The sequence below is a fragment of the Molothrus ater genome, chromosome 21 (genome assembly GCF_012460135.2).
Source record: "Molothrus ater isolate BHLD 08-10-18 breed brown headed cowbird chromosome 21, BPBGC_Mater_1.1, whole genome shotgun sequence".
NCBI classification, from domain to species: domain Eukaryota; kingdom Metazoa; phylum Chordata; class Aves; order Passeriformes; family Icteridae; genus Molothrus; species Molothrus ater.
Genome location: NC_050498.2, coordinates 6,664,633 through 6,717,103, shown reverse-complemented (window position 1 = coordinate 6,717,103; position 52,471 = coordinate 6,664,633). Strand labels below are relative to the sequence as shown.

Here is a 52,471-nt window from a genome sequence, read left to right as displayed (position 1 = left end):
CAGGCCCAGACCAGCTGGAAGCTTGGCTTAACAGATATTAAAAACCACGAGGTTTTGGGGTGTAAAACTGCAAGAGCTCTGTGCTCTGCAGACATTTCCTGTGGCTGAGCTGAGGAACTCTCCTTTTGAGCAGGTGTTGGAGTATCTGAAAGCACCTTGCCCACAGAGCAGTGTCACCCTCCTGCCTTCAATCCCCCCACTGTCACACCCCACACTCATGTGTTAAATGTCATACATGTTATATATGTTATATATAACTTTATATGCATATATATATATACACACACACATATATATATACATATATATTTTATACTGATGTATCCAACAAAGCTGGAAAAAAGGGAGATAAAGAACCATTTAGCCTGGCCTGGGTGAACACTGAAGAGCAGAATGTGCAGTGAGCTGATCTCTGGTCCCTCTGGAGGCATGGAAACAGTGATGTTTCACAGGACGGGGGGCTGCACACGGCTCACCAGAGCCCTTCTTTATTACAGAGCCCGTTCTCGAGCTTCCCCAGCCTCTGGGCGCTCGGCTTGGCCCTGCCCGGGGCAGAAGCGTTCCAAGAATTCCAGGTAGGCTTTCTTCTGCGCCGCAGCCGCGGGGATGAAGTGCCCGCCGGGGTGCGAGAGCACGACGGGCTCCACGAAGCACTGGGCCAGCTCCCTGCTCAGGGCCGCTGCGATCACGGCGTCCGTGTCGCCCACGACGTGCAGCGAGGGCAGGGCGATGGGCTCCCGGTAGAAGTGTCCGTGTGCCGGGGCGCGGCTGGCGAACGCGGCCACCAGCACGGCGAAGGCCACCGGGAAGCGCGGGTCGCCGCGGGCCCGCAGTGCGCACACCATGGCGGCCAGCGCCGCGCCCTGGCTGAAGCCCAGCAGCCCGTCGAAGGGCCCGTGCTCCGCCACCGCCGCCGCCACGGCCGACAGAGATTCTCCAGCCCCGCCGGAGCCGCGGCCGCTTCGCCCGCCTCGAACGTGCCGGGCCCGGAGAACCACCAGCCGCGGGGGGGGTCATCCCCGTCGGGGTCGTCCTCAGCGCTGCTGGGCAGGCAGTGCGGCGCGTCGATGGCCACCAGCTCGGCGCGGCCGCGCAGGGCCTTGCGGAGCGCGCCGGTGCGCTGGCGGAGGCGGCGGGCGCTCTGCCGGTACCCGTGCAGCGCCAGCAGCCGCAGCGGCCGCGTCTCCGCCATGGCCGCGCCCCGGCACCGCCACTTCCGCCTTCCCGCCGAAACACCGCGCGCTGATTGGCCGGGCAGACGAGAGCGAGCGGAGCGGCCTCCGCGGAGGTGACGGCGCCCCCTGGCGGCGGGAGGTCGCCGGTGGGGGGGGTGAGGACGGGGCAGTCCCGGCGGGGCGGGCGGGACGCGACCCTCGGTGCGACCCGGGCAGGGCGGCAGCACGGCCCGGTCCTGCAAGGGGCAACTCCCCGCCGACAGCCGGAGTCGGTCCTTGCGGGCAGTGGTGTTGTCGAGTTACGGGGTGCGACCCCATCCGTTGCGGCAGAGGGGGTCCCGGTGGTGCTCACATCAGCGGTGCCCCCGCCGATGCTCACGCCAGGTCCCGGAGCGCGGCAGCTGCGGGTGACACTCACGGGGCTGCGAGGTCCCCGGTGCTTGGCTGCTCCCCACCCTCGGGAGGGGCAGGGGGCGCGGGTGGCTTCCCCTGCAGGGAGAGGGAGGTCAGGGATGTCCCAGCCCCAGCCGGAGCAGCGATGAGCCGGTCCGTGCCCAGCCCGCAGCACCCCCGGGGGAAACCCCCCCATTCTTGGGGATCCGCAGGGCTCGGCAGGCGCTCACCCCGACACGGCTGGGGGGAGCCGCGTGTCCCTCCCCCGGCCGGGCTGGCACTGTCCCCGTTACTGCTCGGTGGCAACGACACCACGGGGTGGCGCTTTCGGTACACGGCACCGGGCACCGAGCGGCACCGGGCGCTCAGCCCGTCCCGGTGCTCTCACCAGCCCGAGGGACCGAGCGGGGAGCCGGTGTCCCCCCCGCTGCCCACCTGTGCCGGCCGGCCGCGGCGCGGGGGCTGGGTGCCACCGTGGTTCACCGTCCACGGCCCCAGGGACTGGCTGGCATAGAAGTCCATGGGATAAGGCTGCTGCCACTCGATGTCCTGGAGAGCCACCGCAGCCTGCAGAGAGGACCGGGAATGAGTCCCTGAGCGGTGCCCGCACAGGGGGAGCTGGTGGTGCTGGGAGAGGTCCCAGCATCCAGCCTGGTGTGCTGAGGAGGGCACTGCTGGGGCAAAGCTGGAAGCACTAGGAATCCCACTGGTTTCACAAAAGATTGGATATCCCAGCAGCGTGCCTGGACTCTGCACAGAGCACAGATGCAGAGAGGAGGGGACATTATCTGGGTGCAGGGACATCCCCACGCCTGCTCTGGTGCATCGCCCCAAGCCAGAACCGTCCCCCGAAAAAAGAGAGTGGTGCTCACCTCATAGGGTGTCAGCAGTGGCTTGCTGAAGGCTTCTCCCCAGTCGATGGAGAGTCGGGGACAGGCTACCTGCACCCACCTGGAAGGGAAATGTCACAGTGGGGATGAGCGTTTTGGGAAGAACAAGGCACAGTGAAGGCCCTCAGCAGAACCTCAGAAGGTCCTTACTGTGCCAGCACCACCCTGGTAAGGACAGCCCTGCCCCTTCCCTGCACGGTGACAGCAGGACAGAAGTGTCAGGGACAGCTTCAAGTGGGAATTGCACAGGGATGGGGCACCCTGGGGCTGGAGGAGGTCAGCAGCACTCACACATCCACCTCTGGGAAGAGCTTTAACTTGCTGGGGAAGATCTCAGACAGCAGCACCCTCACGTAGGGCCGGCCCAAAGCACGGAGACGTGACTCCAGGTGCTGCAGGGGAAAGAGGCACCTGGCAGGGTTAGGGTCCCCCAGCAAGCCCCCCCAAGCCCTGCTCACAGCCCTTTCCTGGCCATCAGACCCTCTGTGGGTCCCAGCTCTGCCCCACGTGTCCCCTTGGCAGTCATAGGCCAGACTGTGGCCATGGCTCCAGCTTGCGCCCAGCTCTCCCCAGCACCTCAGCCTAATGAAGTAATTACTGCTCAATGACAACAATCTGTTCTCGTTAGCGGCTGCCTGCCCTGGGACACCCGCCTGTCACTGGCTGGCTGCAGCCAGGGCTTGCAGGAGGAGGAGAGGGGCCAGAAATGTCCTTGTCCTCCAGGGCCAGCACTAATCACTCCCTGCCCAGCCAGCCCTGACCATGCCTGTGCCCTGGCCGCTGTGGAAGAGCAGCTGCTGGGACCTTGCTGCCCTGCCTCAAATCTCACCTGTGGCTACCCCAGCACTTCTGGGTGTGAGCAGGCCCACCATGCTCAGAGGGCAGAACTCTGCTGTCCTGCTCCCCTCTCCCAGCCGAGGTGCAGAAAGCACCAGCACGGCAGCTGAGCAGGGAGGCTGAACCTGATCGGAAGTTCATCCAATTAAAACAAACCCAGCCAGTTAATTGCCAAGCTGTCTGGGCGAGGGGGGTTCTCCAAGACTGGCCAGCTCTCCCCAGGAACGGGTTTAATGAGCCCTTGTCCAGCCTCCCTCATCTGCTGCTAATTGCCCACGAAGGCCGGGGCCAGTGGCCACTGATGGGTTGCCAGCGGTGCCACATCCACCCTGGCAGCGATGGTCCAGCCTTCCCCACGCCCAGCAGCAGCTCCTGGTGCTCAGTGGGGACATTGGGGAGTGGGCTGGTACCTGCAGGATGCTGGGGGAGCCCTGACGTCCCAGCGTGCCCAGGATGAGGCCCCAGCAGCGGGCAGTGCTGGCAGTGAGGATGGCGTCCTGCCGGGCGCGGTGCATGCGCTCGTGGCTGTAGTGCTCCTGCGAGAACACTTTGCTGTAGGGATCATACCTGCAAAGCACAGCCAGGCTCACACGGGCTCCATCACCTGCCTTCCTCCCAGTGATGCCTGTCCCTCATTAGCACTAATTGCTTGCCACAGCATCTGTCCTCCTGGCTGATGTAGGACCCAGCCGGCTCGTTAGGGGACAAGGACAGGGATAGGGACAAGTGTCCCACCACAGCACCCCAACGCCCAGCAGAGCCTCAGCTCCGTGCTCGGCTTCACACTCAGCTCCCCCCCCCCCATCCTGGCTCATCAATTATGAAGAATTCTTTGATTTGTTGCTTTGTTTGACGAGGAGAATTTTAATCAAATCCCACTCGGGTTTCGGCAGCTTCACCAGCGCCATAAACCTGACGTGCGCCTCCCGTTTGTAACAAACGACCTACTAGGAAATTCAGATTCCTCCAAATGGGCCCAGCCTTTCACTCCTGATATTTCATCTGCTTTCAGCGGCCTCATCATCTCGCTTTATAGCCTCTGCCTGCAGCAGCCGGGCTTTAATGGCTGCACCTCCACAAGCTTTCACAGGTACTTGTCAAAATGTTTATATTCAGCCGGAGTAAATGGCTGGTGTTCATCTCCCCCAAGCACCTCCTCACCCACCCCGCGGCCTCTCACCTGCCCATGCCTGCTGCTGGGGGGCACATGGAGACAGATGGGGTGGTCCCCACCATGGGATTGGAGTGGGTGCCTGTACCTGTATGCAGGTATCCCTGGGTTGGCAATCATGATGGACTCCAGGTGGAAGCGCCCGTCGCCCAAATACCTGCCAAGAGGGGAGGGAGAGTTGTGGCACTGGGAAACAGCAGCACCCCGTCCACGTGTCCACTGGTTTCCCAAACTGCAGCACAGTGGAGATGCCAGGAATTCAAGCTCCCGTGGTGGGACCCAGGGGCAGCAGGCACAGCCAGGGCTCCCTGGCATGGCAGGGTTGGAGAGGCAGCTGTGCTTGGAGCAAGGAGGGGTGCTCACACCAGCACGGGGTGGCTGGGAGCTGCTCCATCTCAATGGCTGGTTCTAGACGTTGCTGCTTCCATTTCTAATCGGATTTCCAGTCAGCAATTACATTTCAAAGCCTTTCATTCAGCTGCCCTAATGGAGTGAGGGCCTGGAAAATGAATTCAGACGTAAAACTTGACTAGATTTTGCCCTTAATTGGAGAATGACATTTTGGGAGATCAAAGCTAATTTGTCTGCAAAAGTTAGCCCTAGAGACGGTGGAAAGAAGAAACTAATAATGCAGGGAGGACGCAGGTAGGGCCAAGTGCACCTGCGTGGGCTGGTACCGCACTGCTGCTCCTGTGCCAGCTGCAAGGACCCACTCTCACCAATGCAGTGCCAGTCTGGCTGCCCCTGCCCTGCTCCTGATGTCCTTGGAGAGACAGAGAGTGGCTCAGGATGAATCCACAGCTCTCACTGTCCCCGTGTCCAGCAATGTGGAGCCCAGCTCCCTGCATGGAGATGCTTGGAAAGGCACTGGTGCTGTTGGCTCCCAGCAGCATGGGCAAGAAGCATCTTAGCAGGGCCCAAACCCACACCTGGGCTCCCCGGCTCCCCCCAAGGGTGGGGTCCTTGTATTTATTTATTCTGCAGCACACTGTATTCACAGTACATTAAGCATTTCCATTACCTAAAATAATTAGGTGATAGGAAGCGAAGTGCTCCCTCTAATTTGCTGTCCTTAAATAAAATTAATGTTGCTGTGATGTTGGGCCCCGGCCATTTGTCTTTTCCAATTATCCACCCGCCCTTCCATCTATTATCTATTCTGATATACGACTCAATTATTTCCTCAGTGCTACAAGCACACGCCACTTAAAGCAGCGTGAGGAGCTGAAGGGGGCCCAATCCCAGCCTGTGGATAGCCCTAAAACTGCACAAAACCAGGCAAGGGGTGCAGGAAGGATGGCAAGTCAGGGCCAGGCAGGAGGGTGCTGAAGGACCCCGGGTACTCACACAATGGCATCCGTGTCCTGAGCGAGCCGGGGTGACGTACAGCCCAGGATCTCTCCCGGGGACAGTGGCTTACACTGGGGCACACACACCTTGTACTGGGAACGGAGCTCCTGTGACGCTGCCTGTGGGAGGTGTGGGGTCAGCAGGGACAGGCATGGCACAAAAGGTGGCTGAGGACCTTTGGGGACACCCCAACCCTGGCAGTCCCAGCTGTCGTGACCTGGTGGAGGGGAACCAGCCTGCTTGGGGTGGCACCAGGAACGGCCCCGCGCAGCCGGGGATGCTCAGCGAGGCTCGACCAAAGTATCAATTAAAAGACAAGGGAAAAGGCTTAACGCTTGGATAGCCCCGTGTTTTGATAGACACGGCTCAAGAGGCTCATTCATCTCCTCCCCTCCTGCCCAGTCGGCCGTTCAGGGGCAGACAGACAGAGCCGCCGGAGCTCCCCCGGCCGCTGCCGGCACTGCATCAAAATGCCAAGTGCTCCACCGCCTGCCCTGACATTTCCAGAGCAGCTCCCGGGGGAGCAGGGGAGGGGTGCCGCCATGAAACATTGATCAGAGTTATTATAAAGTACTTGATCAACGTTATGGCAGCACCACATTATTGCAGCCACTCGTCAGAGGGGAACCAGCTCCGCCAGCACCCCGGGGCAGCCGCTCCCGCCGTGGGGCTGGGACAGGGAAGGGCTGAGCCACAGGAAAACTCAGAGGAAGACAAAAGCCAGGGATTTCCATCTCACCTGCACCGTGGAGACAAACTGGATGGTGCTGACCAGGGCCAGAGAGGTGCCTGCTGCAAAGTTGAAGCGAATGGTCTCAAGGAAATGGGATGCATCGATCTTTATGTCCACAAACACATAGAGCATCTTCAGCCCCTGGGTGGAGTCGATGGGAACTGGTGACAGGAGGAGACAGAGTCTGAGTGTGGGGTACACCCAGGGCTCCAGCAAGCCCCTGGCTGTTGCTGCCTGTTGGTGAGGCTCCCTGTGCCCCAAACTGCCCTGGCACAGGCAGGCTGGGCTGTGCCACCCCTCTGCCTGTGCTGGCACCCAGGGCAGGGGGTGCAGATGGGAGCCACAGAGAGCACCTGCTCGTTTCTCTCCAGATAATGGCAGCCTGGGGAATCAATGAACACAAATCTAATTACCCCTGGTGCTAAGAAGCCTTTGTCACCACGATTAAGTGAATAATTAAAGTACACAGAGTCCACATCGATCCACAGCTCCATGTTCACTTCCCATTTTGGTGCTCTTTGCCTGATCACAATTAAGTGCAAATTACTCCCTCCTGCGGGGCACGTGGGGCTGGGAGGGAGCAGGAAGCATCGTGGGCCTCACCATTGGCCACCCTAGTGACAGAACCACCCTGGCCAGCTCAAAATGAGCCCAGCATCCTCACATCAGCCCGTGGGTAACCCAGAGTGCCCCGTGACCCACCCAACTCTGCCCTGTGACCCACCCAACCCAGAGCAGGCAAGGGCAATGAGGCCACAGGCAGCAGATGGCAGCTGGTCTGGTGACAGTCAGCCTGGCAGTGCCTGCCTGTCCCTGCAGGGAGCAGCTCCAGCTGATGAGACTCCCATTCCCTGGAGCAGCCTGATGGATACAGCCCCTTCCTCCCCTTCCTGCTGTTCATTCATGGGCAGCAGGCTACAAACCAGGAGTTTTATACTCCCTGTTCCAGTGGTGCCCATAACCCTCCTCCTGTAACAAAGCACCTAGCACACATATTTATCACCAGGAACGCTCACACCGACGTGGCTTTCAGAACAGAGTTCTCAACTGGGGAGTCAGTGTTTCACACAGAGCCTGATGCAATTCTTCAAACCCATTTATAGGGCCCCATAAATGTCCAGGAGGGCTGCCAGGTGCTGGGAGCGTGGCAGCAGCAGAGATGCACACACCTCCTACTCATAATGGCAATTCTGCAGATCCACCTTAAAACCCAGAGCGTCTTATTGTTATTTTTGGGCTGATTCCATCCTGGGTGGACTTCAAAGTTAGCAGCATCTGGGACAGCAGCGCAGTTTCCATGGCAACTGGATCCAGAGTACTGTCCGCCTGGGGAGCACACAGCCTCCTCCTCCTCCTCCCTTCCCCGCCCAGCCTGCACTGTACCCTCAAAGCTGCTTTTCCTGGCCCTGGGGCAAGCGGGACCCCCAGGCCCTTGCTCTCCCCTGCCATCATTGCCTTTGTCATCACTCCTCAGAGGCCAGGTGGGGAGCAGGAGCAGCCTCATCCCCTGGGCCAGGGGGTCCTGCCAAGCCATGGCCTTGCAGCTCTGCTCTTGGGGACACGGCTGGATCTGTGTGCTGCTGCAGCAGCCAAGCAGGATGAGCACGCCCTGCTGCACCCCAAATCCTGCCTGTGAGCAGCCACCCAGCCAGCCTGGCCCCATCCAAAGCCAGCAGCTGAAGCTGGAGAATAGAAAGCCCCCTGGGAAGGGATTAGCCTTTGGCACTGTCTCTGAGCTGGTATCCAGAGGGGTGTGGAGTTGCTCGGCGTGGCACGGTGGCAGCAGCACAGCCTCCACAGTGCCACACACGGCCACCCCAGCAGAACCCTGGGACCTGGTGTCACCTACTTAGGCAACTGTGTCCATAGTGCACCAGGAAGTCAGCGCCCAGGGCCCGGGCCGTGTAGTCATCCACGCAGCAGGCGCCGTAGGTCACGTCACCCATCACCACTGCCTCTGCATCCGTGAACCTGTGGGAAGGCACAGCACCGAGGGTCACAGCTGTGTCACCACAGCCCGGGTCCTGCCCCCCAGCCCCCTGGCATGTCACCATGGGGGGACCCCGTGCTGCCACCGAGCCATGCGCTGGAGAGGACAAGCACTGGCTACTCTCCGAGATGTCAACATGATTAAGCTGGAGAGCGGTAATCCGCCTCTTCAATTGGGTAAAGCTGTTTGCAATTCAGCGGATTATCCACTCATCAAACAATACGCTGCCAGATTCCTAATGCTCCAGCGGGGAGAGCAGCAGAGGGAGACCCGGCACAGCGTGGTGCCACCGCTTCCACCAGCCAGCTCTAGGGACTGGAGCCACCAGGAGGGGCAGAACAGCTGTCCTGGCATCCCCTGTGCTGCCAGCCAAGCCACCATCACCTCATGGCTGTGGGCACTGTGTGATTTGGTGAAGCCAATCTGCACCAGGCTGTGTCAGCCCTGGATGCCAGTTTGGCCAAGCTGTGTGACCTCCAGAAGAGCTGGTGCTTAAGTGGCACTTGGTGAGGGAAAGCACCAAATCACCACTGGCGCTATCCCCTACCCCCAGTGCTCCAGTCCAAACCCACCTGGCACCTGCCAGCCTGTGGGTGAAGGGGCACACACCAGCACTGAGCAGCAAAGCCAGGGCTCTGGCATCATTCAGAAGCAGCACCTTTGTGGGTATTTATTGCACCATTTTGGGGGATTATTAGCTTGGCTACCTTCCCGGGGAGCTGCCGCAGCAGCATGAGAGCAGGTATCGCGATGACAAAGCCCCGTGCCTGGAGGGGCTGCTTAAACCAGATGCTAATTCCTTATTTAATTGAGGCCTGCTGTAGCTCCGTGCCAGCGGGGTCCCCCCTGCTGCTGGCACCGGGGACCAGGGGAGGAGGGGGCCCTGGCACAGCGTCACCCCCTGCAGCACCCATGCCTGGCTGGGGGCCAGGGTCCCGCGCTCCCCCCGAGCGCCAGGCAGGGAGCGTTACGTCGGCGGCAAGAATAGAAATGGTGGGCAGAGCTGGGCAGATGGCAGAAGGTGGAGAAATGGCGGAGCGTGCTGAATATTAACAGCTCCGGCCCATCCGTCAGCGCCCGGGGAGGGGCACAGGGGAGCAGCAATGCTGGAGCATCCCTGAGGAGGGGACACAGCCATCCTCACCTCAGTCTGGCCTGGGCAGCTCCCACTCCACAAGGGTTGGGGAACGTCAGAAGATGGGCAGGATCCTGCCAGTGCCCAAATCCCGCGATTCCTCAGGGCCAGCGTGGCCTGGATGGGAGGATGGCTCCTCCACTGCCCACGTGGTCACACCGTGGGGCTGAGGGATGCCAGTGAAGGTTCGAGAAGGCTCTTCCCACCCTTCTGAGCCCCCAGCCCCCTCCTCTAATGAGAGGTGATGAGATGAACATGAATCAGACTCCACACATCTCAGCAAAAGTGGAAAATTATTCAGCTCCTTAAGATTCAGGATGGGGAGGTCTGACTCAGAGCGGCAGCCAGCGCCGCTTAATTTTTTATAGATTAAAATGTATGCAAATTGGCCCAAACCCCAGAGAAAGTCCCTGGGGGTGAAGAGCAAGAAAGTGAAATAGCAACAGTGGAAGGAGGAGGGCAGAGGTGCCCATGGCCCTGCCTGATGTGTGGGGCTGCAGCTGGGCAGGGAGAGATGAGGCTGAGCGCTGTGCTGGCCATGGGCAAGATTCCTCCTCTGGCTGCAGGGAGTGGAGTCACAGGTGAGCAAAGAGGCCACAGGATGGTGCCTGGTGAGGACGGAACCCTGGCAAGGCCAGGAGCCTGGTGGTGCTGCAGGAGGGGCTCCAGGATGGCACACACCGGGATCACCCGCTCCGGCTGGGCTGGACAATCGAGCGGAGCCGTATTCATCTCCAGAGACAAATCAAAGGCAGGCACCAGGGCCTCCCCTTGATGTTTTAATCAGTTCAGTGTCGCCAGAGTCTTTCATCAAACTACAGAGGAAGGAAATGTCAATTAGCAGCCACCTGCCTCCAAGGCGGGCTGGGGAGCTGCTTCCCAACCAGCCCGGACCAGGCCGTGGGCAAGGGGCAGCCAAGGCAGCATCTTTGTCAGTGTTTTGTGTCCCTGGAAGTTGTCACAGCCACGGATGGGTCCCAGCAGCGTGCTGGCAGTGGTGACAGGGATGTCCCCACCCAGTGCTAAGATGCTCATTACAGCTGGGAGCTCATGAATATTGAACACGTGGGGAGGTTATTCATCTTTTACGTCCCGCAAACCCCGGCTCATTCTGAAAAACCGCCTGGCCTTAGCATTTTTCTCATCTCCCCCTAATTCATTATCTGCTCCTTTAAACAGATGGCTCCCAAAATCCCATTTATAAAGAACCATGCTCAGCACTGGCAGGATGTGCCCCAGGGCAGGCCAGGTCCCGGCCTGATCCCAGCTGGGACCCCCAGACCCTCCCAGCCCTGCTCCCCAGCGCAGGATGGAGGCAGCAGCAATCCAGGGACAAATTTTTGGGCTGAAAACGCTGGGTCAGAGACTTGCACACATGGGGCCTGCATGTCTCCAAGCATGGGGTAGCCAGCCCCTGTCACCTGAGCACAGGCACTTGGCTGGAGCAGCCCTGATTTATCCCAGCCCCTCGAAAAATGAATGAGAGCATTTGCTGCTGGCAGGAGCGCGAGGTCCCTTGGCAGCTTGTGAATGATACAGTGCTGGTCCTCAAGCCATGAGGCAGAGCTGCTCTCCCCAGCAGGGACGAGTCCTCAGCCGCTGTGTGTCCACCAGCCCTTGGTGGGGAGAGGATTGAGGGGACTGGGCTGAGAGCAGCCAGTCCTGGCTCCCTTGTGCTGTGGGAGGATGGAGGCAGCACTGGGATGCCAGGGTGCCTGCATGATGTGCTGGGAACAGGGACGTGGTGCCCCTTGCCTCACCTGCATGTGGCCCTTCAAATACCCCACAACCACCCCATAATCACCCCACAACTGCCTGCCCTGTGCCCACACCCAGCATGTCCCAGGACACCCGTGGGTGCTGCTGTCCTGGGCTGTGGGGGCTGAGCTCAGCCCTGGCTGAGAACAGTGCACTTAATTAGCAGAGAAGCCCATCACCAAGCCCCATTACCAGACTCCAAACTTCATTAGCACAGGAAGGCTGCACATAATTAAAATAACGAGTTTGAGGTTTTATTGCAATTGGTGCTGGAAGAGCCCGGCTGCAGCTGGGCAATGATGGAGCCCCACAGAGCTTCTGCAAGTGGGGCATGATGGGGAGAGGTGGGTGTCCCCACAGCCCCCCAGGAGGAACCATCTCCAGCTGGGTCTCCTCCCCTGAGGGGCCTTCCCACTCTGTCCCCACTATAGGTGGCAGGACAAACATCACCTCTCAAGGGGCAAGTCCCAGGGCACCCCAGCTTTGCTGGTCGTGTAGCAACAAAAAAAAAACCCAAAATAAGGCAAATCAAGGGTCAGCACACATTGGTTGTAAAGGCACCATGACCATTCTGTGTCTGAATTATGCCTGTCCCCTTCACAACACAGAGCTCTGTGGGATACCAGCGCATGGGGCACTGGTGGTGGACACCACAGCAGTGCTGGCACATCCCAGCCCTGGGAGGTGCCAGCCCTATAGACCCCACACATTCCCCCCAGCCCAATTCCCCTGGCGCAGCCACCACCCGGGCAGAAGGTTTTGAACATCTCCAATGAAGTGAGAACTTCATTCCTCCTAATGATGCTGTTGTGTGGTTAATGACAGTGATTAAATTCCCCTGCACAGTGTGCACCCGCCATCAGAGCCTCCAGGTTGTGCTGAAAAGGACGAGGGGAGAGGGGAAGGCAGTGCTGGCCAGCAGAGCCACAGCACTGTGCAGCTGAGGCCAGATCCTGATCTCTGTTAGCATCCCAGGGTGGCCTTTTGGGACCTCCTGGTGATGCTGCCAGCTTCATCACAGCATTCAGTCCCACACTGCTCAGTGCCACATGGCAGACCTGCCTGGCCAAGGGACCTGGCACCTGCTGGCACTGGCAACAGGCTGGGCACACCATCCATGGCACTGGGTACTGAGGGGCACACCATCCATCAGGGCCTCTTTTGTCCTGGCCATAGTGGGGCATTTCAAGCTCTGCCACAGCTGTAGGGCTGTGCATCCAGATGTTTAACTCTTTTATTGCTCAACCAGGAGGGGAGCACTGTCTGAACCTGCTGTCACTCCAAAAAGTCCCTGTCTGCTCCTGAGTCACCAGGATGAGATTAGGATGGTCTGTGCACCTCCAGCATCGCCTTGCATGGACCTTCAAAAGCCACTGGGAGTTGGGAGGTGTTTAAAAAGGTTTTTAAAGCCACTGGGAGTTGGGGGCTTGTGGCAGGACAGCCTCTGCAGGCATCAGGACACCCCTGGACCCCCTGCTATTGCCCACCCCCACCACCAAGCCTCGGCTGATTAGCAGGAGCCTCTCACCCCGGCGTGGCACAGGAAGACAGAGGGATTAGCAGCTGCGAAACCTGACAGCCGACTTTATTAACACGGAATCAAAAGCCCAGCTGAGAGCCCAGCTGATCCGTCTGCTCCAGCCCTGGCAGGGAGGGGAGCAGGGGCCCCGCTCCTGGCCGCACAGCCCCCAGCTGCAAGCTGGTGGCACAGGGGGGGACACGGCTGCCACCTCCCCGGTATGACAGCGGGTGGGCTTGGGGGGGGCTGCCCCTCCCCGAGCTGTGGTCCGAGCTCCCCCCACGCTGCCGCCCCCCAGCACGAGTTCCTCCCTGCCGAATTGCATCAGCCGTGACAAATGGAGCCAATTTGGAAGGTGCCGCGCCAGTGTCGTGATGTGGCGCCGGCAGCGCGCAGACCCCGGCCCTGATGCCCACCGCCCCCCCGGCAGCCCGGCCCGCCCCGGCACGGCTTTGACAATGACAAACCTATTAAGGGTAATTAACTGGCCTCACACCGGTCAATGCTCCGAGTGTGCTCTCGATTTCAAAGGCTCCAGGCTGAGAACCCCACCGGCCTTTCCGGCTGCGCTGCTTCGGCTACATCTCCATCCCCGCAGCCCCTCGGGGCTCGGCCAGCGCCAGTGCAATGCTGGGAAGCTCAGACCTGGCCGCCCCCCTCCCCTCCTCGCTCCACGGAGCTCCCCGGGGGCCCGCTCACTCCCACACGGCGCTGAGGGACGTGGTGACACTGCCATCCCACCGCACGGGGACAGACAGACGCACAGCGAGCAGCGTGTCCCCCTCCTGCGGTGCGGGGGAGTGAGCCACATCCCCACTCTCAGCTCTCCCAGCACCACCAGGCCACGGCACAAATATTCTATTAGAAGGCAGCTCCAGCAGAAGGGATAAATATTCCGTCTGAGTGGCAGCTGACACGGCTCCAGTTCAACCCAAACACACAGGGGCGGGCACTGTCACCCCAGGGGCACCAGCCCCGGGCATGGCTCTGCAGCCAGCAGCAGAGAATGCAGGACAGGGGGAACTCACTCCCTGAACTCCCACCAGCAAGGACAGGGCAGGAGGCTCTGGGGATGGGCTGGGGAAAGGGGCTGCTGGCTGAGCAATGCCCCCAGTGGGCACACAGGTATTCCTGTCACATCCTCTGTCAGCAGGAGGAAGGGGACACCAGCCCAGGGCTGATGGTACCCCTAGCCCCTGTCCCCAGCCTGGTGACAGCAGCCAGAGCACACACAGCTGCAGCGATTCCTGTCACGTTGGAGGCTCATCCGGCCCCAGCACTGGGTGAGGAGGGCCAGCAGGAGCGGGTGGCCGAGCTTCCATTTCACGTTAATGCTGGCCATGAATATTAATAGCAGGAAGAGGCAGGAACTAACGAGGCCACTTGCCGATTCACACCTCACCTCCAGCAGTGTGGCTGGGTCCCCAGTGTGTCCCCAAGAGTGTGGACATCGGGCTGGGCTCACTCCTGCCCACAGCCACTATCCTCTGGCTGGCAGTCCACATCCCCAGCCAGGGTCATGGATGGCACCCAGTGCTCCCAGTAAGGGAGTGGCAGTGGAGTGTCCCTGCGTGCTGCATGACGGCAGTGAGGGAAGGATACAGGCCTCCTGCTCAGCCTTGAAGCCATCCCACATCCAAACACCATCCCATCGGTGCCCCCACATCTCCTCCCTTGGCTGGGCACCTCCACCCACGCAGCACCCCCTCACCAGCCCAGCAAGGATGCCAGCACCCCAGAATCCAGCGGCACCCTGGCATTCAGCACCCTGGAATCCACCATCCACCGGGAAGTGAGGCTTAAGGTTTCATTCAGATAAAAGAGCCCCTTAATCCGCTGCCTTTGAAGTCGGAGACATGAAAGCGGCTGGGTGCCAAAGCCGGAGAGGAGGCAGCTCCACTTAAAGGGACAAACCCACGCCGAGCTGCCCACACTCGCACCCATCCCCTGCCCCCCCCACCCGTCCCCTGCCCGCGCCCACCTTCCCAGCGAGTGTGGGGAGGCGATGGCAGAGGGGGACAAAGCCCGCGGGCACGGCTGCCTTCCCACCCAGCACGGCAGCCTCGGCAAGGCAGCTGCTAATGAGTGCCACGACCCCGATGGCAGACGAGGCACGAAGTGCTATTAGCACTAATTCATTGTGCTAAAACAGAGAGGGGCTGTGCTGGGTGTGGAGGAAGGCAGCCGCGCTCAGCAGGAAAGAGATCACGGCCAATTTCTGCAAGGTGCCTGCATCCACTGTCACTGCACAGCCCAGCTCCTCTTCAGGGCCTCAGCCTCGTCTCTCAAGCGGCTCGGAAAAATCAAGAGAGGAGCCGTGGCGAAGGGGTCACCCAGCAGGAGCGACCCTCTCCGTGCCACCACCGTGGCCTCAAGCCGCCCCAGCCGCAGCAGGGCTGCCCCTGCACATCTCCGTGGCTGCAGAGGCAGGACGAGGCCGGGGGGAGGAGGCTCGGTCCCTGCCGCAGCGGTGGCCCCGCGGCCGGCCCTCCCCGGCGGCGCTGCCGTGGCACCGGGCTGGCGTCAGCCGGTTGTTAACACGGCTGCTCCCGGCTCCAGCACCCCTGCGGGGCCCGGCATGCTGAGCCTGTCAGCAGCTCCCGGCACAGTGGAGAGGGGAGGAGAAGCTGAGCAGAGAGGGCTGGGCTGGCACCGAGCCGGTCCCTGTCCCCAGGGATGGCAGCAGGTCCTTGTCACCCGCCGCAGGGCTGCCCAGCTGTGCCCAGCCAGGTTGTGGCTCCAGCCACAGCACCTCCTCATCCACAGCCCTGGGCCTCTTCCTGCCCAGTGGCCAACCCATCCCCAGCAGCAGCCCCCATCCCCTGGCCAGCCCCAGAGCCCTGCAGGGAAGCAGGGAAAAGCTGTGCTCTTACCGCTCAATGATGTCAGCGATGGTGCAGGCGAACATGAGGAGCCCTTCCGGCATCTGCAGGGCCACTGGGAAGAGAAACAGCCACGGGGTTAGGAGACCTCCTAAAGTGGGGACCAGCTCAAGGTGCAGCCACAAACCACCCTCCCCAAAGCAGCCGGGTGTTGGCCAAAAATCCGTGTGGCTCTGGCAGCTGGGGTGCAGCCTGCCCTGCCTTGGGCTGCATCCACACCTCATCCCTCTCTGAACCCGCTGACACTGCTGCTCTCTCCCACTTCCCACTGTAATGACTTCCAGATTTTAATTATGTGCTGCACAGCAAAAGGTACTTTCTTCTGTTTATTTTAAACCTGCTCCTAATAATGTAAACGTGTGCCCCTGGTTCTCCTGGTACAAGAAAGAGTGAATAATCATCCCCTGTTCAGCCTCTCCACATCATTCACAATTCTACATCCCTATCATATCCCCTTTCGTTCACCTCTTTTCCAGTTAAAGGATCTAAACCTATTTAATCTCTCCTCATACAGAAGCTGCTCCAAACCTTTGATCATCCTCACTGCCCTTCTCCACACCTCCCTCGCAGCTTCTCTCTCCATTTCAGGAGGGTGGCCAGCAACAGCCGCAGCATTGTGCCTTGCAGGAATTTATTCAACAACAAATTTATGTTCCCTCATTTGCTCCCTCCTCACAGAACAATCAGAACAATCCCTCTTCCTCCAAAGGCCAGCAAGCTGCCCAGTGCCTGGGGTCCAGCCAGGAGGCCCCAACGGGGAGGTAGGGAGGAGCAGGGACCATGATGGAGGAGGTAAATGGAGGAGGCCCCATTAATCCTGTTGTTCTTTCACCTCCCAATCCCACTAAGATATCCCAGCTTCCATGCTATCTATCCAAACACTCTTTCCAACAAAATCCCCGTGCTTCCAGGCCCAACCCGCTGGCCAGCGTGGAGCTGTGTAAAGGCCTGGCAAAGCTGCACATGCTCTGCCAGCCCCTGCCTGACATGACAGGGATGAGGTTCCACATCCCAGCATCCCCCATTGAGCCCATTTGAGCCCATTTTGGCCCATTTGGGGCTGCCCTCCACCCCAGATCTGCAAAGAGCAGCTTGGCAGGAGGTCGCTCTCCACTGCCACAGCACAATGGGCAAAGGGGGTGCTCCCCAGCCCCCCCAAACCCCGCAGCAGGCAGGGCACAGGCAGGGCCGGCTGCAGCCCTGTGGGAGGCTGCGTTCCCCCAGCAACGAGCCCCTGGCTGCTCTCTGCACACGCGGATTTTTAAATCCCAGCACGGCTGGCTGGCTGATGGGCTCGGCTCCCAGCTCGGAAGCCTAAATCCCAGCCGCATATTTACATTTAATTAGGAGGTGCCAAGCAGCAAAACACAGCGAGGAAAACCAGAGCCAGCACGGCTGGGCGGCCCCGCCGTGTCCTGCTGGGACACGCCCAGCCCTGACTCCCACCCCAGAGCCGGCATGGGCAGGGGCAGCCCCACACCCTCCGGCCTTTCGGCATGGCAGCCGCGAGCAGCTCAGCCTCCAGAACATCCCCGAGACGCCTGCCAGCCCTGGCAGCTCGGTGGCAGCAGGCAGAGCCATTCCCAGGTGGATACAAAGCATTGCAAATCCGGCTCTGCCACACGAGCAGCCCCTGTCTGCAGGTGAAGGCAGGGTGGGGACGCTGGTGACACCCGGGGACGGAGGGGGAGGCTCTGAGCCCTGCTCCCCCTAGCTGAGCACACAGTGGGATGCACGGGAAAGCCCTGGCACCACTCCTGAAGCCTCCACAATCATTCCCTGCTCCTCTGAGGAAGGTTCAGACCAGGGAGCAGCACGGCCCAGCTCCCTGCCAGCCCCACCCGGTGGCCGGTGTTGTGGGGCTCCCCCTTGCCAGCCCCAGCAGCGTGTCAGGAAAGTGCAGGGAGAGAGGAGAGAGGCAAGAGGAGCACAGCAGGGACCTGGCCAGCATCCCAGACACATCTCCAGGCTGACAGGTCCACGCAGCTCAACCTGTCCTGTCCAATGTGATTATAATCCAGAGATACAGATCTATTAACCCCCCTCGAGAGGAGCAGAGCTCGCCAACACAGAGCCTAAACATGCCGAGGGCACAGCAGCAGCAGCTCAGGACCAGCCTCACCTGCCCCACAGTGGGAGCTCAGCAGCACAAACCAGCCCCAAACCCGCTCATCCCCCGGGGCAGCGCTCACCCTTCCTGGCCCGAGCCTGCCGGATGCGCCAGATGGTCTTGGGGATCTCGAAGTTGTAGTTGGGGGGCAGGGCCAGAGCCGCCTCCCGCAGCTCCGCGTTGCCCAGGATCTCCTCGGGGATCTGCTGGGCCACCCGCCGGGCTTGGGCTGCGGGACAAACGGGGAGGGGACGAAAGGAGCGGTCAGAGGGCAGCGCAGCCCGCACGCCACGGGCCACAGCAGCCGTGCTGTCCTTGGGTCACTGTGCTCACACCCCGAAGGACAGGCGGGGAAAAGGGCTGCGGTCCTGCCCTGCACGCTGCGGGCAGATTGCTCTCGCTTTTTGGGCAACAAGGCGGCTTCTTTAGCCCAGAAAGCACCGCAGTAACGATGTGAAACCCTATGAGTGCAGCCGGCTGTCCCCACAGCGAGGGGACAGCACGCACAGCCCCTCAGGGCCAGCACTCCGGTGACACCATAATGCACCCCCGTTTCCCCAGCAAGGGGATCCCGTTATCCCACCGGGAAGGAGCCGCCCAGCGCCGGGTGAGCCATCCCCGGGAGCCTCATCCTGAAGCCGCCCCCCGACAGCAGCAGCCGCCCCCCTACATCTCGGCGATGCCAGAGTGCAGCGGGGGAGTGACAGCAGGGGGATTATTCACTATTTCCAGCCCAACACCAGCGCTCACGAGCCACCAAACCCTCCTCGCACGGCCCACGGCACAACCGACAAAGGGCCAGCTGGGCCGGGCCGGCGGCGGGGGTGGCCGGGACGGTGGAGGAGCCACCTCCCGCCACCGGCCGGGCATCCCCCGTCGAGGCAAGCAAAACAGCGGCCGGTAGCGACACCAGGACCCGGCGCTGAGGCGGTCTCAGCGCACCTTTAGCGGGCACCGGGGCCGCGCTCCCGGCCCGCACGGGGGCCGCCATGGCTGTGCGCACGTGGGGGCGGAAGGCAGCACTAAGCGATCCCCGCGCAAGGCCGGAGCAGTCGCCGGCCGAGAGATCGAGCTCAGGAGCGCACCGGGCGGGCCCCGACGGGACGGGCGGTGCGGACAGGAGGGGACCGAGCGCTCTCGCCACGGTCGCGGCGGGACGCTGGGAGTGCAGTGGGATGTGACAAGCGCTGCGATGGCGGGGCTGTCCGCCCTTCACGTCGGGGACGTGGTGCCGCCGCATCCCTCGCGGTGCTGAGAGTTTCAGGGTTAACTGTCCTAACGTTAACACGGGGACGGGGCGCGGGCGCCGGGGGCGTTGTGTCACGGTGACGGGTCCGTGTGTGTCCCCCCCCCCACACCCCTGCGAAGCACTGGGGCAAGAGGGACCCGAGGGTAATGGGGACACCCTGGAGATAACGGGGATCCCGACGGTGCAGTGAGGACAGCGGTGCTCCCGGTGGAATAACGGGACCCTCTTGGGGCAATGGGGATAACGGGAGCCGCGGTGGGACAGAGGGAAAGAGGCAAGAGGGACCCTCGAGAGGCAGCGGGGACAGTCCGGGGTCAGCGGGGACCTCCAGGGACGACAGAAGACCGAGGAGGCAGCGGGGACCCCCCCGAGGAAAGCGGCGATCCCGGCGGGGCGGTGGGGACAGCTGCGCTCCCGGGGCGATAACGGGGGAGGAGGCGGGAGGGACTGTCCGGGGACAGCGGGGACAGCTCGGGGGCACCGCGGTGTCGGGACCGCGGCGGAGAGTGCGGGGACAGCAGGAATCGGGACACAAAGGGGACAGCGGCGACCGGGAGGCAGAGGGGACAGCAGAGCCCTCGGTGACCCCGGTGGGACGGCGGGGAGGGGACGAGAAGGGGCGGAGGGCGCGGTGGGGAGCGGCTGGGACCGTGCCGGGGCGGCGGGGACAGCGCGGACAGCGGAGACCCGGACCGGACGGGGACATCTCGGCAGGACACGGCGACACGGAGGGCAGAGGGGACGATACGGGGCCGAGGGGACGGACAGTCCCCGGGGAGCGGCAGGGACGGTGCTGGGCAGGCGGGACAGCGGGGACAGCCGTGATCACGGCAGGCGCGGGGCGGCGCGGCGGAGCCTCGGTGCGATAACGGGGCACCGTGCGGACGGCGACGGCAGAGGGGACAACAATGTGCCGGGGGTGACAGTCGGTCCCGGGGGCACCGCAGAGCTTCGTGGGGGGCGGCGCTGGGCCGTACCCCCCGGCGGGGCGGAGGGAGGGCGGCGGCGCGGGGAACGGGAGCAGCGGCACTTTCACGAACTGTCCACGGGAGGCGGGAGAGGCGGCGGCGGCGGCGGCGGAAGGGGGGGCCCGGGGGGGGCTCGCCCAGCCCAGCCCAGCCCGGCCCAGCCCTGCCCGCCCCGTCGCTGCCCCGCCCCGCCCTGCCCAGCCCTGCCCGCCGCTGCAGGCAGCGCGGCACCGGCACCGGGCACCCCTTTATAGGCTTTGCCCGAGGGGGTGGGGGGCGGCGGCGGCCCCAGCCCCGAGGGGGCGGCTCCCCCCTAAAAGCCGGCGGCGGGACGCGCGGCGGGCAGAGGCGCGGCCGGCGCTCCCCGGTGCTCCGGGGCCGGCGCTCCCCGGTGCCGCTGCGGCTCGGCCCGCCATGCCCCCGCGGGGGCCGCTCGCCCGGGCTCCGGCTCCTCGTTCCCGGTACAACAGCAGCAGCAGCCGCCGCCGCCGCTACCGCTCGCCGCCGCCGCGCCCGAGGCTCTGAGCGCCGCCGCCGCCGCCGCCGCCGCCGGGAGACCGCGCCCGCCCCGGCTCCAAGATGCTCCGCCAAGGTGAGCAGCGCACCGGGAGGGCACCGGGTGCCGCGGGCACCGGGGGCAGCGGGGCCGGCCCCGAAGTTTGTCTCCCCGCCGAAGTTGGGGCCGCGCCGCCGGGCGCCCCCCGCCGCCACCGCGTTACCGGCGCCGCCACCGAGGCTCGGGCACCCCCCGGGGAGCGGCACCGGCGGGAGCGCAGCGCGGCGGGGAGGCCGGGAGACCGGGAGGAGCGAAGGGAGGCAGGGCAGGCGGCGGGTCCCGCAGGACCGGGGACGCGGCGGGTCCCGCGGGCACCGGGCTACGGCGGGTCCCGGAGGCAGCGGGCATGCGGCGGGCGCGGGGGGGGGGGGGGGGGGGGTCGGTGCTCGTTCCTCAGGGCGAGGGAACGGCAAACGGGGCTCACCGGGGAGCGCGGGGGCTTCGGCAGGGAAGTTGGGGCGAGCCGTCCCGTTCGGCCCCCCCCGAGGAGAATCGCTCCGCTGTGACATCACGCGATTTCCATGGCAACCGCCTGGGACATCATCGGGGAGCTTTGTGACATCACGGCCAGGGGAGCTGCCGGCCCTCCCGGGGGGTCCGGGACGGTGGGGCGGGGGGGGCAGGAGCCCCGGGCCCGCTGCACCGGGGCCAGTCCCGGGAGATGCTGGGGACAGCGGTGCCGTGCGGGGGGACCCCGGCTAGAGCCCCGGTGCTGTCCCATGCCCCGGGGAGGGGGCGGCCGCACAGCCCCAGGCCCAGCCCTCGCCACCGGCAGCACATGCCCCTCTCTCCGACGAGGCTCGGGCAGAGGAGAAGGTGCCGAGGCTGTGCCTGCAGCCCCTGGCATTGGGGTGCAGACCCCCGGGCAGGGCAGAGCCCCCGCTGCCACCCCAGAGAGGCTTTTTCCCACTGGGGGAAATGTCACCTTGCGGCTGTGTGGCCTCGCACTCGGATGCTCCTTTTCTCTGGCTCCCGCCTCAGCTTTGTTTGGTGTATTAACCCAGCCCGGCTGATGACTTGAGAACAAACCCCAAGCCTTTGGAGCTGTCCTGCTTTCCAGCCTCGATTCCCAGCCCTGGTGCAGGGAAAGCACCATCCAGGCTGGGAAACGGGGAGCCTGAGGTGGAGGCAGGCGGCGAGGCTGCCGACACGGCCGGATCCCACCAGGGGTAGCCTGTTAAGGTCAAGATCTACAGCTTTCATTTGTGGAGCTAGAAAAACAAAATGCAAATTGAAGAGCCTGTGGGCTAAAGCAAAACCTATTCTTAAAGTTTTTGTCTTGTTAAGCAAGGAAATAGAGTGCCAAATAGGCTTTGTTAAGTGGCAGTCTAATTAATAATTTAAAATCTTGTAGCTGTCTTTCATTAGAATTTATCTGTACATCAACCACAAAATCAGTCAAACACACTCATTTATAAGTTAATACCGTTCCTGAATAATTCAACAGGCAGTTAGAGGAGGCCTCCATCCTGCCACAGGTTCTCCCCTCCCTGCCTCACCGTGGCCAGGTGTCCCTGGGCAGGGCATCCCCGTCCCCAGCATTTGCCCCAAGCAGGGTGTGGAGGGGACATCCAACATGTGAAGCAAGGGGACAAGGGGACAGCTGCTGCTGGGGCACTGGGCTGGGGCCAAACCCCCCTGTGGGGCTCTGAGGTGGCTGATTTTGTCAAGGATGGTGGCAAGGTGGGTGGCAGCGCGGGCTGATGGTGGCACTGCCACCGCCTTCCACGTCCCACTGCCAGGGACCAGGCTTGAGGCTGGGGCCATGGCAGGGCTTGAGGCAGCAGGAGCTGTGCTGTGGTTGACACCTCCAAGGGAGGCAGCTCTGAGGGGACAGCTTCACACCCGGTGCCACACGGTGTGCAGCAGGATGGTGGCAGCATGGCCGGGCGAGTGCTGCTATTGCTGAGGGCATTTTGGGCCTCTTGCACCCGTGAGCTTCATCTGTGGAGTCACTGGTGGGATTCAGGGTGGGTTCTGTGCGGTGGGATGTCACTGGTGCTGTGACAGTGGGTGACAGCGTGGGGTGCAGCTCCATCCCGGGTGAGGGTGTCACAGCCCTGGCCGCAGGCAGCCGCAGGCAGGAGTGCAACACTGGCGATGCAGGAGGAGGAGATTTCCAGGTCAAGGATGACACCAAGGTCATGGGCAGCCACATCCCTGTCCCCTCCATCGCTCATGCCATCAGTGGGTGTCCAGCCTCCATCCCTCCCTGCCAGGGCAGCAGTCAGTGGGCAGGGTGCAGGCGCAGGCTGGACTGCGGTTCTTGCGCCGGGGAGCCAAGAGCCCAGAAACCTTTCTGCTTATAAAAGTTTAATTTCATAAAGAGCTGATAGGAAGCCACAAGCTCTCTGTGCCCGGTGAAGCAAGGGAGGGGGGTCAGGATGTGGCCCAGGCTGTCCCTGTGGTGGTGCTGGGGGGAGAGAGGAAGGCTCAGCAGACGAGACCTGCCTGGACCTGGAGCCGGGATGTGGAGGAGCTGTGGCTGCTCAGTGACCTGCACTGGTGGAGCCTGGCAGGGTCTCAGAGCCATGGCCAAGCTTGGCTGGATGTTATTCCCACCTTTTGCCTAAAATGCCACACTCAGTGTCCTGCAGTCCCATCTGGGTGCTGGAAGCTGTGGGTGACACTCCAGGTGGCCTCGAAGCACTGCCCTAAAAACATCAGTGAACCAGCTGGGGAGATGTAAAAAGATGCATTTTCCAGCGTGATTTCACACCCATCTTTCCCTGAAGCACCTGGCAGTGCTGGAGCCAGTGGCACAGGCCAGCAGCAGGGGCAGGGGGGCTCCATGGTGTGCAGGATGAGGCCGTGAGTGGGATGTCATTGCCTTGGGGCCAGGCAGGAGCTTGGGCTGCTGGAAACTGCTGATGGGTTTTGACAGCAAGAGCCAAAATCTTGTTTGAAGGCAAAAACCCAGCAGGGAAGTGTGGGAGCCTGGAGGGACGTGGTGGCGGTGGCCAGGTGTGACCAGGGCTGCCTCCCACTGGGGTGTCCCCTGCTCCTGGCAGTGCCCCTGTGGGAATGTAGAGGCAAAGCCCCCCTTGCAGAGGAGTGACCCAGGACACGGCCACTTCAGCCCCACACCCCTGTCCCACTATGCCCCACCATTGGGGCACCCCTGGGTGACACTGCCACTCATCCCCACCCCAGGGAGCTGCTCCAGTCTCCCCCAAACAGCCCAAAAACTCGGGCTTTGTTTGCCAAGTGCAATTCCAGGGTTCAGCCACGATCAATAGAGACTTGGGTTATTAAGAGCAGATCATGTTTGCAGAGCACTTTGGTGGAGCAGCAGCAGCACAGGCACCCACACCCCAGCAGTGGTGCCTGTTGTTTGGTTCCCAGAAGGTTGGGATGGGTGAGGTGTTGCCCTCATTCAGAACCCACCAAAGGAGGCTGAAATCTGATTTAGGAGCAGCTGCAACAAGTGGGAGGCTGCAGGGAGAGCCATGAGGCCAGGAGCAAGGGGGATCCTGGTGGGAGTCAGAGAGGAGGAGCTGGGGATCCCTGTGCTGGCACAGGGTGCAGGGCATGGCCTCAGGAACACCCCTGGGATACAGGAGCATCCCTGTCCTCTCCTGCAAGGCTGCTCTTCCCCTGCTATTTTGGGTGAGGCTGCTCAAGCCCAAGGCGGAAAGAGCTGGCTCAGCCTCAGGATCCTGTGCCAGCAGCAGGGCTGGTGCTGTCCTCGCTCCGGATGTCAACACCACGTCCCATCTCCCAAAAGGAGGAAGCACCAATCCCGCCGATCCCCCTGTGCCATCCCTGCGGAGCAGCATCACCATGGAAACCCACAGCCCGGCAATCAGAGGGGGGACACTTTTAGGAGTATTATTTTTACTGATGACAAATGGTGAGGGCTCGCTGCTAACAGAGGAGATGAGCCCGTTCCTGGGCATCGCCTGCTTTCCCCGGGGCCGGTTTTTCTCCTGCTTTTCCTGCTAGGGGCAGGTGCTGATGGGGTGCTAAGTGCGGGCAGGGCGAGCGGCAGATGCAGGACGGGAAGATGCGGGGAGCAATCTTCTTTGCACAGATTAGGATTGGGGGTTATTAAGCGGAAAAAGCTCCATTTGGTGTAGAAAGCTCCTTTTCCTTTTGAACAGCATATGTGCCCGCTGGCTGCTTGCTTCCCGGTGGTGCTGGCACAGCGGCTCGGAGCCGGCACGGCAGCTTGGAGCCCGCCCAGCTTTGGTGAGCAGCTTTTAGCGATGCTCCTGCCAGGGCCGGGAGAGCCGTGACCGCTCTGGTGGCTCGCAGTGCCAAAAGCTGGTTCCTCTCACGGCCAGGGGGATTTGGCCCTGGGCAGGTGATGGCACAGCAGGTCCAGCACATCCCAACAGATCCGGTGTGTGGGGAGGGAGCGGTGCTGGAGCTGGAGGGTGTCAGAGGTGCTCCACGTGCTCCCGAAGTCCCGACATCGCCATCCTCACCCGGGGAGGATGCAGCCGCTGTTTACCGGGGAGGGAATTTGGCTGCTGCTGCTCCGGCAGGGCTCCTTACGGAGCAGCCCTGCAAGCGGAGGGGAGGTGCCAGCGGCTCCGCCAGCCCCGTGTGCCGCACTTGGGAACCGCTTTCTATTTTTTTCTTTCCAGCTGCATTTGCACCAGCGTTTGCATCGGTTTGCTCGGGGAAACCCCATCCCCGTGACCGCGGGACCCCCGCGGGTGCCACCCGAGGGGCGCAAAGCCCGTCCTTGGGCACGGGGAATGTCACCGGGCTTGTTTTGGCCCGAGGTGACCTGGGTGAGGATCTTGTCCGTGAGACCTTCACCCAGCTGGGTATCCGTGTGCGTTTGGTAGCACCGGGCAGATCCCTTCTGATCCCCGCGGGGGGAAGGCAGAGGGGGACAAAAGCTGCCGGCTGCATCCACTCCTGCCTCCCTGAGCCTCCCTCCTTCCCTCCCCGCTGCCTGCAAATTCGGCATCCCGTCGGGTGCTGGATACAGCCACCCTGCGGGAGGCACCCCCGAGCCAGCAGAGGGGCTGGGATGATCCCCCCTCGGCAGGGATGTGCCGGGGTGTTTGTGCTAACAAGCCCGGCGTATTATAATTTCAATGGAATTTAAAAAACAAAATAGTCCTCAGACAAACGACTCTGCAGTGCCTCTGCCAGGGCCTAAGATCTGCTGCTATCTATTTTTTAATAATTGAGGGTAATAAATATGTATTTCTTTCTCCTTTCTCTCCGTACGCCGCAGCTTGTCAGCTCCCTGCGTCTCTCCTCTGATCAGACCCCATCTTTGCCGCGCGGAAAGGAAAAGAAAGGGGAAAAAAAAAAAAGAAAGAGAGGGGAGAGAGAAAAAAAAAAGATTCTTTAAGCAAAAAGGATTAAAGCCTTGAAAGTAGGTCTGCCCGAGCTCCTCGGCTCTTCCTGCTCCCTGCCAGCCGCAGACAGGGCCAGGGACAAGAGGAGCATCCCCAGGTGGTGGAATCCGTGTCCGCGGGGTGTTTATGGGTGCAGAGCCCGGCTGGGCAGCGGCAAATCCCCCGGGGCACAACGGGGCTGTGGCTGGGCAGAGCCGCCGCTGGGTAACTTGGCACAGCGCTGCTCGGAGCCGGCTCTGCCTCGGCGGCAGATATTCCCCGGCTTATTATTCCCTCTGGTTTTCAGATGGAGATGTTGGCTCGAAGACGTGCAGGGGGTTTGGCAGTGGGGCTGAGCCCGGGCCAGGCTCCGGGACCCCCGCCCCCCCCCCCCCCCCCGGCCTCCTCGGGATGCTGGGGCGGAGGAGGCGCTGGTGTGAAGGAGGAGGCTATTTATAGCTTCCCTCGGCTTTTGTTCCTTTTCCAGTAGAGCTCCTCTCGAAATAGAAACAGTGCCGACTGCGCGGCCGCTCCCGGGGCCCAGCCTGGGTGCGGGGGGCACCTCCCGGCCCGGGCTGGGGGGATACCCCGAGCTATGAGATGCTTTTGCCGTGGGCATCCCCCCGATCCCGCATCCCTCGAGACGGGGCTGGTGTGGGATGGGAAGTGGAAGCTGCCCCACTGCTCCCTCCCCCGTGTGCTGGTGATCCCGACCCTGAAGGGGATGAATGGCTCTGAGGGGAGCATCTCTGTAGGGTGACAGCTCTGGGTGTCCCTTGGGAGAGCAGGTGAATCCCTCGGGAACGCCCTGGCACGCTCTGTCCCCGTTTTCCAGCTCAGCTCAGTCGTTTCCTCTGCTTTTCCCTCCCGGCATCCAACAGCACCCCCTTGCTCCCCCCACCCCACCCCCCTCCCCACTCCATCTCTGATCAATATAAGCTGGGAAAAACAAAACAAAACAAAGTAAATATTTAATACGATCCAGGGAGCCACAGCGAGCGCTCCCCCCGTCTGTCTCCTCCAGCAGTCGCTCGCAGCAGCTCCCTGGCCCTAATGAGCCTGAGTGCAACAGGGATCGATGGCAGAGGCAACCTCTGCACAGGGGTCAGCTCTGCCACATCCCCTGTGCTGCTCCAAGGCTCAGGTTTGGCCCCCTGCACCCCCCCCAGGGCTGCCCATCCTCCTCATCCTCTTCCTCGCGCCCCGTTTTTCCTCTCCTGCGTCCCCTTTGTCATTCCCAGTTGTGGGAGGGATGAAGGTTCTGCTGCTCCATCACAGCCACACGGGACATGAGCTGTGGCAGGCATCAGCTCTGGGCTGGGGGCTTCCTTGGGGTGTGGGACGGGGTGTGTGTAGGGCTGGATCCCACATGGGATGAGTGTGTCTTACCCCACACTCAGGGAGCAGATCCCTTATGGAGGGAGGTGGGAGCCTTTGGGAGACCCCAAATTCCTTTAGAGCTGGTGCTGGCTTTTTAACCAGCGTCTGTTTGTGGTGGGATGAGGTCTCTCCCCCTCCTCCTCATCCTCCTCCTTCTCCTCATGCTCTCCCCCCCTCAGCTGCATCCCCTGCTGTCCTCCAGAGACCCCAGGTGCTGACAGAGTTTGGGAAGTGCCAGTGCCAGGTAACTGGCAGGCTGGTCCTGGCAATGCCAGCGCAGGACCTGCCTCATTGCACTCTAGCTCTGTGTGTTTTCTGAGTTTGGATGGTCCCTGTCACTCCAAACCAGTGGAGCTGCCAGATTTCCTGTCACCCTGACCCAGCTGCCCTGCACTGGATGGTCCCTGTTGTGCCCACCACCCACAGGAGAGGGACCAAGCTTTGCCCCCAGCCAGGCATTCCCTCAGCTGGACCTATGCTTCCCCATGCAGCCTCGTCCTGCCCTGGTGTCCCAGCAGGACGCAGAGGTGGCACAGAGGAGGCAGAACCCAGGAGGGGCACCAGGCTCTTCTCCTCCGCCACCACAAGGCTTTGCAAATTGTTTTTCCACGGAAAACTCAGTTGTCCTTGCTAACACCTGGGATGAACCCAGCGCTGAATTCCATCCTTGGGATGTGGTGAGAGGGATGCCCACCCTGCCTGATGCCCCTCACCCAGCACTGCCAGTCCTCCAGCACTGCAAACCCTCAGCCAGGCTGTGCCTGGGGATGGGAACTGCATTTACAGCTGGAAAACAACACCCAGCGTGCCCCGAGCACAGGGCTGGGAATGTGCATCTCCTGCATCCCAGGTGATGCTGCTGAGCATCCTCCTGCAGCTCAGGGTGTCCCTCCCAGCAGGCAGAGGGCTGCAGAGGTGCCAGGGCAGGGGAAGTGCAGCACTGGGAGCAGGAGCTGGGACAGCGGCGCAGGTCCTGCGTCACAGATGCAGCTTGTGGCAAAGTGCCGAGGAAGTTTTGCAGCAGCATTAGAAAATGTTGACATGTTTTTTGAAACAATTTCAGATCTGATATCTGCGCCAGATTGAGTTTGTAACCAGCTTTATTGTTTAAGCCTGCTGGGATTTCATCAAAGGCGTCTGCTGTTTACCCAGAACCATTTCATTGGAGAAAACAGCAAACAGACCTGCATTTCTATCTGATTTCACTTTTTCCTTTTCCTCCTGAATTTAAGTGCTTGTGAAAAGCATGGCTGATAAGGCAGAGCGGTGTGGATAAATCCTGAGGACTGGCGGTGGATGCTCTACCAGCTGCTCCAGCTTTATTAATAGACTGAAGGCAGTTGCTGGACCAGCTGCTGGGTGCCAGCCTGGAGCCAGGCACCCGCCTTGGGGGCAGCTGGATGTCCCCAGATGGTTTTGGGATCTCCATCCCGGCAGGCTGAGCCGAGTCATGACTCCTCAGGATGCCCAAGGCTGGGAAGAGGATCCACGCAGAGCTTTTTCAGTGCTTTCAGTGTGAATTCAGATTTAAACCGTGAGGGAGCCAATGGCTGTCCCTCCCCCGGGAGTGACCCCAGCAGGCAATGTGCTCTGTCACTCCCTGACAAGCCAGGCCAAGGCAATGCAGCCTCGGGAAGCAGAGAAGGATGAAGGAGAAACCAAACGAGAAAGGGGCTTGGTGTAAACTGCATCAATCCTTCTCTCACATCCCTGGGGAATCCAGTGGCTGCCAGCCTGGCTCTGTCTTTTGCCCATTGCTGACCTTGGAAACACACTTCAGAGGAGGATTTGGGGCTTGAGACAGAGCCCGAGAGGCTTTTACAAGGAGCTGACCTGGGGGCTGCAGCCCCCTCTGTCACAGACTGCTTTGCTCCAGGCATCTTCCCACGGCTGCATCCTGGTCACCCATCACCAGCATTGCTTTCTCCAGGCATCTCCCTCACTTGGGGACGGCCTTGGTGGCTGTTCCCGCTTTTCCTGGCTTTTGGAACAGAGACACAACGGGCTGGGGTTGGTGGAGTACATCCCACTGCCTGTCCTGGAGTCCCTTTGGCATCTCCCAGCTGTCCCAGGTGCTGGCACTCCCTGTGCCAGTGGCACCTTGCTGGCAATCCCAGGGCTTGTCCTGCCCATCCATCACGCCTGCACGGTGACAATGTCATTTTTATCTCCACTTGTTTATTTCTCAGACAGAACTACTTGTAAATTCTGAGAAGAATATATATCCCTGCTCATGACAGACCCAGCACATGGCGATTAATCTGCCCTCTTAAGACCTGAATACAAAAGTGTCCCAATGTCACTCCTAGATGGGGTGTCAAGCCCCGGGGCAGCACTTTGGGGATATGCAGGGACCTGGTGGCAGAACGTGCCCAGGTCCTGGTGACGCTTCCCAAATACTTATTGCACTTCCTACCAGCTCCAGTGTGGTCCCTGACTGATATTCCAGCTCTCCAGACTCAGGCTCCAGCTCCTCTTTTTGGAAGGTTTATGCAAATAGACCTTCTTCTTTTTTTTTTTTTTTTTCTTTTTTTAATTCCTTGCCGCTGCTGCTCTGCTGTGCCCCAGATAGCAGAAGTGCTGAGGACAGGTGTTTGCGTCAGGTCCTGCGGCACCGCGTCCCGCCCGGCCGAGGGGAGGAGGCACTGAGGGGATGCCCTGGGGGAAAAGGGGCAGGGAGCAGCCAGGGCAGAGGCCAAGGATGGAGAGGGGAATCTCCTTTAATGGCTGCACTGCGCTAGTGAGGATGGGCATTGATGGCACTGCAGGTTTATCCAAGCCCCAAGCATGGCTCTGTCCCCAGGACAGGCTTTGGGGTGTCAGTTTGGGCTCTGCAGCATCCCACAGCCCCACTGGCAACACCCTCTGTGTGACAAAGCCTCTTATTTACAACGTCCTGCTCGGGAGCATCTGGGAAGCGAAGCGCGTCATTTCCAGGGAGAGCAAAAAATGCTGCATATTTCAGTGTCTTTTGAATTTTTTAGGTTTCCCTGAACTGTGCTAATGGGTTGGTGGTGGCGGGGGGGAGGTGAGGGCCCAGCCCAGCTCCCGGCCTGCCTTGCTGCTCCTCCACCGTGCGCGGCCATCACTGCATTGCTGCTCTTAAAATATTCAGTGCTGTTGGCCACAATTTCACAGCGGGTCAAAGCACGCCGAGCCAGCAAGAAGGGAGGGAAAGTGTGACAACGAGATTAACCCCGGCCCGGCAGGCCCTGGCCGTGCTCGGCAGGCTGAGCACGATGTGCTGCAGCCACCTCATCCCAAGGGACCAGCAGAGAGCCCAGAGGGGCCACGACACCCAAAATCCCTCAGGCTGCCCAGTCTTGCTGAGTTGGTGGCATCACCTCTGCCAAGTGGTGAAGGGACATGGAGAGCATCCAGAGTCCTGCTGGGAGCACTGAGCATCCCCTCCTTCTCCAAGCTGCTGCAAAGCAGGAGCCTGGTGATGCAATGGGATGAAGAGCTGAGGATCCCCCCCAGTTCTTGGGGATGTTGCTGAAGAGACCTCAGTGCTTTTCACCCCAAGATGTTGTGGTTCCCAGGCCTTGTACAACCATCAGTTGGTGCAAACAGTGGAGCAGCAGATTTACAATGCAAAAGAGCAGCTGCTTGAGCCCTGTTTGCTGACAGGGATTTAGTAATCCTGTCGTCAGCCCGAGTTTGCTCTCGGAGTCCCTGGCTGTGCCTGCCAGGCTTTTCTAAGAAAACTTCTGAGGCTGGGGGAAAGAGGTGATGCAAAGCACATGGTCTGTGCCCACCGTGCAAGGGGGATGGTGGGTGGTGTCTGTGATTCTGTGTGGATCCTGGGGTGGGTGAGGAATGCTGCCACAGGGAGAAGGTGTGTGCCAGGCTCAGTCCTGAGAGCCATGTGTTGTTCAGAAGCTGGAGACCCCCAGGAACTGCCTCTTCCACACCCTTGGGCTGGCATACCCTGTGTGGCCAGGTTGGCTGAGGCTTCCTCTCGTGTCTCCTGCACTTTTCCTTGGGTTCTTGGTCGCGTGCCACGACTCCAGAGCTCGCCACCAGCAGCACGGATGGCTGCGCTCGCAGGCGTGGTGTCGCCTGCAGGAAGTGCTGCAGCTGATGGATGCTCTCCTGAGCTTTTGAGGCCACTGTGGCTGATTTGTCAGGGTGTCTCCAGGGGTCACTGTCATGCCACAGGTCTCCATGGACAGGAGGTGGCCACTGGGCTGGGTGTTGTGGCAAGGAGTTGGCAGCACTGTGACCGTCCTGCTGTCCCAGGCAGCCCCCTCCAACCCGAAGCCCTGTGGTGACACCTCTGTCACCTCTGACACCTCTGCCTCATCCCCAGACACACCCACTCATTCCCAAAATCACACTTCCCAAGGGTGCAGGGGTGTGTTGGTGTCTCTGCCAGGCTTGTGGCTGGAGCAGCAGTGCCCTCCTTGAGCCAGCCCCGTGGTCGCCCTCCTGCACCCTGAGCCGCTGGCTGGCCAAGCTCTTCTCCCTAATTCTCCTTCATCCCTGTTAATGTACCACCAGATGTTCTCATTATCCATTTAAACATATAATCCTCCCCCGAATCCCACTAAGCTCCTGGCCTCCCCGATACCTCATGGCAGCGCTGCGTTCCACAGGTTAATTATGCATTTTTAATTAATCACCAAGCAGAGAATGACCCATGAATAAGGGATATGAAGATCCTTCAACTGGGAATAGTTGGCAAATTGTCCCCAGGCGGGGCCATGCTGGTGTCATGGTCTCCTTGAATAACAAGAGTAGCTCTAAAAATCCCTGGTTTGTGGATCTGACATGACTGGAGGTTGTGACAGAGCTGTGTCTGTGTGGATGGGACCCCTCCTGTGCCTCATGTCCCCCTCCAAATGGGGAGGAACCACATCCCCACCAGAGCTGTCTGTGTCCCACCTGGAAGTGATGGAGCAAGCGCAGAGAGGAGGAGGAGTGAGGCAGGGAAGGGGAAAAAAAAAATCACATGTTGTTTTAAAAAGGCATTTTTGAGTGAATGCTGAATAGGGTTTGGGAAAATTGCCTTAAAGGCCTGTTCTCTGCAGGGACGGAGCTTTTCATGGAGCAGGAGTATTCTGAAACTTAATTGCACATTTGCACGGGCTAGTGTTTTTATTTCTCTCAGGTCTCCGAGGTGGTCTTTGAAGATTGCTGTCTCTCTGTAATGGTTTTCTTTATCTCAAATAAATTCCGCACACCTGCGAGGTGGAGCTGCTTGAAAGAAATTATGTTGGAATTGGCTCTCGATTTAATAAATCTGCAAATGGAACTGGGATGCAGAGAGGCGAGGTGGTTGGTGGGGCTGGCTGCGCCTCCTCCCTGCTCCCCGCCCCTCCTCTCCCTTCCCTTCTCCACCAGCCTGCTCTCAGCCTCCCCATGGGCCAGGAAGAGTGTGGGGCTGAGCAAAGCGAGTCCAGATCCTGCCTTTTCCCCCTGCCAGGAGGAAAAATGGACCCCTCCAATGCCCACCTGGCTGCCTCCTCCAGGAACGTGCAACCCTGGCACGAACCCATCTGTGCTTCCAAAAGCTGCTGTTAAAATCCTTAGATCTAAAGATTGAGATGATGGAGATGATGCTACCAGCTGAATGCCCAAGGGGTATTCCCAAGGAATGTCCTCAGGACCCTCCTTCGAGGAAGTTTGATGCCATTATCATTCTGGCCTCACTTGGGAGCTGTGGTTTGCCCCGGCAGCTCCTCCTGCAGCCACCATTTCTCCTTCTCCAGGAATCAGTTCTGCCTCTCCCCGGCTCACCAGGGGATGCTTAGCCAGCGCTCCATTTTGGAAGCAGCTCGAAGCACTGGGGAAAAGCCTGAGGCAGGGCTGTGAGCTGCTGTAGCAGGCAGACACAAACCCCCGGGCAGCCGGGCAGCCCTGGCTGTCAGGCGGAGAGGGATGGGCGGCCACGGGAGTACACAGACAGGTTAATGGCAGCCGTGGATGCTGCACAATTGGATTTCACCTCCCCGCTTCTTAAGGCATCAGCAGCTCTCCCTTGCTTAGAAATCCACCCGTCCCCCTCCTCCTGTGAGCCTCAGGATGAGCTGTCACCCGTGGGAAGCTCACCAAGGGCCACCCCAAACCCTCCCTGCCCTTGCTGGGCTCCCCAGACACCAGGCTGCCCGCAGAGGCCGTGCCACCTCCTGTGCTGCTCAGGCTGCAGGTGAACAAGGCGCCGGGAGGTTTTATTGCATTGCTGGATTTTGTTCCACCCTGTTATTGGCCACGATTGGATTTGCTGCCGAGGAGGCAGAGCCGGCGCAGCTGGAGCTCCCTCACCGCCCGTGCTGCTCTGCTGGGACCGTGACCTTGTCTGGGTGCCTCCCTCAGCCCTCCCTTGGGCTGGGGAATTGGGAGCTGGGCGTTCCTCTGCCTCCCACTGAGCATCCTGGCATGGTCCCGCTCCCCTGCCTGAGCCAAATCCTCGCTCTGCTCCACTTTTAAGCGTTGACCTTGGAAATGCTTTCAGGGAAAGCATCTGCCTTCCCAGCTCTCTCCTCTCTTTCCTACCTGATTGTGTCCCTCTGTCCTCATCTCCCTGAGCAGCTGCTGAGGTTTCAATGCTTCACCACAGTCCCTGAGCTCCTGTGCAAAGCATTCCCAAGTTTCAGTCACACTCGCTGGTTCATGGTGTCAGCTGGGAAACAGCATCTCACCTTCCTCCTGCCCTGCTCTTGCACTTACGTAAAAAACACCTTCAGTTTCCTGAAAATGTAGTTTCTTGGCTCATTTTCTCTTTGCACAGAAAGCTCTGTGGCAGCAGAGCTGGCAACATCCCACCTTTCGGTGCAGGTGGCCTTGGATCAGACCAATCCTGTGTGGTGGCACCGATGCCACACCAGCACAGGACCAGACCCCCAGCCCTTAACAGTGACACAGAGCCATTCCTGGTGCATTGGGAAATGCAGCTGTGAGGGGTCAGCGGGCAGAGCCATCCAGGAAGGCTGTGGAAGCCTCATTCTCTCTGTGTTGACAGCAAGAGCTCTTCTCCCCCACCAGCTGCACCATTGCCTGTGCCCTGTGATTGAATTAGGGGGCTGCACCCACCCCCCTCCCCTGCCAGCCCTGTCCCCGCCGCGCCGGGCTCAGGCTGAACTCGAGAGCCGTAATTGAATAAGTCTCAGGCAGACAGTGCTCCCATAGCCTTCGGGATCTCTCGCCTCTCCCCTGCCCAGCCGTGCACTGATTGATGCTCCCAGGTGGTGGCTGGGATTTTGCCTGGGATTTGTGGTCTTTTCCCGGAGCAGGGGTGAGCTGGGAACAGGAATGGGGTCAGGCAGGCTGGGGGTGAGCGTGGTGCTCATGCTTCACTAGGCTGACCCTTCATCTGAGGAGGAAGGAGGGATGGGGGGCAGAGGGACCCCGTTCCTTACAGCAGCTGCTGTTCTCTGGCTACCTGGGCAGAAGGAGTTAAAAGTTGCAATTAGTGAAGTGCTGATGGTGGGAAGGTGGGGTGGAAGCAAGCGGCACTAAATGAATCCTGAAAGGTTATTCCAATAAGCAGCAGCAGAGTTTCCAGCTGCGCTCACTTTCCTGGGAGCTGGGGGACAAGGGAAGGGATCCAGGATCAGAGACACCAGGTGGGATGAGGGATGTTGCAGGAGGATGCTCAGGTGCCAGCAATGCCTGCTGGAGTGGAAAATACAGCAGGGGAATTAAAGCAGGAGGGGGAGAGGCCACCACATCCCAGAGATGCTCACGCAGGGGTTGTGGTGGGTGAGTCCTGCCCATCCTGAGCCCCCAGTGACTTTTCCACATGGTCCAAACCCTGTCACAGGGTGCACGGGGGGGTTTGAGGGTGGTGTGAGCTGCGCTGCTGGGGCAGGGAATCCTTGGGGTGTGGAGAGTGGTCTGTGAGCCACAGGGGGGGCTGCAGGGAGGAGCAGCCTGGGAAAGGCATTGCTGTTCTTCCAGCTGAGCACACAGGAGCCAACAGTGGCCTCTCCCTGCCAGACGTGGCTGTTCCAGCTCTCTGCTGGTGCAACACCACGAGCTATTATTAGACTCCAATTTTCTGTGGGTAGCTCTGAACTCCCCAGTGCCTCCAGCAGCTCGGCAGATGCCAGGATCTGCTGGCACTGGTGGGGACAAGGGTCCCTGGTGAGTTCAGTGGCAGTGGGGGGTGGCAGAGTCCCCCCAGCGCAGGGACACATGGAGAGCTGAGCACCACAGCCTGGTCTGGAGCTGCAGAGCAAAAGGCAATTCGTTGTCTAATGAGAGGTTTGGCTGATGAGGAGGGCACAGAACCCCTGGAAACACTCTTTGGGTCAGTGGTAGGTGAGAGAGATGCTGCTCCAACAGAGATGTGGCCTACAGGGCTCTGCACCTCGAAGCACATCTGGATTTCACAGCATCACTCCAAAATGGAACCACTGCATCCCCATCACTGCCATCCTTGTGGGAGCACAAAAGGGTTGTGGCAGACCCACAGGACAGCCCATCCCATGCCAGAGGAGGGCTGGGGCTGGGGTGACATGGCATCTCCTTGCTCCCACCCTCTCCCAGCCTGGTTTCCAAGCAGGAGTGTTTAAATGCCTTTTATGTTGTGACTCAAATGATGAAAGGCCTGAAAATGGGACTAACAAAGACGAGTTGTACTTCAGGATAAAAAAACCCATGAAAGCAGCAGATGCTGTCATAGGAATAAATTGTATCAACAGCGATCAGATGGGAAGTGAAAAGTCAGAATGGAGTTGTTCTGTCTTTCACACTTCCAGTGAAAATTTCTGTGTCCATGAATTTAGCCAGAATCAGGTAGGATGAAAGACTTTGTCTGACAAGGCATTTCAAAGGATCTGGGAACCTCCAGAGATGTGGCCACTTGGACAGGGAAGTGGGGCCCCTCACTTTTAATGAGCATTTCAGTTGCCTTCCTTTATCCTTCTGCCAAGATCTTATCTTTGTTTTCTTTTCTTTTCCCTTAAAACTGCCGATTTCCGCTCTTTGCAATTTGTTTTAACTTTGCAAAACGTGCATTTGAGCCACACAACACGAGGAGGAGGAGGGTAGAACATCCCCATCACTCCATCCAGCCCAACCTGTTGCTTCTCACCATAAAAAACGAAACATCTGTGGCCAGCCCAGATGTTTCAGCACCACCAACCTTCATCATCTTCCCGGCCCTGCAATGATTTCCCATCTCCCCATCTCCCCTTTCCACACTGACAGGATCCTACACAGGCTGTAATTAATAGAAATTAGACTGTCAGGACCTTGCAGCCCCATCCCATAATTACTTGGCCTTGCTGTGTTGGAGGCACAGGATCGGCGGCGGGCTCGAGAGCTGCCGCTGATGGGAACACATCCCGTTATCAAGCTATTTTTATTAAGCTTTTAATGCAGGCATTTGCGTGGTGCTGGGGGATGTGCAGCATCTCCATAAAGTCCACTCCCAGAGGGATGTTCAGGGGGATATTTTGGGATGGAATACCGGCACTGGAGCTAGACAAAGCAGGATATTAGCAGAGCGCCGTGTCCTGACCACGTTCACCGCTTGCGCATTAATTCCCAGCACCCAACTGCTCCAAACATTCCCATTCCAGGGGGTGGCAAAGCCTTGCTGCTCAGCCCTCTGGTCCCCCACATCCCCACACACCCCAAGAGCTGTGTGGGAGAGTGACAATGCCCAATATCCAGCTGGGCACATGGCATTTCCTGCCGGCTCATTAAGCCTCCGAACGGCCCCGGATGCCGGCCAGAGGAGCGGCACAGCTCAGCTCTTCACACTGCTCTGCTTTTATCACTGCCTTTTTCATGAGCTGGTAAAAAGTTCAGTGCAAAGCACAGGAGAGGTCTCTGAAAGGCAGCCGTGCTCATGACCCAGCATGCTGGCTCCAGTGGGGATGGGGTTTTGCAGGAATCTGCAGTGCTCTCTCGGCTGCTGACCCGCGGGGATGTTCACTTGGAGGGCTCATGGCATCGCCCTGAGAGGAGACCAAGGGCACAGGGGAAAGTGCTGCTGCCCTTTTTGGGTGTGGGAGAGAGACCTGAGGCTGTGGGCTGGGCTCCAAATGACGCCAACACTTCTTTTTTGGTTGGGGGGGAAGAAAATGTGACAGAGCCGGCGGCTTTGATGCCTGCCCGTCCGTCTCCTTCCCCCCTGCTGCAGGCAGAATGATGTGCTGCTGAATGAGGAAGAAGGTACACGACAGGCTCCAATTTGCCCTCTTCTCCACCAAACACAAGGACATCCAGTAAATCTCTAATGCAGAAAGGCTGAAAAGGGATGATGAAAGAGAGCCCATGTGGCACGGTACAGAATTGGCCTGTGGATCTCGGTGGCACAGGACACTGCTGGGGTCGGGACCTCAGCAGGATCACAAGTTTATAGGACTAATGCCCTCCCTATTAGCCATGCCTGCACGAAACCATCTTTACCTCCCTGTGTTGGGTTGCTGTCCACTCCCAGCTCCAGCCAGGTAAAGATCGATCCAGCACATCCCTGCTTTTCCAGAGCCTCCAGTTTTTCCATCTCCTGTGGATGTGTGCTGGATGGGGCAGCCAAGCGTGCACTGAGAGCCCAGGCAGCTGTCACTTTGCTCTTCCATCTCATATTTGCTCAGTTTTGGCTGTATTTCTGATCCTAAAGAAACCCTCCGTAGCTCCTGGCCAGCTGCTGGCAGGGAAAGGGGCTGGTGAATCTGCTTTCTCTACACATGAGCTTGTTCAGCGTTTGATACCGATCTGGCTGGTGCTCAGCTGGGGTGGGTTTTGTCATTTCATCTGCAATTGTTTTGCTGTCAAGCACCTCGAAGGGTTCACTCCCCGGCTGTTTATTACAAAGGACATCGTTCTTATTACCGCTGTGAATGAACTGCTTTGCATTTCTGTGAATGGGAAGGAAAACTTGTCACCTCAGGACAAAAAGGGAGTGGAAGTATCTGATGATCCCCTGAGACGCCTCAGACAATCCACTAAGCTCAAGTCATCCTCCTGTATTTCTTTCCTCGGGGGCAATTGGAATTATTAGTCCCTTCTCAAGGACCTCGAGATCTCCCTGTCCTTTGCCAAATTCTATCCCGGCTTCTCTGCAGGCTGCTGGCAAGTCCTGCCAGAGCCCTGTCCTGTGCCTGGTGCCTGCTGGAGGTCAGGAGAGCAGTGCCAGTGGCTGGTGGAATACTTATCCATGCCTGGAATCCTGCTCAGGGTGTTCCCTGGTCCATGCTGTTCTCTCCTGGAGAAGCAGGAGCATCCTGGTGTGCACTGGCACCTCCAGCCACAGCAGGACCCAAGGATTTGACTCATCCATGCACAGAGAGATGTGCCTTTCCCTCCAGCATTTCTGTGCTCCTAAAAGGTCCCAGTAGCTTTGGAGATGCACAGTGGGGTGAGACACAGAGGCACAATAAACCCTGCAGCAGACCCAGGAAAAGAGGATGGTCTGTCTCCTCTGATGTCCAGGGACAGGACATGGGAGAATGCTTGCACCAAGGGAGGGTTAGACTGGAATTAGGAAGCATTTCTTCACTGAGAGGGTGGTCAGACCCTGGGACAGGTTTCCTGGAGAGGTGGCTGATGCCCCAAGCCTGTCAGTGTTCCAGAGGCATTTGGACAGTGCCCTTAATAACAAGCTTTAGCTTTCTGGCAGATGGAACAGATGACCATTGTGGGACCCTTCCAACAGAAATATTCTATCCCATCCCATCCCAATGATCCCATCCCATCCCAATGACCCCATCCCAAAGATCTGTCTCCAGCTGCTGCAAGCAGCAGCCCAGCCTCTGATTTAAACACTCTTCTGCCAAAGCTGAGCTACTGGGGTTGTTCCCTGTGCCTGCAGCCACAGGACCAGCAGCAGCCCACTGCAGTGTCCCACCAAGGGCATCCCTGCCACGGAAGGTGTGCTCAGAACTGGGGTTAAGCAGAGCAGATTATGCTGGGAAAACACACTCTACACTCCCTCTGCTTCTGCCTGTGTTAGTCCTGAAAGAAGCATTTAAATTAAACAAGTTATAATAGCCAAGTTTCAATCCCACAGCCACTTCCACCATTGACCTCCTTTTTTCCCCCTTTTCCTTTAGCTTGAGAGCAGGAGGAGGAGATGCAGACAGAGAGGAGTGCTAATTAAACAGGGAGTTCCACATTAGGGTACAAATCCTCTGGACTAGCACAAACCCTGCCAATTTCTGCATTTATTTATTATTTTTTCAGTACAATTGTAATTTCCAATGGTGCCTCCAGCACCAGGAGAGAGTTCAGGGGCTGCTCTTGGAGAGGATTAGCACGCTGGAAGCATTATTACTTTCCTTCACTGTGAATTCAGGAGTGATTCCCTGACGGCTGCACTCTATATAGAAGTGAATCGGTGCTAATTTGTTTTTGAGGATCACACATCCACCAACATGTGAAAGACAATCCTGCTTCTCGATGTATATTTTGAGCCAGTGCTACAGCAAACAACAGAATATAAGCAAGCAGAGGAAGCCAGACCTCCCTCGCCCGGAAAGCCAGGGCTGGAAAAGAGCGGACTTCCATTATTTTTGGTGTGTGTGAGTTGGTTCTGCATCTTTCCAGAAGTATTTTGGGTTTTTGGCCCTGCTGCCCATGGCAATAGAGAGCAGGGGTTTGGGCAGCTCTCACATGGAAAGCCTCAGGGACGCCGTGTTGGACGGGATGTCAGAGAGACTGAGCGTAAAAGGCTCCTTATTTTTTCCTGTTCAATCATCCTCGAGTTTAACTGCAAGAGAGGAATAAATGAACTAATTGAATCTGTAACTATGGAGGGACTGGGCACCTGGCAGGGGAGCAGCAGCCCCACCACCCATGGCTCCTCTCTCTTTGTTTGTGTGATTCAGAGGGACGTGGTCTGTGGGGAGATATCAGAGCTGGCTGAAATGGAAGACAAAGCTATTGTTTCAAACAGAGTTATTGATTTTTACATTATTACACTATGAAATTTATGGTCTGGTTTCAAACTGCAATAGGAGTTAATGACCACCATCCAGAAACTTCCAGGTGACCTTGGCCTTGACTTTGGTGGGGGAAGGTGAGCAGCTCCAGTTACCAGGTCAGCAAATGTAAATTGAAGTTGCAACACCCTAAAGGACTGGATTTTGGGGGGCTGCTGGCTCTGGGTCTCCACCCTGAGCTTGAGCTCACAGCAAATCTGGTTGACAGCCATGATGGAGTGGGGAAATTGGACCTTCTCAGCTCCAAACAAAAGTTGTTCCTGATGTTAAGCCACGTTTTGCCCCCAGCCAGAAACACCATGATATCCCCAGAGCTCCTGAGCTTGGTTCTCCACCTCCCAGCACAGCTTGGCTGCCCAAGGGTTTGCTCCTTTCAGTCACAGCTGGGGAAATGCAAACCAAGGGGCTCAGGGATGGGTGAGGAGCACCCAGGGAGAGGAGGCAACACATCCCAGAGCAGGAGAAACCCTGTGAGAGGGCAGAGCAAAGGGCAGCGCCCAGAGCAGGCAGCTGCCTGCCAAGGCCACGGCCCATTCCCGGTTCCAGCTCTCCCATCTCAGTCACAGGAGGAGGATTTGCTCTCAGAGTGACAAGAAGATGTTTGTACCAGTTAACACACAAGATACTGGTGACACAGAAGGGTTTGCAAAGGCACTCCCCAGTCTACAGCCTTTTCCTGGCTTTTCTTTAAAAGGTACCTCCTGATGCGTCTTTTGGCACCAGTCTCTTCCCAAAGCTTTCCTTAGCACTATTCCTTCCAAATTTCCTTGTATGCTTCTTCCTGTGGGAACAGTGTTTCCACTTGCCAGCCAAGGAAGGCAATTTTCAGCTGCTGGAGAAGGTTTTTTTCCCTTGTAGTGCCATCTCCCTGGAACATCCCTGATGCTGCACCCCGAGCTAAAGTCGTGTGAAGCCAGTAGCCTCCGAGCTCATCTTCTGCCTCGGAGGTCATAATTGCCATTAAATCACAGCTTGCCTAACCAAATTATGCAAAACCGAAATTATCTCCAATGATTTTTATGTTGCTGAAATGTTCCAGAACTGCCGGGGTGATGACTGGGGGATTGGGAGCAGCTGTCACTCCATCAGAAACCATAACTCCAAACAGCTGGGATCTGTCAGTTATTTATGACACCGGTCGCAAAAAAAAAAAAAAAATAATAATAAAATGACGAAGGTGGATGGGTGGCTGCCACTCTCTGGCTGAAAAGCAGCTCGTGCAGAAAGCAAAGCCTCGTGTCCCGGTGCTGGGAGCTGCAGCTGATGTTTTTGGGAGCAATCCCAGGGAGGATGCTCCTGCTGCAGGACTGAAAGGGAGCTGCTGCTCACTGGGGAATTTAGGCTTTGTGACAGTCAGCATGGGCATGTTTATTTTATCCTCTGTGTTGCAAAAAAAAAAAAAGAAGAAGAAGAGGAAATAAACCCTGCAGCTGCTAAGCAGGGTCTGACACTGCTTTGTCGAACCATCCCAGATCCTGAGTTTGGCTCTTGGCTCGTGCCCAGTTGCTTTTGCTACTCTGTCCTTGTCTTTCATCGTCCTTCACTTAGCTGATGAAATTGTGAGCGTTTGAGGCTGCTTTTTCTCCCTAAACAACAGTTTCTCTCCATGTGAACATCCAATTCTGAGGTCGTTCCCAAGTTTCAAAGTGTACTTTCCCCCCAGGGGCTGCAGTCATGTCTTTGTGCACCAGCTTGTTAGGGGTGGATTTTGAAAAATCCTTTGATAGATCCAGGGTGGGAACAGGAGAGGAAAATCTCTCTGTAGAGCTCAGTGAGGTGCTGGTGTTAGAGCAGGTGTGAGTTTGGCCTCAAAAGAGGGTGAGTGATGAGGAAGCTTCTCCCTTTTTGATAATCCCGCCTGTGAGCAGATGCTTTGTCCCCACTTGTAGCGCACTCTGGTTAAGTATTATTATTTATATTATGTAGTAGCTATACATAGTGTTTTATGGCAGCAAAGATACATAAATCAGCAACCAGAAGACGAGGGCTTTGCTCTAAAGAGCTTATAAATCTAACAGCTTGAGCAGCCCTGGTAATGGACACAGTAAGCAGGCAGTCAAGTTGCATGTAGACATGAGCTAAGATGGGTCTCCCAAAGCAGATGGTGGGTTTAGGAGAGATTTGGAAGAGAAGCAACCTGCTCCATCCTCGAGAGCGGATTCTCCTGCTGGAGAATTAGACAGGCTCTGACCCACATAAGCTTGTCCGGGTGGAGAGGTGAAAATATCCATCAGAGAGAAGAGGGGGTGCTGGGGTTTGTGGCAGGGCTGCCTTTTGGGGTTGTCCTGCAGGTGTATCCCCCCAGGGACAAACCCATCCTTGTCCTAAGTGATGTCTTGGCCTCGAGTCTGAGCCTCCTAATGAAAGTAAGTGGCATCATGTTCTAAAGAAACTGAGTCCCTGCCTGGCTCAGAGGTACAGTAAAGTGTTCTAAACCTTAAAAAGCAAGAAAACTGCTGGGGCAGGTACACCTGGCTCTCTGGAGCAAGTGGCACTGCAGAGTCAAGAGTCCCTGCCGTGGTGGCAGAGAAGTGCTGCAACCCTTCAAACCATCTGTCTTTGATCCTGGGTATCAAACCAGGGTTTTTTGTTGGGTTTTTTTTTTTTCAAATTTCTTCCTGTGCTGGCACCGGCCTGGGAGGAACCTGGTCTGGGCTGGAGAGAGATGTGCAGTGTCTGGCTGATCATGCTGGCTCCGGGTGTCTGCATTCTTCTGGCTGCCTTCAGCTTCTGCACAAATTGAGGCTTCACGCTAAATGCATTACACTGTATAACAATTAATCCCGTGCTACATATAGAAAGTCCTTACTCATCAATAATGCATGTGGGAGGAGTGATTTTCACTCTCAGTAATAAGGCTAAGACAATGGAAACAAGCAGGTAATGGAGAACATTTATAAAGATGTTAATCTAATAATGAGTCTAATGCTGTTAAAAGTAAGACTGCAAACTGGACGCATCCAAAGATAAATTATTTCAAGCATTCATTAACTGATGCCTAATTAATGCCCAATTAGAGGGATGTTACATGGGAAATGGTTTGGACAGTCAGACGAATTCATTCCAATCACTGAAACCTCAGTCAGAAGCAGGAGGCAGCAGAAGGACTCGGCGAGCAGAGGCCGGGGTGACACAGCACGTCAGTGGGAGAAAGGCAGGAGATAAACACCCCTGTGCTGGTTTTATCCATGTCAGCAGGGATTTGGTTTTACTCACTTCACCAGCAGGTTTCTGGAGGATTTTTCTGTGCTGCTTTTGAAGCTCTCCCTCCCTGGTGAGCTCTGACATGGGTTGGTGACCCTCCGTGTGCCTCACAACCTTTACAAGGTGAAGTTGAAAGGGCTGAGTCAAACTGTCAGGAGTTAGATAGGGTCAAACTGTCAGGAGAGCTGGGCTGGGGGCCTCTCAGGGGGCTCCCATGGTGTTTTCCACTCTGGGAAGCCCAGTGAGACCCAAGTGCTCCTGGCTGTCATGCCTCAGTGGGATTTGGCTGCTGGATACCCCAGGGCTGGTGTTACCAGCCTCAGGAGCTTCATGGCTCCATAACCTCTTTGCTTTTTCGGGATCTCATTCCCAGATCTAAACTGGGACCAGTCCCAGAGCATGCCAGGAGCAGCTTCTCACAGCACTAAGCAGTCAGCAGGTTTTACAGGCTTGGAAGGAAGGCCTCCTTGATGAGACCACAGGCCTTGTGTGCATCCACTGGGGAGTCCAGACCTTCATGGAATCCAGATTGCTTTGGTTTGGAAGGGACCTCGAAGAACGTCTAGGGCAGGGACACCTTTCACTAGGACCAAGTTGCTCCAGGCCCCATCCAGCCTGGCCTTGGACACCTCCAGGGATGCGGCAACCATAGTTTTTCTGGGCAGCCTGTGCCAGGGCCTCACCACCCTGGCAAGGAAAATTCCTTCATTATACCTAATGTAAAGCTACTCTCTATCCTAATCCCATTCACCCTTTTTTCCTAAGTATCCATCCTTCTGTTTCCCCATTCTCCTCACTCCCAAGCTGCAATAGGGAGAAAGACATCCCTGTCTTTTCTTCCCACCATCCCATTCTTGGGAAGCTGAGAACCAGTAACAACCCCAGCCTATCCTCACCACCATCCCTGGCTGCAGGAATCCCATCTCTCTCTCCACAGGAGCTCCAGCCATTAACTCAGAGCTGCCTGTTAATTAAAGAGATGAACTCAGTTCCCTCTGACCTTTACCTCCGGAGTTATCCCCGCAGGCAGCGAGCTGTTAAACGCTGCGTTCCCTTTCTGCAGGAACCTCTACCTTGGCCATGCTCCAGGGAGGCCTGGGCTGCCTTGGTCCATCACCATGCATTGCTAACAGCCTCCTGTCATCACCATCCCTACACGTGAAATCCTGTATGCTCCCAGATCCCTGCCCAGCTCCACCTCCCGTCAGTAATCCCGTTAGCCTGGCAACTGTTGTGTCACGGAAGAGCGCATAAAACTGTTGTTTGGAAGCAATATGTAATCTTCCAACCTGCTGCGTGTAGCTGGGAGATGGTTTATTGATTCAGACCCTTGTGATTTGGTATTTGCAATAACAGGCTCTGCATGTGGGAGATCGTCACAGCACTTGTGCCTGGCAGGGTTTTACTAATAAACATCAGACCTACGGAAGGCACCGTGCTCCGGTGTCACCGAGGTACGACGGGGGACGCGGAGCCGTCCCACCTTGGTGGAGCACATCCTCGAGTTGAAAAGCCCAGCAGAACATATCTGCAAACACTGCTTTATCTCTCCCATCAGAGGATAATCACAATATCCTCAGGACACCGCTGTTTCCCAGGCTGTGAGCGGCAGCCAGGGCTCCGGTTTTGGCAGGGAGCTCTGGGTAGTCAGCACGACGCTCCCACCAGCGCAGCCCCTCTCTCATCGTGCAGAGGCACGACAGCAAAGCCAAAATGCTACGGCAGTGACTTGGAGAATGTTCCTTTTCCTACACAGCCGTAGGAGTTGTCGCGAATTCAGCGTTCCCGACTCACCAGCCCTTTTTGGCAGTGGCGCAGGGATGAGACATCCCTCCTGGTAGCCCGTGCTTCGTTTCTGAAGGGCAGTGCCTGGAAGTCATCCCCCTCATTCCCATTCCCAGGCAAGGCTCCATCCCATGCTTTGGGCAGCGATGCTATTTTTTTCCCTATTAACCGCCCAGTCAGCGATGACTGGCTGTTACTGGTGATTTATGGAGAGTCTGAATAACCCAGTTTATCTAAAATATGTGGCAACTTTGCCTTGAAAGGATGGGTTTAGATGGACGGGTCACCTGCTGTTAACTTAACGGCAATAGATCTCCATACCAGGGAAAAGGCAACAGCAACCACACAGTTATATTTCAAACACAATTAATAAGAAAACAGTGAGGTTTTTGTGCCTCCAACTCGTATTAGGCTGTAGGCACTGAAAAGAGGGACTGTAAAAGCCCAAGGGGTCCCGGCTCTTGGACTAGCTGGTGATAACGACGTGAAGTAATTAGAGATGAACTCCACTTCCACTCTCGTTTTTCAGATTAGTACAAGCTGGGTAGGACTCGTGGGCAGGATGGCACTGGCAGCTGTGCGCTGCTCCGCTGTTACTCCTTTTCCCTGCAAAGTCCAGAGGCAGAATTCATTAGACATGAGCAAATTTTGCGTGTAAGAGGAAAAAGCCAAATCTAGGAGGAAAATCTGAATGAGAAATGACAAGTCTGGTGCAATGAGTCTGAAAAGCCACTCGGCACAGAAGGAATAGCCTGAAAGCAAGCCTGGTGCGAGGAGTGGGAGCGAGACGGGAGCGGGGCGGCAAAACCTGAGCTCTGAGGAGCTGAGCAGAGGGAGGGGACGGTTCTGCCTCGTTCTCTGCTTCTCTGCTGCGAGAAAGCCCCAGTCACAGGCACATTCTGTAGCATTAGAGGATGCAATATGCTTTGCCACAGGACATCCATTTAAAAATATGTCTGAGCATCCCACTTCCAAACGGAGTTTTCGGCTCAGCCTTTTCCACCAACTGCTGACAACATATTTCCCTGTAAATCACTCGGGTTTCGGGGTGGATGGTGGTGTCTAACAACTGTAGTGAAAGGAGACGGTGGGGATGGGTCTGTGCATTTGGGGGGAGTGGGATGCACTGCACACGTGTAATTTTAGGTGGTTTGCTGGGAATTGCTGAATCTCTGCAGCTTTTCCTCTCCGATATGTGCAGGCGATTTAACAGATGCATTTCAAGAGGAGTGGGGACACCTGCGAGGGTTTGAATTCCCCCTGTTTGCTCTCACACCGCGGCATTTCCTTGCCTGCAGGCAAAGGGGCTCTGCTGCCTGCTCTGCCAGCGTGAATTCTCACCGAGAAAGTTTCTCCTGCCTGTTCCGGGCTGGGAACACAACCAGGCGCCTGTTGCAGGCAGGGAGAGGAGGCAGGGAGTACTCCATACATCACGTTTTAACTGCCGTGGGTGATGAGCCTACTCATCACAGCCGCGTGGGTAATTCATGAGCAGAGAGGAGGGCTGAGCTAATTGGGGGCGTTTTTCACCCGGAATAGTCTCCACAGCAGCGATGGGTGGGCGGGAGGTGCCCGGTTCCCGCTGACGCCGCTCTCCCCTCTCTCCGCACAGGGGGGTTTGCGGAGCTGCTGCTGGTGCTGCTGGGGCTGAAGGTGCCCAGTGCCCTGGGCTGCCCCACCGACTGCGTGTGCTACCCCTCCCCGATGACTGTCAGCTGCCAGGCTCACAACTTCGTCACCATCCCCGAGGGCATCCCCGAGGACAGCGAGAGGATCTTCCTCCAGAACAACCAGATCACCTTGCTGCTGCGGGGCCACTTCAGCCCTTCCATGGTCACCCTCTGGATCTACTCCAACAACATCACCTTCATCGACCCCAACACCTTCGACGGGTTCATCAACCTGGAAGAGCTGGACCTGGGGGACAACCGCTACCTAAGGGCTTTAGCTGCAGACACTTTCCAAGGGCTGGTGAAACTCCACGCCTTGTATCTGTACAAGTGTGGGCTGAGCTCTCTCCCCAGCGGGATTTTCGGTGGCCTCCACAACCTGCAATACCTTTACCTGCAAGACAACCACATTGAGTTCCTTCAGGATGATATTTTTGTTGACTTGGTTAACCTCAGCCATCTTTTTCTCCATGGAAACAAGCTCTGGAGCCTCCATCAGAACACGTTCAGGGGACTAATAAACCTGGATCGGCTGCTCATCCATCAAAATCAGCTGCAGTGGATTCATAGGCGGGCTTTTCATGACCTCCGAAGATTGACCACCCTTTTCCTCTTCAATAACAGCCTCTCGGAGCTGCAGGGGGACTGCCTGGCCCACCTGGGAGCCCTGGAGTTTCTCAGGCTGAATGGGAACCCGTGGAGCTGCGACTGCAAAGCCCGTTCCCTCTGGGAATGGCTGCACAGGTTCCGAGGCTCCAGCTCCAGCGTCATCTGCGAGTCCCCCGAGCAGATGCACGGCAAGGACCTCAAGGTGCTAAGAGCAGAAGACTTTAGGAACTGTTCAGGGTCCGAGTCGCTCCACCAGATGAAAACACACACCTTCTCTACAGCGGACAGAGGAGCCTCCAAATCCCACCACCCTCACCACTCCTCCAAGGAGAAGGGGAAGGAGCGAGGGGCTGAGAACAGTTTGCACAGCAACCAGCCCGCCGGCCCGCCGGGCTCCCGGCCGGGCTACCGCAAACCCGGCAAGAACTGCACCAGCCACAAAAGCCGCAACCGAACCTCCAAACCGGTGTCCTTGGGGCCGCGCAAAAACGGGCAGGAGTTCCCGGACTATGTGCCTGATTATCAGCACAAATACAGCTTCGGGGCCATGCCCACGCTGTCCCCCAAGCGCAAGGGTAAGTGCACCCGGCGGACGCCCATCCGCCCGCCCAGCGGGGTCCAGCAGGCGGCCGGCTGCCCGGGGCTCAGGGCGTCGCTCCTGGTTTTCCTGGTGGTGTTGGCGGCCGTCATCCGCTGAGCCCCCCCAGCCCCGGCCGCGGACGGAGCGGAGCTTGTACTGCCACCAATCTACAAAGGACCAGAGTTTCTTTTCTTCTTGTTTTTTTGTACGTGGCTCAGCGTTGGCCTGGCGAAGGGAAGAACGTTGTCTCGGCTTCCTGTGAGGGTTGTCTCCGTGCCCGGCCGGACTGTGCCGAGCGCAGCAGGAGCAGATTAAAAGGCATTATCACACCTTGTCACAAACAGCCTAACCGAGCACCTACAACAATAACAACAAAAAAGCCAACCTTACAAAAAGCAGATAACAGGGGTGGTAACCAATTCGTCGGTGACAGCACCCAGACAAATGGACTGTATCCATGCTCTTGTGAAATCCCGTTCGTTTGAGAGCGCTCCGAACGACCCCTCCAATTACCGAAAGGAACATAATTGCTGTAAAGACCATCACCGATTAAGCCTACACTGTTTCTCTCTGAAGTGAGTGCAAGGACACTGATGCCGATGTAACAAGGACATTTGGTTCTCCCACGTTTTAGCCCTTTTGGCTCCAAACCCAGAGGCCAAAGTTGGCTGGGAATCTCTTAGAAGACAATCTCAAACCCCTGAATATCTCAGGCATTACAGCAGAACAGGGCTTGCCTGCTGGGCTTGGAGTAGCCGACAACCAAAGGAAAGACTGATTAGAGGTGGAATTAAACAAAAAAAAAAAAAACAAAAACAAAAAAGCAAACCCCGACAAACCCAACACATAAAGAAATGAGGTACCTGCAGGAGGTGTGTTTTTTGTAACCATGTTCCCACATCTGAGAAAAACACCCCAACAATTGCACAGGCTCCCCCTCTTCCCCTCAATTATCCATATGTATGTCTTACAATGTTTATAAACTATATGGAAACTGTATCTTCAGAACTAAGGATTGTATTATTGAATTTATAGCAGACCAGTATATGATTTTTTTTTTTTTCCTTGAGAAAACAAACCGGCAGCAGTGCCTACAGATGCTGAAAGCCATCGGGCGGGCTCAGTACACGCGGGGGAACCACAACGGACCAATGTTCTCAGCAATTCAGAGCACTAAACTTTGGGAGGGGTTGGGGGGTGGTTGTGTGCGATGCAGCAAAGTCCATACCCAGAGAGCCAAAATTCACCCTTAGATCCTAATTTGTGACTGGCAGGGGGGAGAGAGAGAGAGAGATTAATTAGCCCAAATAAATAGAGCCATAGAGCTCTGTCTCCAGAGAGCACTTGAGGCCCCGGGGAGGACAGGGGCTGGTTTTGGGGCTGGAGGCAGAGAGAGGCTTCCCAGCCGTGGCAGTGGCGTGAGGACCTTTATAGCTGGACTAAGGTTTTCACTGGGGCAGCAAGGAGCTGCTCCCAGGCTGCAGACAGACCTGACAGAGTCAGGAGGGGTTTTGTTTCTTAAAAGGAACAGATTCTGGAAGAGTCAGAGCAGGGGGAAGCTACAGCTTGTAGAGGACCAGCGAGAAGCGCGGTGCCCGAGGTTCCTGGTCCATGGCAGGAGAGAGAAGTCCGTGGTCCAAGAGAGCTGTACAAAGGGGGTTGTGGGGAGGTGGAGGAGAGGGAGCAGGGCATCCTGTTCCCCTCTTCCTGGGTTAAACCATGTGCTGGAGGGATGTGTTTGCTGGTCGGGGGCATGGCAGAGCCGGCAGCTCCGCCGACGGCAGCCCGTGGGCTCGGGGAGGTGCTGCCCGGATTCTGCAGTTGGTGTGAATTCCCTGTCAGCGTGGATGTGTGAGACCAAACAGACACTGAAGTTAATGAAACAAGGGAAATAAAAGTGATCTTGGACAAGAAAAGGCTTCTGTTCTTTCCATAATCATATTTCAGTGGTGGTGTTTCGAGCCTGTGGCTCAGGTGGGGGGCTGGAAATGCTGAAAAAAACAGCTGCAGTTTTCCATCAGACACACAATTAGCTCCAGGAAGGATGGGCCAGCTGGGGAAATCTGCTCTCCCAACCACTTTGGGGAAGGGGAGAGGGTATTTACACAGTGGCAGATCCCTTGGAGGTATCTGGAAATGGAAAGGGAAACTCCCACTGAAAAGAGAAGCAGAAAACTCCCTGATGCACTTGTGTTTACGAGCAGCTGGATGCTGAGAGTGGGAAGCTGGAGGGGCACGGCCTCCTCTGTCCATCTTGCAAGCAAGGAAAGCCAGAGGCTTGGATGCTTCTCTTTTAAACACCCTTCTTGGGGAATAGCAAAGAGTAATTCTGGGAGGAGGAAGGAAGAGGTTACTTCATCAAGCCCTCTGCCTTCCAGCTCCTACCCAAACTTTTCTGTCTACAGGGCTCTAAAGCTCCACTAAAGGGATGTCCAATGCAGCCAGAACAAATAATCCGTGGTCTGAAATAGCTCCCTCATGTCCTACTCTCTATAACCAATAGCAACTGAATGAGCCTGGCACTGTCCCTCAGAAGTGGAGCATGTTGTTATGTTGGTTATTTCGTTTCATACTCTGGAAATCAAAGCTCTCAGTGGGAGAATGAAGAAGAGAAGCACTTTATTAATTTTTTTTTAAGTCTGTGTGTAACTCCTGTAATATAGGAGTGAAATGTCAGCACAAGAGATGCTAATGTTTTATAAATGATTTGGGTGCAGCAGGCACGGTGGATAGTCTTTGAGATGAATTATATTAGAACAGACTACGCCTGGCTCAAAACCATAATTGTATTTTTAGTATCTTTTCCTTTAACATGTAGGAAAAATAAAGGCAACTCCACGGTGTATTACAAGCCTTGTCAGTCAAGTGCTCTAACTCCTAGTGATAAAGGCAACTGTTTAAAAACCAGAAGGGAGACATGATACACTGCTAAATAGGAGATGTCTCTTGACATGGCGTTGTGGTTTAACCTGGCAGGCAGCTGAACACCACAGGGCTGTGCTGGAATGGGGGAGAGGATTGGGAAAAATACAAGTGACATTCATGGCTTGAGATAAGGCTGGTTTAATAGGACAGAAATGAGAGAAATAATAATAGCAACAATAGAATTGGAATATGCAAACCAAGTGATGCACAACACTGTTGTTCACCACCTGCTGATGCCCAGCCAGTCCCTCAGCAGAGGCTCTCAGTTTATTCACTGACCATGATTCCATTTGGTTTAGGATATCCCTTTGGCCAGCTGGGATCAGCTGTCCCTTCCCAGTTTATTGTGCCCCACAGCATCTTCAGAGGAGCAGAAAAGTCCTTGACTCAGGGCAAACACTGCTGAGTAACAACAAAATCCATGTGTTATCAACATTATTCTCATCCCAAACCCAAACCACAGCTCCTAGAAAGAAAATCAACCAACCCAGCCCAAACCAGGACACACAGGTTCCTGATATTCCTCCTGTCTCCTCCTCAGCTGCCATCCCTCCCCATTCCCATCCTTCTTCCACGACCACAGCTCTTTGAGGATAAACTAAATTTTTATGGCATGCTCTGACACTCGGGCTCGATAATGAACTTCCCAGCTGCGTGGTTCAGCTCACCACGGCCCTGGGTTCACACTCGTGTGTCTTTTCCCCAGCTCCTTCCTACAGCATGTCTTCATGCATTTTGAATGCTGCTCTGAGGCCTGGCAGAAATCCCCTCTCCTCTGCTGCAGCTCTCCAGTGGAGCAGACTCAGGTATAACCCTGACTGCCAGAGATTGTCTGACTCAGATAAGTTGGAGAAACTTGGGATCTCATTAGAGTTGCTCCCAGGTGCCCAAGGTGTCTGGGAGGGGTAAAGAGCTGATCCCCAAAGTGCTGGGAACCCCCTTGGAGGTGATGCTGGGCTGGAAGGATGGGCTGAGGCCAATGGCATGAGGGATAAGGCCACGAGGCAGGTGCTGCACTTGGTCACAACAACCCCACACAGCCCCTACAGGCCTGGGGCAGTGTCTGGAGAGGTGCCCAGTGGGAAAGGAGCTGGAGGTGCTGGCCAGCACTGGCTGAACATGAGCCCAGGTGGGCAAGAAGGCCAAGGGCAGCTGGCTTGGGGTCCCCATCCCTGGAGGGATTTAACAGACCTGTGGATGTGGCACTTGGGCAAGTGATTTACTGGTGGCCTTGGCCGTGCTGGGTTAACTGTTGGACTTTACCACCACATAGGTCTTTTCCAGCCTAAAGTCCATGATTCTATACGTTCTGAACCTTTCCATGCTCCTATCACAAGTTCATCCTTTGGATGTGCCCTGATCCCCTCTCGGGGTGGGGACAGACAGGCCCTGTTGCCTGGGCA

General features: G+C 57.7%; 3 protein-coding genes across 3 annotated transcripts; 1 reads left to right on the top strand and 2 right to left on the bottom strand.

The window, feature by feature from the left end:
- Window positions 1–292: 292 nt before the first annotated feature.
- On the bottom strand, window positions 293–1,485 carry OVCA2 (OVCA2 serine hydrolase domain containing). The gene is given in 2 exon segments (XM_036394986.2): window positions 293–937; window positions 940–1,485. Coding segments are annotated over 2 exon segments (699 nt in total). The 5' UTR covers window positions 1,193–1,485; the 3' UTR covers window positions 293–491.
- Window positions 1,486–1,589: 104 nt separating this feature from the next.
- DPH1 (diphthamide biosynthesis 1) lies at window positions 1,590–18,945 on the bottom strand. Its single transcript, XM_036394985.2, has 12 exons — window positions 18,886–18,945; window positions 18,026–18,172; window positions 15,825–15,888; window positions 8,399–8,520; window positions 6,556–6,710; window positions 5,814–5,935; window positions 4,555–4,623; window positions 3,706–3,862; window positions 2,750–2,850; window positions 2,441–2,519; window positions 2,004–2,135; window positions 1,590–1,664 (listed from the first exon to the last, which is right to left on the bottom strand). Exons 1-12 carry the CDS (start codon window positions 18,932–18,934, stop codon window positions 1,590–1,592), a joined length of 1,272 nt encoding a protein of 423 aa, XP_036250878.1. The 5' UTR covers window positions 18,935–18,945.
- Window positions 18,946–20,385: 1,440 nt separating this feature from the next.
- On the top strand, window positions 20,386–50,059 carry RTN4RL1 (reticulon 4 receptor like 1). Its single transcript, XM_036394984.2, has 2 exons — window positions 20,386–20,752; window positions 46,897–50,059. The coding sequence occupies exons 1-2, from the start codon at window positions 20,740–20,742 to the stop codon at window positions 48,258–48,260; spliced, it is 1,377 nt and encodes a 458-aa protein (XP_036250877.1). The 5' UTR covers window positions 20,386–20,739; the 3' UTR covers window positions 48,261–50,059.
- The last annotated feature ends 2,412 nt before the right edge of the window (window positions 50,060–52,471 follow it).

Excerpts from the sequence above, each read along its gene's own strand:
- DPH1 (XM_036394985.2), bottom strand. The coding sequence starts at position 18,934 with ATGGCGGCCCCCGTGCGGGCCGGGAGCGCGGCCCCGGTGCCCGCTAAA. Across the intron at positions 15,889-18,025 it reads GCAGGCTCGGGCCAGGAAGG|TGGCCCTGCAGATGCCGGAA; the intron begins GTGAGCGCTGCC and ends TTCTCTTCCCAG. Across the intron at positions 2,851-3,705 it reads GCTCCCCCAGCATCCTGCAG|CACCTGGAGTCACGTCTCCG; the intron begins GTACCAGCCCAC and ends TTTCCCCTGCAG.